Raw genomic sequence first — 69,413 nt, forward strand, 5'->3', positions numbered from 1 at the left:
TATTAAAATCGATCAAATTTGCATATTCACCAAAGAATACATACCTATGAATATGTATAAATATTGCGTTTGATACCACACACCACAATTTGATAGTTCTCATACTTTTTGGATCAGTCCGTTTTTAAATGTCTACGCGGTGATCAGTAGATGCATATTGATAAAATCGTCAAATTATGCATTTTGTTGGATAATCAGCCTTTAAATAGGGACAACTAATTTGTATGTAGCTTAACCTAATTTTTTTGATAATTGTATATGATTCTGTATTCCAACGTCAAACGTTTTAAAATAAATATGCCAAATGTCGTCAATCTAATCTGGTCTTTGAGGCAACAATAGTCTCCACGGATAGGTATCTATTTACCTAATCTATTTATAAAGACTATTAAAATTTTTAGGTTATCATCGAATACAATTTCCCCTCGAAAAGTAAAAAATGTCGGAATTCATAAAAATTCTCAACATTTTGGAAAAAGTGACAGGCCATTGGACATCTCCGCTTGAATGGAATAGTCGCCAAGCAAAAGTCTTGTATTGGCCGCCAAGTAAAAAATTACTCCCCTGGCTGATCGTCTTCCCTTTCTGTGGGTTTCAAGTTGTCACGTGCACTCTCGTCCTTGCACTACAATTTTACGGCTTGATGCACCTCCCCTTGATGAACGTTCTCCTCGTCTTTGCAGTGGGGGTAATTCAAGCGTTCGCTTTTTTGGTGGAAATGGCGAAATTACTTTGTGGAAAAATAACTGCCCAAGTATTTGGGGAACTACTTGTCCTACACAGAAGGTCCACGGAAGGTAATTTTATTTTAATTACGTAGGTAGTTAATTATGTACATACATTAGCGGAACTAGGGGTAGACAGGGTAGGCACTTATATAAACTAAAATTGTAAAGTGAAAAATGCAACTTACAAATTTGTTAGGTCCCGAACAGTGGCGAACCGAAAATTAGTATTTATGATTTCATAAAAATCACAAAAATTCACTATTTTCGTCAAATTACTCCGGGACCGGGGCCCCCATATAGCCTGAACCTACCGGCCCCAAATTTATAGTTGCCCTACTGATTATGTAGGTAATTACATTTAATTTTGAAAGATTAGTTAATATCGAGATTAGCTTATTTAAAAGGTCGACATTAAGTTTACTTAACCCACAGATGGGGGAACAAAGGAAACTGTATCATTCAAATCTCGCCTTGGAACATATCTCATAGCAATTTACTACTACCTCTTCCTTTTCCCCTATTTCTACACAGCCCTGGAAATCTACTTTGGGTTGGACCGATTCTCCCAAATTTATGTGCATCTCGTCTCCACTAAAATTATCCTGGTCGGCGGCAATATTCAAAAATTTGCCAAACTAATCCAACTCCTTCTCAGCTACGGGTCTGTATTTTGCTATATTCTCGCTTGCACCTCTTTCTCTGGACTTTTCACAATTTTCATAATTTCCGGAACAATTGTGCACGGATGTTTGTCACATTTCGCAAAATGCATGAAAACCAAATTTAATCCGGCCAGGTGGAAACATATATTAACTGAAGTTTATGACATCTTTCCATCCTCTCATTATTGATAAAAATGTTGTGAAACGGTCTAGGAGGACTATTTTGTGAACTTTACAGTTTTATTTTGCTTCGCCAAGCTTTCGGCAAATAAATATTGCCTTCTTCAGGGTCAACGTAGATAATATAAATATTTTACAATTAATCACTCTCACAATTTCTATAACTTGATAAATTACATTAATCCTCTTGGTAATTTACGGATTTTTTATAAATGGTAAAATCGTTGGTGTCCATATGGAATTAATTTTCATTCCATTATTGGTGTTCATTGTATTTGTCGATTTCTTGATGTACAATGCCTCTTTAATTTTTCGATGAAAGTATCGGGTTTCTCTTTCAATTAACTTGAAAGAGGCCTTATCAATCTCGTGACCCGGATTTTCCGCCATGTGAAGGGCTACTGCTGAAGCTTGGACTCGATTTCTTCTTATGTGTGCTTCATGTTCTTCAAGTCTTGTTAAAATGTCTCGTCCAGATTCTCCAATATATACATCTGCACATTGTTTGCATTTTATTTTATATATTCCGCAGTTGACTTTTTCTTTTTTATCTTTAAAGTTGAAGAGTAGAGACGATAGCTTGGTTCCAGCAAAATAACCAATTTTGACGTCTAAATTTTTGCGAAGTAATCTTGATAGTCTTTTGCATAGACTTCCAGTGAATGGTAGAGCAATCCATTTATTGTCATCAGATTTGTCCGTGGGATATATTAACTGGTTACACCATTATTGAAATTGTGTTAACAATTATGCACGAATTATCATAATCACGAATTATCACGAGTTCATTTATCCTGGTTTTAATGACGCTGGGCTCTTTGACGAGTATCTTGTGTAATTTTGCGTCGGTTAAAATGCACCAAAAAATCCCGATGCCACTCTACCTAGTGTGTCCCTCCTTAGCTGTAATTATCTGGATAAGCATTAAAACTCTTCTCCCCATTGGGATAAATGTGTACGAGTTGGCCAATCTGGTAAAGCAAGGTTATCAGAAAAACTTATATTTTGGAGGTGACATTAAATTCATAAAGAGGAGGGTGCGAGCAATTAGGGTGTTGCGCGTGTACGGTGGACTATTTCAGTTTGACATGTTCCCGTTAAAGAGGGCGACCAAGTCCACGTATTTGTTTAACATTTTAAACTATACGATAAATGCCTGCTTGACTGTTGTTATGTAGGCACACTCTAAATAAATTCGACTAACATTTACCCAAGATTGAGTAACATTTGCGATGACATAACGGGTCGCGTAAAACTTGAAAGTTAAAATCTAACGAACGTTGTAGAATTTTCGCTCAACATTGAGTACGTTTTACCTTGAATTTGTGAATTTGTGAATTTGTCATAACCAGTTGTGTTATCACAAATTGTACTCAAGTTTATTTAGAGTGTTAATATAAAGTATTGTACATTGTAAGCTCATACCCCCATCAATAAGCAATGAAATTTAGACAATTGAAGTGACCTGCAACAATAATTTATATAAGAGTAGGTACAATGAGTCATGTCCTATATACAATAAGTAATTATATAACCATGAAGTCATATGTACTTCCATGCTTGTACATACACTCTCAGAAATAGGGTTACGATTATAACCAAAAAGTAAATATACGTTTAGTGCTCGGCACGAGACGAGACGAGACGAGATTGCCTTGTCTCGTCTCGTCTCGAAAGTGACTCGAGACGAAGTAATCGAGACGAGACGAGATGACGATTTTGTCATCTCGTCTAGTCTCGAATCTCGTCTCGGTCGAGACGAGACGAGATGTCTCGACATTCATCCATGTTTTTCAAAATATCTTTTGTATTCTTCAGATAATTACAAAATACAAATACACAAACTGCAAATATTTAGAATATTATTAATTGGCCTTGTATTCCTTATATAGTAAACTACATACTAGTAGTTTACACAAAAAAATAAAGGATAAATCTTAATCGTAAGCTAGTAACGGGACGACAAAATTTTACGACGCTTCCATTGAGTCATTTCACGTCAATTTTCGTTAGTACGTAAACACGTAAACTTACTAACCTTACGACCTTTTGACAAAACGTACCAATATCTCTTGTATGTGATTTTTACCCAGATAAGTCAAATTTTTGGTTCGTAAGATGATCTTCGCAGGCTTATGAACATAGAATATAAAGAATTAGAAGAAGCACTCTGCTCTTTGTTAAGCAAGTAAGGGGGATGACTCTCCACGTCACATACGAGAGGTCGCCAGAGGCCCTCAATGTTAAACTAGATGGCAAACTCGCAGAGTTAACTCCTACTCCATCTGTGAGTGACGTGGAACATCTCTTTCTGTATCTTTTATATCGTGGTGGTTAATTACTCGTCGCTAGAGCCCTCACTAATACTATCTTTTATGCATTTTGTATTTACCAATGCTAAGATACTACCCATCGCTTATGAACGTAGTTACGAGCTTACCAAGGCTAACATGAAATACCTGAATGACTCGTAACCGTCATAGCTTATGTTACTACATATACAAAGAATACTTGGGATATGGATACGAAGGAATCGTTACCCGCAGTATATACAATTTATAATTGGAGTTATATAGTTAGTGTCATATTTGAGTGTCTTTTACGTAAAAATCAGAATATTTGCAGATTGGTTAAAGTTTTGATCATAATTATTCGTTTTATCTATTGTCTCTAAAAAAATTTTTTTGAAGGATACTGCATTTCCCAAAGCTGCTCGCTCCTTGCAGAAGGCTAGAGGACGGAGAATTCGCTGCTAAATTTCTAAATTTTTGATGTATCGAGACGTCTCGTCTCGACCGAGATTTGTCGAGACGAGATGGCGTTGGTCTCGTCTCGATCTCGTCTCGTCCCGAAATCTTTCGAGACGAAAAAGTTGGTCTCGTCTCGTCTCGTATCTCGTCTCGTCTCGAAATTTTCGAGATGGTCTCGTCTCGAAATGGTCTCGTCCGAGCACTATATACGTTTACATTTTGGTAATAATCGTAACCTTATTTCTGAGAGTGTACATAATTTGGAAAACATTCTGCATTTAAGAAACTACCCACTTATTTAGCCGTTTTAACTGACTATTTATCTTTAATTTAGTGGTTTCGCCTGCAAAGGGCTGATGCTGGTGAGTTTCTGTGGTGCGGTTATATGCAGATACAGTTTAAGCTCGCGAATTTGCAGGAATATGTAACTACTGACGCATGCAAATATATATTGTAACTGCAAATAAAAATCGAGTTTTGGTATATTTAAATGTCATTCATATTAAAACATAAATCGTTTCAAATTACTTAATCGTCTGCTTATTTGTCAAATTTGTACGTTCATCATTACATAAGTTTATATTTATATCCGTTTACGTACATACATGTGTACATATTTTTTTATTTGGCACATAAAGATGCACACTTGCAGAGAAATTTGACGTACATATGTATGCGTGTATTATTCTGTTTTTAAATGTGTAAGTAGTTATATTTTATACTTATATATTATGTAGATGAATCTATATGGATGCAAGTCGCCCAATTACGTATTTTACAGGGTTTTACATACACATTAAATATGGGAAACTAATTTGTAACTTCAAACCAAATTATTTAGTTAACCGTAAATAGATACATATATGAATCTGCAACCCAACCTTAAACCTTTGAAAATGTATGCTGTGCGAAATCTCGTCATTGGTCTCTGGTCCTTCGGACGAACAACGTTTATCCTTACCAAATTATTACTTACATACATCCGAACTAATATAATTTACAATTTTTTTGTCGGACACAACATCCCCCTGAAATCCAAAGTATGTCGGAATTTATAAAAACTCTCAACGTTTTGGAACAGGCAACGGGTTACTACTGGACATGCCCACTTGAATGGAACAGTCGTCAAGGGAAAGTCTTGTATTACCCGCCAAGTAAAAAATTACTCCCCTGGCTGATTGTCTTCCTTTTTTGTGGGTTTCAAGTCATCACGTGCTTGGTCGTCCTTGCCCTACAGTTTTACGGCTTTATGCATCTTCCCATGATGAATGCTCTATTCGTCCTTGGAATCTGCGGACTGCAAGGGTTCGGAATTATTGTAGAAATGGCGAAATTGCTTTGTGGAAAAATGACCGCCCAAGTGTTCGGGGAATTGTTTGTCTTGGATAAAAGGTCGAAAGAAGGTAATTTTGTATCCTTTGATTAATAAAAACAACTGCTACCGCTTGGTATTAAATTTGCTAAATCTTATTTAATACCAAGCGGTGGCAACTTTAATACTGCGGAATCAGTTCCTTCTATACTAGATTTCTAACAATGTACTTAATCCACAGATTGGGGAAAAAGTAGGCAAGAATCATTCAGATCTCGGCTTGGAACATATCTCGAAGCAGTTTACTACTACCTCTGTTTCCTCCCCTATTTCTACATAGCACTGGAAATCTACTTTGGCTTGGATCGATTCTCACAACTTTATGCGTATCTCGTCTCCACTAAAATCATTCCAGTTGGCGGAATCGTACAAAAATTAGCAAAAATGATCCAACTTCTTCTCAGCTACGGTTCCATATTTTGCTACATTCTCGCATCCAGCTCCTTCTCTGGACTTTTCACCATCATAATAATTTGCGGAACTATTATGCACGGATGTCTATCACATTTCGCAAAATCCATGCAAAACAGGTTTGATCCAGTTAGATCGAAACAAATATTGGCAGGTTATGCCATCATAGAAATCCTGTTAGCCATTGTACACGAATTGACGAGCTCGTTTACTCTGGTTTTAATGGGATTCGGCGCATTGGTGAGTATCGTGTGTAATTTTATGTCGATTAAAATGCACAGGAACATCCCAATGCCACTCTACCTAGTGTGTCCCTCGTTAGCTGTAATTGTCCAGATAAGTACCCCAGTTATTTTACCCGTTGGGATAAATGTGTATGAAGTGGCCACTTTAGTAAAGCAAGGTTACAGAAAAAATCTACATTTTGGCGGTGACATTAAATATATCAAGAGGAGGGTGCGAGCAATTAAGGTTCTGCGGGTGTACTGTGGTCTATTTCAATTTGATATGTTTGTCTTAAAAAGTTCGGTAAAATCGGTATATTTCTACAATATTTTGTGTTACACGATAAACTTGTGTCTGACGGTTGATGGATAGGGTAATTTTTGTAGAGGAGTGAGTGTAGTCCATAATGTGCACGTGGGTTTAGCTCATAATTATATGCACATATATATTTACCAATTCTTCTGGCCACGACAAATCCAAAAAGATTAAGTTAAGAAACAGGATCGTAAAACGAGCCAGACTTTCCCTTCCGATCTTCTCAAGTAAATAGTTGGTTGCGACAGCAGTTTGCTTGCTGTCCCCCAGGAACTTGTTTTCACTACGATTTGAGTGGATCTCTGAAATTACCATTTTAGCCATTGGAAGACGAAACTGGATTCATTTTTGGTAGAAATTGTAGAAGTTATGGTAGAAATCTGAACATGCATTTCAAAATTGAATGGCTATGTAGTGTGGGTATAGTGCCTCGAGTCAAACAAAATTTCCTGGAGTATGTAAAATTAGTAATGCCCTACATTAGACTACCATAATTCTAATTTTAAGCATTTGACCCACTTACATAGGCCATACGAACGTTTAAACATCACCATTAAGCTTTAAATGTATGATTTCGTCGGCCATGGCGATGCGCTGATACTGACATATTAACATAAACTAATTGAAAATAAAATGCTAATTTATCATATTTTTTAATGCCACGACTCCATCATCTACTAATTTGTCAACTTGGTGCATACATTTACCAATGCATCCATACGCATATGCATATGTACATGCATACCTTTAATATTATAAATACATGTAAATATGCACAATTTTGCTGAGGAGTCTCGCTTTTGAATTTTACAAGTCATTTAAAGAAACTTTTAATGCAAACGGTCCAATTAAGCATGTATTTTACTGATGCATATCTTTTAAATATAGGCAAGTAACCTTTTTAAAATCGAATTTGCAGATTTAATTGTATACCAATCATTCTACATATATTAGATTTTCATGTTTTATATTATTTTTCACTTTTTATTCTCTACACATACATAAATACGTTGGCATTAATTGGCAGCTATCAACCTTTGCGAATTATTCCGTTTTGAAATGTCTGAACAGACTATGCGACATTGATGCAATCGTCGAATTATGCATTTTTCAGATGATTACGGTTTAAATATGGGCAACAAGTCTGTGTTAAGCTTAACCTAAATTTTTCTAGTTAATTTTTATATGATCCTGCAATTAAACGCCAAAAGTATAAAAACATGCGAAATATCATCATTGTCTAGTCCGTTGGACAACAAGAACTTTCAGTTGTCAAGCAAATACTTGCTAACCGACTTACTGATGAAATTTGCATATTTTTATCGATTACATTAACTCCCTGAAACCCAAAGCATGTCGGAATTTGTAAAAACTCTCAAAGTGCTGGAACAAGCCACAGGTTACTACTGGACATGTCCGCTGGAATGGAATCGTGTCAAGAGAAACTCGTTTATCACCCTCCAAGTCAAAAACTAATCCCTTGGCTGATCGTCCTCTCGTTTTGTTGGTTTCAAGTCATAACGTGCTATCTCGTCTTTGGATTACAATTTTTAGGCCTGATGAATCTCCCCATGATGAACGTTCTCTTCGTGTTTGGCATATGTGGATTGCAAACGTTCGAAATTACTGTGGAGATGGCGAAGTTACTTGTTGGAAAAATAACCGCTCAGGTTTTTGGGGAATTCTTTGTCCTGGACAAGAGGTCGATTGAAGGTAATTTTATACCCCGTGGTTAAAAATATATGTAGCATATCGTTTCCACTGACAATCTAAATATGCCATAAAATAAATAATTATACATATTTGTATGTAAACACTTAGAAATCTAGCACAAAAATAATACCAGGCAGTATTCATATATGTACCCCTCTGAAAAGGTAGGATTCGTAAGTACATAATACAGTAATATCCCGGTATTCATGTCGTACCGTAAGAACCAAAACGCTAGTCACTGACGTTTTTTTCTATGTACTAAATATGTCCAAAATTACCTGAAATTTTACTCAAATATGTATAAAAACAATAATTATTTAGGATTAGGAGAAAGCGTAATTTTGAGGAATCTATACCTGCGTGATCATACCAGATTTGTAACTATGTTTTCTCCACAGATTGGGGAATGAATGGACAAAAACTATTCAGATCTCGCCTTGGACGCTATCTCGTCGCATTTTACTACTACCTTTTTCTCCTCCCGTATTTCTACATAGCACTGGAAATCTACTTTGGCTTGGACCGATACTCACAAGTCTATGCTTATCTTATCTCCACTAAGACCATCCCGGTTGGCGGTATCGCTCAAAAATTTGCTAAACTGATTCAACTCCTACTCAGCTACGGTTCCATACTTTGCTACATTTTCGCATCCAGCTCTTTCTCTGGAATTATTACAATCATCATAATTTGCGGAACTATTATGCACGGATGTCTGTCACATTTCGCGAAATGCATGAATACCAAATTCGATGCGGTCAGAGCGAAACAAATTTTGGCTGGGTATACCATGATTGAAATTTTGCTGGGAATTGTGCACGAATTGACGAGTTCGCTTATCCTGTTTTTAATGACGTTCGGTACAATGTCGAGCATCATGAGTAATTTTATGGCGATTAAGATGCACCGGAAAATCCCGATGCCGCTCTACCTCTTGTCGCCCTGTTTTGCGGTAGTTATCCTGATAAGTATCAGAATTATTCTGCCCATTGGGATTAATGTGTATGAATTTGCTAGTTTAGTGAAAGAAGGTTATCAGAGAAATCTACATTTTGCGGGTGACATTAAATATATGAAGAGGAGAGTGCGAGCAATTAAGGTCTTGGGCGTGTACGCTGGTGTATTTCAGTTTGACATGTATCCCTTGAAAAGGTCGACAAAATCCACTTTTTTCGATAATATTTTAGGTTGTACGATAAATTTGTGCATGACTGTGGACGTGTAGGTATGAACTTGAGAATTTATATAAAGACTTTCCTCATAATGAAAGTGTCAGACCTGCAAAAAATGAATGCTTGAATCAAATGTGGTGAATATTTTGTGCAATACTAGCGATGGAAATACTGAACTTTTTAATCCTTGGGAACATACGTATTTTTAACACATACATAAATAAATACATACTTAATAATTATTACTTGTATCAGCTTTTTAAAAAAATGGTCCAGTTATTTAGTTGATAATATTTATGCATACACATATTATTTACAAACATCCAAAAAATATATGTATGTACAAGTTTTCATTTAGTCAATCCAAACAAAATTTAAGGCATTTCATCTTTATTTTTATTGCCGTTCAGTTAACTGCTGTCAAAAATGAAAATTGCTGCTTATACCGGATTTTTGCTGATAATTCGACATCTTATGTACTAATAATATGAAATTGTTAATAACTATTTTTAAGATAAAAGGCATGTTTCTGGTTCGTAAGCTGATCTTCGTGGTAAAGGGCTTATGAAGACTGAAATCCTTAATTATTTATACAATTACAGATATTCTATCAAATAATTAGCTTACCAGATTTGTACGAACGCAAACTTGGCATATTTTCATCTAAGTAAAAGCAAATTTTTTTCCTTTTTCCAAAAATTGAATCGTGTCCCAAACTTTAATAAATGGCGCCTCCCTTCAACTCGGTGACGAATCTTTTCACCACGAAGACAAAGTAGGTTTGCACTGCGAGGAAAATCCCGCCCATCGCCAGCATGATAAATCCCGCGGCGACCGCTCCAGCGACGGCGAGCAGTATGAACAAGATCACAATCGAGACAGCAACGATGCAAAGGGACACATAGTTCCAGATCAACCATGGCATGATGAGGCGGTGGTTTCGCTAAAAATAAGGTCAATAGGGGTATTCATTTTGAGTTCTCGTGTTTCCATCGCAACATAACTTTGCGAACTAACTACTAGCCTTGGAGATGCGCATATTCGCAATCGCAAATGAATTGTCAAGCAAAAATTTCTTCATTCTTTTTCCCAAACGTTGCTATCTAACCAAGCGAACTCGTAATGCATACCCTCAGTATTTTTATTCTTCTTATATGCGAGCTCGCATCGCAACATAATTTTTTATAAATTGCAAATTATCCGAAGCAACAAAGTGAAGACACTTCGCAAATAACAATATTCGGAAAATTCGGTTTAAATGTGTCAAATTTTGCAATAGGAAAAATTCACATTTCCATCAGTTACTACAGTTTAGCTTCTGAAAGCTAAGAAATACTAAATTTTAAAAATGCAAAAGGCCAAACCTCGGTAAGTAGTAGAGATTTATGGACTTCTTCCATTGTAAAATTCGTGAAAAATATTTTGCGATCTAGATACATACATATGTATGTACTAGCCCTTAAGATATATAGGCAAGTTCGCAAATCAAGTTTCATGCCAAATGTTTTTTTTTGCGAACTTAAGAACTTTATTACTTTACGAACGTGGCTAACGATGCGAACGCGAAAATGATACCCCAAATACATATACCTTATCTAATTTTATAAAATATAATATTGCGAATAAAAGTATACCTAAAAATATTATAATTTTTATTGACAACAATTTCCTCCAAAACATAAACCTTACCATGCGATACCCTTGCACCATGAGGCATGCGAAGATGAAGTACACGATCGCCATGAAGATCTCAATGCACTCGACCGTGATGTAGCGACTGCCTGTTGAAATTAATTGGTTTATGATATTTACATATTTTATCACAGGTGGATGGGGTGAAATTCTACGCAGTTAGATATCTGGGATAGCAGCTATTGATTTTTCGGTGTTAAAATTGCTACCACTAGGTATTAAATTTATACCGGCCCGTAAAAATTTGCTGCCGATATGGTAAACTTTTATACATAACTTTAACTAAACTTGACTACTGATCTTGGGTAGATTCATGTAATAAATACGGCTTGGTATTATTTTAATACTGGATTTCTTAGAGTGGAAAAGCTGACATATACATATATACATATAAATAAATATGAATAACTATTCGTACGATTTTGCTGAAAGTCAGCCTCCTTGATTTGGTCGGGATAGTAGACCATGATGTTGACCTCAATGGAATCCCGGATAATGGAGAGGATGCCCCCGATCTGAAATATTATTTATGTAAATTCCATATAAAATCCGTTCAAAAGTAGAATTTTTATTTTGGAAACTAGTTTATCTTTCCTATATTAAATTTTACATTTTAAGCCTTACACATGCCCATTTTTTAGTTTTAAAGTATTTACACAAATCTCTCGCAATAAATTCTGGCAATAATTTTGTAATACAAACGCTTACAATATTTAGAATTCCAATGATAAGTGTCCCCTGTCCCACCGTGCAGCACCCGCAGCAACAAGTTTCCGACATTTTTTGTATTTTTCCTAATTAGATTAGTTTTGGGATTTTAACACCAGAAAACTGTTTGTTTTATAATGACGTTAGCGAGGAAAGTGGATCTATTTGCAGATTTTGGGGGCGTATTGACTGATTTATTTATGCAAAGCGAGCAGAGTGTGATTTTTTTGGCTTGGCTGGACGCAAACTAATAAAATTAAGGCTTTGTGAACTGGTTTTATTTTATTATGCAGCTCATAAGTAACTGGATAACGCGTATATATTTATAAATAATACAGATTGCACGACAGGAAGCAGCCTTGTCAGTGAACTGGACATATGAAGCCGGCGTCATTTGTGTAACTTAATAGTCCATTGCGAGGTACAGTTTTCGCAAATTCTTTAACGCAAGGGATGAGATAATGGTGGTGTCGAGTTATTTAGTAAGGGGCATGCATAAAGCATCCTTTGCAATGCATCTTTCAAAGTATTGAGATCTATGTATTTATGTTCACTATACCCATTGCATGAGTCAATTATACACTAATAAAATTCTAATTTTTACTTTTCGGTACAATTTTAATACCGAGCGGTAGAAATTTAAGTACTGAGAAATCAATACCTGCGTGTCTAAGTACATAGGTACATATACCACATTTCTAACAGTTTAGGTCACCCCGGCCAGGTGTCCAGATATATAAATCGCTCCCATCCTTTATGCAGGGTCCTTCATAGACGGGACGGTTAATTTAGGTCCGTCTCGTCATCTGATCGTCAGGGTGTTCATACAAGTAATCACTTTAAGAGTTACATAAAAGCCACAATAAATACATATGTGTATATATGTACATATGAGTCCTCATTTTCAAGCTAGTCTAAGAATAAGAACACATTTAATAAGCAGTAGAGACGAATTTATTGTTCATACATAAATACGTGCGAGATAAATATTATTTACTTACATACATATGTACGTGATGATAACGTGGGAAATTACAGATTACTGGAGCCAAGCTGGAATTTTTAGGTAGATAAGCAAAGAAGTTTTATGGCAATGTGAGAAGCTCTTTATTTCTCAAAGAACGCTTGGCCATTATCTAATGACGATGTTTAATAAATGAGATAATTTTATGAGCATATTTAGTGTAAATTCAGTTAATATTTATAACATACATGCTTGTATGCACTTGTTTATTCAGTGTTTAGTCTTTACGTTGGGCTTGATACATATGTGATTAAAATTTTGGGTAAATCATAGAAAAAATTTTATGACTTTTCAATTCAGACTTTGATCAATTTTACTTTTTGTTACAATTCAAGCAAACTTCAGTGTGTATGCATGTATCTAATTAAAACCAGTACTCAGGAAAGTATCTAAATTTAGATGATTACTTACGTACAATTGACAGGTAGGAATTCCGGAGCCAATATTTCAAAAGTATGTAAACACCCAGGATTTTGATTATTTTTAAACGAGGATATCTAAAGTTTCAGAAGCTTTCAGATAAATTCTGACATGATTTTCAGTTTGTCGATGTCGATTCAGTCGACTCGATTGTGCTTTGTATGGAGAAGAACAGCTATAAATTTATTCAAAAGTTGGCAAGTCAACCAACATTATTTTTCAATTAACATTCACCCCTCACGCTTGCTTTAAACTGTGGACATTAAAAAAATACATATGTACATGTATTACAAACAGTTGACAAAATAATATCGAAATCAAAATTAGCATATTAGATTACTTAAAGAAATGATCTTGTAAGTAAGCATTTTACTTCTCCAATCTTATGTCCCTAACTTTAATAAATCGCGCCTCCTTTCAACCTGTCGACGAATCTTTTGACCAATTAATTAACATGCTCTCTGACGTGGATTAAAATTATACAATTTTTTGGATTAAGTTACATAAAATAGTTATCTATAATTTTTATTATCAAATAGTTGACAAAAAAGTAGGGAAGCAAACTTATCATATTTTCATAAATAGGTAAAAATCGAATTAGTTTTTCGACAAGAATTTTACCCAAAATTGTGTCCGAAACCTTAATAAATCCCGCCTCCCTTCAGCTCGTCGACGAATCTTCTCACCACAAAGACAAAGTAGGTCTGCACTGCCAGGAAAAGTCCGCCCAAAGTGAGCATAGCAAAACCCACGCCGAATTCTCCGGCGGCGGCGACGACTAAGGACGTGAGCATAACCACGACAGCCCCAACGCCAAGGGACACATAGCTCCAGACCAGCCATGGTTTGATGAGACGGTGATTTCGCTAAAAATAGGAACAATATTTTATTAAAAGCGCACTAATTTTTCAGAAATATATTTACAGTTTATACACTCTTAAAAATAAAGTTACCCTTTTGAAAAGTAAATGCACTCTGAATTCGGTTTTAGAAAACTGTATTAAATACAGGAAGGAGGAAGCTTTACTTTTTATCAAGGTAACGCTACTCTGAATTTGTTATAATTTAATAAATATGGAATTCAGAGTGCATTTACTTTTCAAAAGGGTAACATAATTTATTTCTAAGAGTGTTAGAAATCTGGTACTTTCTCGAAGGTGTTAATTTCTCAGTATTAAAGTTTTTATCACTCGGTATTAAAATTTTCCCGGTCGTTAAAAAATTGGTACCGATATGGAAGAACTTTAATATCGAGGTATAACTACTTATCACTACAACTTTGATAGTGGCATACATGAATATAGTTTGGTATTATTTTAACACTGGATTTCTAAGGGTGCAGCTCACCACGCGGTATCCATGGACCATAACGCATGCCAAGATGAAGAACACGATCGCCATGAAGATCTGGATGCAACCGATCGTGATGTAGCGGCTTTCTGAAGAAATTAATTTGTTTGTGGTACATACACATTTGCATATTTAAATTCTAGTATACATACATATTTATGATTGACTATGATGAATTTTAAAATGTGACAAATTGAATAAATGTACGTACCGTGTTGGTGAAAGTCAGAATCCTGAAATCTGTCCGGATCGTTGATCATCAAGTAGACTCCAATGGAATTCTGCACGACGGAGAGGATGCCTCCAATCTGAAATTATATAATTTTGCGTAAAATCCAGTCGAGAGCACAATCTTCGAATTTGTATTACATTGTTTTACTTAATTTCATTAAAAAATATACACGTTTTTTAATTTAAATTCTGGTAATAATTTTATACGTAATAAACACGAACACTTACAATATTGAGAATACCAATGGTAAGCGTTCCCTGTCCCACCGTGCAGCATCCGAAACAACAAGTTTCCGACATTTCTATATTTCCGAATTAAATTAGTCTCAGATTTTTAATCAGAAAACGGTATGAATAATGATGTTAGTGGGGAAAGTGAGAAGAATTTCGGCTAATTTTTTTGACTTATGGAGTGATTTATTTAAAGCCAGGGGCGATCTTCTTTCGTGTATCTCGGCTGGACGCAAAGTAATAAATTTGTTTGTGTGGGACATCGTTTTGTCTTATTTTTCAGTTCCTAATGAGAGATATGTATGTACAAATGATAAGTCACCAAAGAAACAGGCGTGGGAGTGAAGATTGACAAGCTTCATCTAATTAAGTAAATATGTAGTACATTACGGGAATGTACATATGTACAAACAAGCACTCTTAGAAAACCGGTATTAAATCATAACCGATGGGAGTGCGCCCATATATAACTCTACCGGCTGTGGTGACAACAGGCGTTACCATTTGGAAATGCAAACTTACCATTCACAAACAGACCACCACCAATCCGGTTGGAAGTTGTTACCAAATCAATTCCAGTCCGGAGTATGTATATAAATAAATATGTCAGATTTTTAGCAGTATAAATATATACAGTTTTTCTTTGAAAAAGTGACATAACGCTTGTCTCAAATTAGTAAGGGCTGTGCATTAAGCATGATTAAGCATGGTTGAGTAACAATGCATGACACAACCAAAACGTGTGCAAAATTTGTCAAAAGAGTGGATAAATTTTGCACAATGTTGGACAATTTTGCATTTTGGTTATGTCATTCTCTTTTTACGCAACCTCCAGGAAATTTTACTTGTTTTTATTTAGAGTGTAAATATGTCATAGGATCATATCACAAGTCTCCAGCTGTGTACATTCATAAATTCCTGCCATCTTGTTTTCAGGGTCCACATACATATGTAAATATGTGACGGTATTTATTTTGATGTTCCTGGTCAGTGCTTGTCCCCTTATCGTTAATACATAAATTACTTTTACGTATGTACGTATGAGTCACCATGAACTTTGGAGTAGGAATATGGAATAGAGACTAGTTTCTTGTGCATATTAAATGAATATCATTTACGTGCATATGTACATATGTAGGCATGAAGGTTTAGTTGAAACGGAGACCGCATTAAATTACAGATTACTGGAGCCAAGCTGGAATTCTTAGATAAGCGAAGAGATGTTATGGCAATGTGAGAAGCTATGTACTTATTTCTCGAAGAACGTTTATTTATTTCTTCTGAGAAATCTGGTGACTCTGTTTAATAAATCGGTTAATTTTGTGAGTATGATGTAAATTTATTCAAAAGCTTTCAAGATAATAAATATATTTTTTCATTTAACACGCACTGTAACGTCGATTTGAACTGAATACAAGATTTCTGAAATGTGGTACACATTTGTGTATGATTTTTATACAAATTTTGAATACAAATTTTTACAGATAAATATCGAAAGCAAATTTAGCATATTTTCATAATTAAAAAATTGTGTCCCACACTTTAACAAATCGCGCCTCCCTTCAACTCGTCGACGAATCTTTTCACCACGAGGACAAAGTAAGTCTGCACTGCCAGGATTAACCCACCCATAGCGAGTATAGCGAAACCCACGCCGATTTGTCCAGCGATGGCGATCATGATGGACACGACCACAATCCCGACAGCTCCGATGACAAGGGACACATAGCTCCAGATCAGCCATGGCATGATGAGGCGGTGATTTCGCTGAAAATAAGATCACAGTTTTTATTAAAAGTGCACTAATTTTGCGTATTTACCCTCAGTGGGGAAGAAAAGCATGAGTGAGATTTGACGGGTGCATTGATGTGGCGGTCGCGTAGTATAAAGGTATTACGTCCGGGATCAATCTGGGAGATGCTCCTTTCGAGTGGAGCCGGGGTCGCCTTATTTTTGCACAATACCGTTATTTCTCATTCCTACACCTCTTAAAATTAATGTAGCCCTATCGAGAGTTTTAATTATAAATTAAGTTAACTATTTAAAGAGTAAACTTTACCCTTGGGCAAGTTAACGCGACTCTGGATTGGGTACAGTTTACCTAATTTAGAACTCAGAGTGCATTCACTTTGAAAAGGGGCGCATAATTTTTAAGAGTGTTAGAAATTTGGTATATTCATGGAGGTATATGTATACCTGTATTAAAGTTTCTCCAGCTTGGTATTAAAATTATACCTGTTCGTAAAGTTTACTACTGATATTGTAGGAGTTTAATACGGATCTACGTACATATGATTTTTAGCTACATTTATACATTAAAATCTTGATTTCCTAAAAGCTGGAGATATAAACCTGTTTCAAAATTTCCATTTAAATACATGGCAGAAGGGAAGGTTGCGACGCACAAATTCAAATTCAAAACGCGCATACAAGTGAAATGCCACCCTGACACTGGATTTCTTAGAGTGAAGCTTATTTACCATACGATATCCATGGACCATGAGGCAAGCCAAGATGAAGAACACGATCGCCATGAAGATCTGGATGCAACCGATCGTGATGTAGCGGCTGGCTGTAGAAATTAATTTGTTTGTGGTATTTACATATATATTTAGATATGCAAATTTTGTTGCATTTTTAAATGGAATATTGTTTAGATTATTTAATATGCGTACGATGTTGTTGAAAGTCAGGATCCTTAAATTCGTCAGGATTGTTGATCATCAAGTGGACCGCAATGGAATTCTGGGCAATGGAGAACACGCCTCCGATCTGAAATTATGTTATTCTGCATAAAATCCGTAAATTCTGTGTAAAACCTAAAGCCTAATTTTCACATTTTTATTTCACTTACAATCTTACTTTAGTCAAGTGCAATCTTACTAATCAATAAGCGTCTGCTTAATTGTGGGAATATTTGTGCAATAAATACAAACTCTTACAATATTGAGAATTCCGATCGTAAGCGTTCCCTGGCCCACCGTGCAGCACCCGCAGCAACAAGTTTGCGACATTTTTTTCCAAAATTAAATTACTCCCGGAGTTTTAGTCAGAAAACTGAAGAAATAATAATGGTATTGGTGAGGACGCTGGAAATAATGTGTGCTGATTTTGGGGGCGTATGTATAAACTTCGATTTATTTAAAGCGAGTAGTGGTCCTCTTTCTTGTAGCTTGGCTGGACTCAGACTAATAAAACTGAGTCTTTGCGAAATCGTTTTATTTATGATAATGTTCTCCAGTTCCTCACTGGAGAATACGAATCTATAAATAATATTTATATACGTCAGGAAACAGCCGTGTGAGCGAATTTGACACATGACGCCGTCATCTAATCCATTGCGAGCCACGGTTTTGGCGAATCGTTTGACTACAAGGAGGATGTGATAATGGACGTATTTATCAAGTTTGTAAGGGCCGTGCATAGGGCATGAGCGGCATCTTTGGAGGTTTTGAGATCGCACTCTGAGAAATTCAGTGTTAAAATTGTAAAAAGTGGTATTCATATTAAAACTCTACCAAACTGGTACTGATAAGTAATACGATGTAGTAATAGGTTGGTATTAAACTTTTACCATAACGGAGGTAGAAACATTAGTACCTAAAAATCAATGTCTTTCTCACCATATCAGATTTTCAACAGTGTACATACATATGTTACCCATGGCATCATGTCTTAATTATGTACATACACAAATCATACACTCGTTCTGTCCTATCCTACACCCCAAACTACATACTACCAATCCGGTAGGAAATTATTACCGAATCAATACCGGTGTGAAATACATACATATATGTAAATATGTGACTTTACCGGATTTTAACATTGTACGTCTCACCACGACCAGGTCCCCAGACACCTAAATCGCTCCCAGCCTTTATGCATGGTCCCACCCCTCGAATAAGAAACTGTTTGTTTCAACTCCCCGTCTTATCGATAATTATTAAGCACAACATGAGTGAGTAAGCACTTTTATGAAGATGAACTTTGCATTGCGAATATGTAAGAAGTGAAGAGTAATTTCTTGTACAAGCATATGTATGTATATACGCGTTAGATGAATATTACTTACGTAGGTCCATGAAGATTTGGTGACCGCATTGAATTACATCTTACTGGAGCCAAACCCACATCCGTAGATAAATAAGGGAAGACGATTCATGTAACAATGAGAAGCATTTTCTTCCTCGAAGAACGTTTCGTACTCTTTTTTTCTTCTGAGAAATCTGATGACTCTGTTCAAGTCGTAATAATTCTAATAAGTTTGCAAGTATACAGTAAATTCAGTGAATACGCATTTGCGTAAAGACTTCTATGAATTTGTATGGATATGGATATGAATATTTCTATTTATGTATTTGGTAAAACCCTATGCTTAACTTTATTATAAAGTTATAACGGGGTGACTGCCGGGGAGATTGCAGAATTTTCATGTTGTTTCAGTGGTGTTTGAATATTTTCCATAATTCTTAACTACTACTAAAGAAAATACAGTATTTAGTAAAAACTTACATTTGGCTTATTAAGTATGTGAATACATAGATACAGTTAACTGGTACATTTAACTGCAGCAAAAAGATATATCTAGCTAAATATTTAAACATTTTACTAATAATTTTAACAAATAAATCATATTCATAGCCTGAATTACCTGACATGTATATATCTACATAAATATGTCTGTAGTGTACACACGAAGAGATTAAACGGGTCAGGCCCGAGCCTAAGAGTTTCTAAAAAATCCGATCTATTTTGCGTCGAAATTTTTTGTCACAAATTTTAAAATAAGTCTGGCGCAAATTGTACTACGACAATGTCATTTTGATGAACATGTTACAAAACAACGGTTTTATTAAAGCTATCGCCATGGTTGTGTCAGCAATAACTGACCATGCTTAGCAGCATTAATTATTTTCACAAGATCAGCTAATCCGAATATCTGACTGGTGAAATCATTTATAATTTAATCAAAATCGGTGGCGTCTGATACCCCTCTTTTAATTTAAATCACGTCCAGAACCTCTGTCCATTGTAGTTCTTAGATAATTTTTGATAATTTTGCTTTCATTTGACACAAAGGAACAAAGTGAGAAAAATATGTAATGCTGTCTCGTAGTTTTTTTAAGTAGAGGTCAAACCGTTTAAGACGGAGTATTTCTAGCGGTCCGAATGTGCTGATTTTGGCGAAGAGTCCTACGTTCAATGGAATCGATGACTAGACGCATCGGAAGGGACCAACCAATAAATAAGTAGATAAACATACAAACACGTAAAATATATCAAAGGGCGAGGCGCTGGATTTGTAAATACTTCTTAAAAATTTGGTGCCAAATATAATAAAAAATTTGTCAAACATTTGACCTTGTAATAATCTGGTCAATTCGGATAAAAATTTAGAAATTGGCTCTATATCCCTGACTCGGACTAAATGAAGTCTGCACTCTAGGTTCTTAAATATGACACTGATAAGATTTGGATAAGTTAACTATTTAAAAAATGTATGCATTCATCATGGGAAGGTTTTAGGTTGGAGGCGATTGGCCTAGGAGGCGATTGAGTGGGAAGGAGATTGGGTGGGAGGCCATTGGTAAGGGAGGCTAATTTCCTCAGGAGGCTATTGGTTGGAGGCCATTTGTATTGGGGGCTACAGATAATTTCCTTAGGAGGCCATTGGTGGGAGGCGATTTTCCGCAATTATATTTTCGGTGTTTGATAAGAGTGCCTTTTTCCCGCTGCCCTGGTAAATTTGGTTTTTACCAATCGAAACCCTGAGGATTACTTTGCGTGACGCAAGCTGAGTAAATACATATACGTATATGTACGTATATGTATCCAAATGTAAGTAATTGATACATGTATCAATTACTTACATTTGGATCTGTAAAATTTCCCTGAAACAGTAATAACTATATAAATAATAATTAAGCCCCACATAATGGTAAAACGTAGAAAAAAACTATTAATTTGTAGCTTCCAGGAAGAGTTTCGTTCCAAGTAATATATCCCCAATTTATTACGGGGATAAACTTAATGAAGATAAAAGGAGGAATAAAACTTTCCAATTTAGAGCATTAGAATGCCGCACAGTGTGCAAATTTATTAATTTATTCCTCCTTTCGCAGTAATCGTATTAAATAATGTCCCAATTAAGTTTAATTTGTCTTTGTGTGAAACTAATTCCATTGATACTTAAAATTAATCCTCACAGTGATAGGAAATTCTTAATCTGTCGGAACTATTGTCTGATTAGCAAATACTGTTTAATTTGCGTCACACGTTTAAAAAAGTCAGTAATATATAAGGTAATCGGTCCGGAGGAAAATCATCACTTGGTAACTTTTTAGCTAAAATTTGAGGAAATTACACATTTTAAATAACGAAATGACGTTCTATCCTACTTGGCACATCTTGATTGCAATCGGGACCATCCTGTCCGCTGTAGTGGAAACTGAGGCAACCATAAGTCTCCTATACGAAGGCCACACCGGGGTTAATTTTACAGGTGTGAATTTCTAAATTTGTTTTTGAAATCATTTCAAAACCGGGTGTCAAATTTAACGACATTTCAGTCGTCACCTCAAAATGCGCCACCTCATTTTTCCCACGCCCTTTATTTTTTACACAAAAAGGGGAGATTACTTAACTAATTTTGAATCGTAAATAGGAGGTTATGCCCACACCTCCGTGTCAACTGAGGACCCAACCGGTTGTGTTGGTCTTCATCGCTTCGTGGACTTGCAGATGGTCTCTTTCAACACGTTCAATCAGTGTTTGGTCCTCTATTCTGAGCTAAAATGTCAAGGAGAGTCTCGTGTATTTAGGGGAATCTATTTTGACCTGGGTAAGATTGGGTGGGCAAATAAGGCGAGGTCTATTGCCCCCTTGCCTCCTGACATGACTTGTCTTTGGGAATTAATCGTCTAAAGCAATTAATTGTGCGAATTGGGCCAGTTTGTTGTAGTAAATTTTTTTTGAATGATTGTTTATTTATATTGGGAACAATGAAACGACGGAAATAAATGGTGTATGCAAATAATGTAGTGTAAAATACTTGTTATTTTGGTAGCTTCGATTGTTCTATGTACATATGTCTATATGCATGCACGAACTTAATGACATTCGACACGATATAAATCACCGCGCTTTAAAAATCGCTTGATCTTCATATGTAAATACTACACATATTTATGTATGTACCGTAAATACTCTATTTATAGGCGGGGCTAAATTCCAAAACCGGGCGTCATAGATCCTGCTATAATTAGAGACCCGGCTAAATTTTGTTCCGCCATCATTTTAGATATTATAAAAGTAGGTATAAATAATGTTAACTCTATTTGAGTTTTCTTATTTAGCAAGATATGTCCTCTATTTTCAACTCACTTTAAATCTACGTCTTTAAACGAGGTTTACTAGTCGGTTTAACTTTTTTTGTCATGATTATATGCATTCTTGTTAAACTGAAATTGAATGTTTTTGCAAATTTTGACCTTATTCATCGAACCGAATGTGCAGCATTTTGCCTGGATGGCCTATGGACTAGGGGCCATATATATATTACGTCCTCAAAAATTCTCGATTTTGTCACCCATCCACCCAACATATATATTAAGGGATAGGGAATTTAAACATTGGAAAGATAGGAAGACCTATGTAAAGCACCCACCCGCCAAAATGATGACGTAATATATGGACATTATCGTATCGGAATTAACTTAAAAGTTATCGACGATAAATTTATAAAGCAATTTGTTTTCAATCAGGAACAATCTACACGTCAGGTTTTGACAATTTTTGAAGGGGAAGATCTCAAGTTTAAGAAGCCTTCAAAAAAATAAAATTTAGATCTTGCTATGATTTTCAATTGTGCTTCACCTGATGGATAATAGCGGTAAATTTATTCAAAAGCTTGCAACATAATAATTTGTTAATTATCTATGTCCTCTCACACCGATTTAAACTTTATGTATACAAGATGTTAAAAATATAGTCTTATTAAATATTTTTAATTTTATAGTACATATCAAACAGCCTGCAAAATAATATCGAAAGCAAATTTAGCATACATATTTTCGTAAGAAGAAAACGAAGTTTTTTTACTACAAGCATTTTACTTCCAAAATATTAACTTTAATCAACAGCGCTTCCCTTCAACTCGTCGATAAATCTTTTCACCACGAGGACAAAGTAAGTCTGCATTGCCAGGAAAATCCGGCCCACAGCGAGCATAGCGAAACCCACGCCGACTTGTCCAGCGACAGCGATCAGTACAGAAGTGACCAGAATCGCGACAGTACCGATACCAAGGGACACATAGCTCCAGATCAACCACGGAATGATGAGGCGCGGATTTCGCTGAAAATGAGATTAATGAGGGTATTCATTATTTCTTCGAGCAAAAACCAGGGTTTTAGCTTCATTAAAATCGTAACCTAAGTAGAACGATTGTAAAGGTTCGTATCCGTCGTAACTTATTTTATGATACGAAAAATACTAACAATACTTACGAAGGAATCATACATAAATACTAGAGGTGAGTCGGGCCCAACATTTTGAAAACCCGACCCGCCCGAACCCGATCGGCGGGTGAGCAATTCGGTTTCAACCCGGTTGGCCCATTACCCGACTCATCTCTAATGAATACCTTCAATATTTTTATTAAAAGTGCACTAATTTTAGAGAAATATAGTTACACGCTGTTAGAAATGGATTTGTTGAATTCCCGGTATTAAAATTGATGCCCTTAGTGCTAAATTATAGAGGTCTGTAAACAAATTGCTACCGTTGTATGGTTAAACCTACACGGAATTACTTATCAATACCACCTTGGTTGAGTAACACATTACTACCGCTTGGTATTATTTTACCCCTAGATTTTTAAGAGTGTAGCTTACCACGCGATATCCATGGATCATGAGGCATGCCAAGATTACGAATACGATCGCCATGAAGATCTGGATGCAACCGATCGTGATGAAGCGAATTGCTGTAAAAAAATTAATTTATATGTGGTACATATTTGCATACATATGCAAATGGTGGTGCATTTAAAAATGGGATATTGTTCAATATACGCACGATGTTGGTGAAAGCCAGGATTTATAAATTGGTCGGGATAGTTGATCATCAAATTTAACCCGATGGAATTATGGACAACGGAGAGGACGCCGCCGATCTGAAATTAGATAATTAATTCTGCGTAAAATCCCGGTATATTTACATAATCCTCACTTTTTATTTCGGGCAACAATTAAAATTGCACATGTGCAATTTTATTAGTTCGATAAGAAATAAATCTCCTCTTGCGAATACTACACTGTTAAAAACCTGGCGGAGTGTGAAAAATCTGGTATTAATTTGGTAATAACTCCTTCCCGGATTGGTAGTAAATAAGTTTTTTTTTGAGTGGTACATTTTTCACTATAACTTTGCGAATGCCGGTTATTACCGTGCCCATAAAATCATACCTCCAGACAGTAATGATTCAATACCATTTTTTAAGAGTAGAATTGTGACAAAAATTGTACGTATAATCACCACAAACACTTACAATATGGAGAATACCAATGGCGAGCGTTCCCTGGCCCACCGTGCAGCGCCCGCAACAACAAGTTTCCGAAATTTCCGTTGTTTCCGACATTTTTATTTTTCCCACCTATTTAAATTATTCTCGGAATTTTAACCTGAAAACTTAAAAAGTACTGGTGTTGGTGAGAAAAACGGAAAGAATTTTGTGAGGGTAAGGACTGGTTTATTTAAAGCGAGCAGACTGCTTCTTGGCTACACCCAGACTAATAAAGTCTTTGCGAAATCGTTTTATTTTATGATCATGGTTTTTAGTTCTGCACTGGAGAACATTTACATACGTACGTATAAATAATATGTGCATGTGTACGGCAGGCAACGAATTTGCATATGAAAAACCTCGTCAAATCCATGGCGAGGTACGGGTTTTGCGAATCCTTTGCCTCAACAAAGGATGAGGAGGTTAGGTAGTAAAGGCCATGCATAAAGGATGGACTGAATTTTTGGAGGGGTTGAGGTTTAGGATTCCTAAATTAAGAACACTCTTTGAAATCCAGTATTAAACTAGTAACAAGTGGTATTCAAAATGATGTTGGTGTAATACCGTGTAGTAATAGCTCGGCATTGACCTTTTACCGTTTTGGTATCAAGTTTTTGGGGATAATTCTAATACCAATCGGTAGCAACTTTAATACCGAGAAACTAATGCCTACTAGAATATACGAAGTTTATAAGAGTGTATTTACAAACACTTGTATGTAGGTCTGATCTCCCCGGAAAGGTTTCCATATATATAAATCTCTGCCATCCTTCATGCACGGTCCCTTACGTACGGAATGCTTTGTCTAGTCTCATCTTGTCCTTCATGAATAATGCAAAGCAAAAATTGCGATTTTCTAGACCCCCTCCCCCTGTCATGTGTGTCACAGGGGCACGATGTCAATGGAATTTCCCCCCTCCCGCGTTCCATGAATTTATGAAAGGCCCTATATCATGAGAAGTATTGACTACTACGAATAAGCACTTTCGTACAGTGACGGTGGAAGTTGTGGGGTCAAAGGGGGGAGATTTCGGGGAGGAATAACATGAGCAAGATACGGTTTTGCTGAGATTTTCTGGGACCACAATGTCCCCCTACTTCCGCCGCCAATGGTTTCATGAAAATGATTTCTGCAGTACGAATATGTAACAAGTCGAAAGTGATTCACACTTGCCTTCGTATCCTTACATAAATAGTCTCGTAAAATTATTCATGAGGAAAAATCGGTTGAGTGGGTCGCCTATCTCACCCGAACATCAGTTGGATAAGGAAGGATGGTGTGTGGTCTAAAAATTGGCGTTGTTTCTATGTCATAATATATGTAGGTTCCCTACCCTCTGCCCTGCAAAATCTCTTATCGGTCGTAACTTATTTTACGATACAAAACCACCAAGGAGTGGCGAAGACCCTCCATAATTTCTTGTATGCAAGTGTGAGATGAATACAAATTACTGACGTTCATTAAGATCTAGTGGGAACGGTGACCGCATTACTGGAATCAAATTGGCATTCTTACACTTAGAGATTTTCCAACAAGATTTTATGGCAATTTGAGAAACTCTGCTCTTTATTTAAGTATTTTCTGGAAGGAGGTTTTATAGTCAACTTCTGTTGCGAAAAATTGTAAAAATAATTTAATAGTTAAGTAGGTATATATGACAATTTAGTGAATATTTATACGCGTGTATGCATTTTTATAGATGTATGTATGTATTTACGTAAGTATATATGTATTTTCATATGTATATCTACTTACATACAGGGTGGTTTAAATGTCACACTACAATGAAAAGTTTTTCAATGGAAAAAAACCCCTAAATCTCCATTAGTTACAAAAGTTTGGATTGAGATTCTTATAATTATTATAAAAACTGATGGAACACTGATGACGAAGTTCTTAAAATGTTGAATTTTAGAGACAAAATTTATGTAACTAATGGAAATTTACGAATTTTTTCCACGGAAAAATTTTCCATTGTAGCGTGACATTTTAACCACCCTGTGCATACATATGGTACGTACATATGCCTCATTTTATTAAACAGAAGTAATAACCGTGACTGATACGAAGTGTCGAGATTGCAGTATTTTCACGATATTTATACATATATGTATGGGATATACATATGTATTCCCAGTTGACTTTTAACTATTCAAAACAACTGCTATGAAGAATGAAGAATTTGTAAAAAAAAAATCGGAAAAAATAATTTTACCAAGTTGGTACTTGTTGAAAAGTATCAGCCGAATCATTGTTTCAAATTGCATTGTAAATGGGAGAAGGAATTTTCTTTCGAACATATATACATATTTACATTCGGTGGAACTGCTGATCATCCTCACCTAGTGCGCTCGGTTCCAATGGTCACCGAAAGGGGGACGGCCGACCAATACCAATCAAAATGGCATGAAATGTGCAGAAATATGTTATCAATCAGTCTATTCATCAAAAACTTGTAGAAAGTTATCTAGATGCATTTTATACGACATTAACATGGAGAAATTCATAAACGGGCTCGCAACTTCTGCTCATCCGCTTAAAGCAAATTCCATTTATTTTTAGATTTACCAACTTAATTTTACAATTAGTAGTTTGTGTGACCACCCTTGGCCATCAGGACTGCATTGACTCGATTTGGCATCGATTCCACTAATTTCGCTGTTGTTTCCTTCTGGATGTTGTTCCATTCTTCGTCCACAATTGAAATTAAATTTGTTCTGGAAGTCGGGTTCCTTTCAGCAACTTTTTTCTTCAAAATTGACCATAAATGTTCAATTGGATTTAAATCCGGGCTCTGTGGCGGCCATTTCATTACGTTTACCCGTTTTGTTTGCAGCCAATTCGTGACCAATTTGGACGTATGTTTGGGGTCCCCGTCTTGTTGGAAGACAAAATTCTTCCCTAGTCGCAGGCTGTTCCGAGATTTCATCAAATTTCGGTCCAAAATCCCTTGGTACACTTCTTTCGTCATAATTCCTTCAATTACTTCCATGGTTCCCACGCCTTTCCACGACATTGCACCCCAAACCATAATGGACCCCCCACCATGCTTCACGGTCTTCTTGGTACAGTTACTCTTGACTCGTTCTCCTGGTTTTCTCCAGACAAAAACTTTGCCATCTGATCCAAATATGTTTATTTTGGTTTCGTCACTCCAAAGAACTTTTTTCCAATCGGATACGGACCACGTGGAGTGACTCTTCGCCCAATCCAAACGCTTCTTAATTTGGGGCTTTGTCAGCAGTGGCTTTTTGGTTGCGACTCGGCCTTTAAACCCCATATTTCGGATCCGATTTCGAATAGTGGAATCAGAAATCTTCGTACCAAACTGCTGAGCCAATTCCACATTGATTTTTCGGGCAGATAAGAAGCGATTGGAATTTGCTTTCTTCTGGATAAGTCGGTCGACTCGAGGAGTGGTAACACGACGGCGGCTATTTCCCTTCAAATCAGTAATTGTATGGTATTTCTTCCATTTCGACAGCATGGATTTGATGGTGGGAATCTTCACTTTCGTCTTGTTGCTGATTGCTGTAGGTTTCAATCCTCTCTCGTGGCAACTTATCACCAATTTCCTAATGTCGTGCGACAAGTGTTTTCCAGGCATTTTCAGCTCTGAAAAACCAAAATGACAATGAATAAAATGGTCTTCATTACTTGAATTAATAGTAATCAAGATGCACTTACCCGCATAAAAAAATGATAAATCAAGAAAATTGTTTCCACTCGAAAATTGTGTTTTTGTTGTGGCGGATGAAGACTAGTTGCGAGCCCGCTTGTGTCTTACTCTATGCTCATTCCGTGTAAAATGAGTGCAGTTAACTTTTTGGAAGTTTTTGCTTAATTGACTGATTTAGTACATATTTCTGCACGTCTGATGCTTTTTTGACATATATTGGTCGGCTATGCCCCTTTCGGTGACCATTGGAACCGAGCGCACTAGGTGAGGATGATCAGCAGTTCCACTCAGTGTATGTAAACTGTGGAGAAAATTATGCAGAATATCATGTCGGGCCGTAAATCAGGCTGGAAGGAAGGTGTCTAAATCGGTGTACGCACGTGGATTCTGCTGAAATTTACCTCCATGACCATAATAATTATTTAGCTAAAGATACATGTGTACGTAGTTACATATTCAACTATTTATTTGATGCTGGGGGATTCAAGAATTTCGTTCTCATTACAAAATTACAATGGTTGATTGCATTTATTGGTTTAATTCTTAATCAAGTATTATAAGCATTTTCTATGTACATATGTGCATGTATTATGTAAATTCATAAAAAGCAGTGATTAGTTAAATAATTATCTTTCGTAGTTATTAAATCATTTCAATAAATTAAGAAAGTTACAGGAAGGTGCAATTTATAATTTGGCGATAAATGTATGCATCAAATAATCCTTAAATCTGTAATAAACATAATTAGGAAATACTTTCACCTGAATCAGGTGACCTGATTGGTTGTAAATTTATTACTGTTAGTTTCGTAAATAAGTGAACATATAAGCAAGTAAATAAAGTTTAGTCCTCATTACAGTTTAATAAACTTTAAAATGAAATGATGCAGAGATGCAAAGCAGATATCAATACATCAAATAATTTAAACCAGTTTAAATAACTAACTATGGTCGAGGCATTATAATTAAAGCCATTTTAAATACATTCACTGCTTACGTAAAAAATGGCTCTAATTTTAATACCTCGACCATAATTATTTCCACACTCAAACTATATTTTAATAAATAAATCGAAATTCAAAATTGTCATGAAATCTTTTCAAGTTATTTTTTGCCAAAATTTTGACAAGCTCTAATTAACCGCGCCTCTCTTCAATTCATCGACGAATCTTTTCACCACGAGGATAGAGCAGGTCTCCGCTGCGAGCAAAAGCCCGCCCACACCGAGGAAAAGAAATCCCCCCGCGACACTTCCAGCGACGACGGCAATGAAAAATATCACCAGAATGATAACAGCGGCACAGGCAAGGGTCGCATAGCTCCAGATCAACCAGGGCGTAATCCAGCGATGATTGCGCTATTTGCAAATAATTTTATTGGGATTAAATAACATTGGCAAAAATGCACATCAAAATTGCACGTTTAGTGTTTGCCCTGTAAAAGGGCACCGGCAAGGGTGACCAACTATGGTTTGTTTTTTTAAATAAGAGACTGCCATAAAAAGTATCTTATTTAAAAAATCAAACCATAAGTGGCGTTTATTTTCATATTTCTCTGACCTTGCATTTTCTTACCGTTTTTTTGTAACGGAATTCAAGAAATGACTAAAAAACTCAAGTACATATGTACATAACTTACCATACGATATCCATGAATCATGCAGCATGCCAGGACGAAGAGCACGGCCATTACAAAGATAGTTATGGAATCCACCGCGATGAAGAGGGCGACTGGAAATATAGAATAAATTTGGTAAGAATAAAAATACATAAATTGAACTGACTGGCTACAGAAATTTATTATTTGCATATGTACATGAATTACTATTGAATTTTAAAATGTGATACATTAAATGTGTAAATATGTATTCGTACCATTTCGCAGATACGCTGGATTCTTAACCTGGTCGGGATATGGACTGTCCGGTGAAATATAGTATCAAGGTTCCCCCTATTTTTTCAACCACTTAAAAACTAATTTTGGATAAATAAAAAAGCACAAAAATTAGCAAATTTGATAAGCTTTCTAAAGCTGAAAACAGAATTTGATTATCTCTATTGGTTAAAAAATGACGGCACAAAATTTAGAGGAAGTGGAAAAATTCGTTTGCCACTCGTGCGAAAAACTGATTTTTTCGGATCGAAGAAAGGCTCATGACCACCTCATTCTTCAAGGGATGGCCCGGACAAAATTAGTCATACACTACACATATCTAAGGATTGTAAAAATTCGAAATATAAAATTTCCACGTGTCCACCTGTCCGCCAGAACACCAAAACACTGACGAGAAACGTAAAAAAATCCTTTAGGGGCCACCCCAACATATCCCCTAGGGCTGCACCCAGAAAACTAAAAAATTCAAAAACCTATCTGCGCAAGATCAATGCCAATAAGATGGGCTTCAAAACTTGCAAACCAAAAACCACGGAAAAATACAATGAAGATAAAAAAGGAGGTGCTAAAGTAATTTGTTGAAAACTTGTTGAGAAAATGTTAAAATCGACTCCCAGAAGTTTGTCGTCCTGGATGATGAAAACTAGTGCCTCCTTGACCTCGTAGCGTTAATCCTGTAAAGGTCTACTCATGTACAAGTAAAAATGACGTTCGTTCGAAATATAAATTCAAAACCAAGCAAAATTTCCAATGAAATACATAAAATGGCCGGATATCGACAAAAATGGGAACGTCTCAAATCCATTCGCTTCCACCAGGAATATGAACTTTGACTTTATTTCAAAGAGTGTGCCATCAAGCGATAGACCCCCTCTATCAAAAACCAAGACGTTTTATTTTTACCGAACATGGGTACGTGCCACATTGCCAAAATATTGACCGGGTACCTCCGAAGGAAAAAAGTTGATTTCGTCGATAAAAAATACTGCGCTCCAAATGTACCTTAGTGTCGACCCATTGAAAGATTTTGGGAATAAATTAAGAAATAATACTCTCATGAAGAAAGGACACGAAAAAATTTCGAAAAATTTCGGCAGGTTATAGAGAAATTCATCATTAACATTGGTGAAACGAGTGGCAAAGTGCTCATGAGAGGTCCTCGATAAAGTATTCTCTCCACCGGTACGGAAGGGGTATCTGAACCACTGAAGGGTTGAAAAACTTTGGTATACAAAAGGCGAATTATGACGCTTTAAACGAATTCCCGCTTGAATATCTCTCGTGCAAATTCGAATTTTGAGCTGATTTTCGTAGGCAAGCAAGATAATATCCTCATAAACAAGTCTCCAAAGTTTTATTTGGATAGCTTAAAAAATGTCCCCTGCAGGGCCCTCAGAGTTGGGGGTGCTGTAAAATAACTTTCCAAACTGCTGTTCTAATAAAATGGTGTCGAACGAAAGATTTTTTTCTGAGGTCCTAGTGCAGAAATTATTTTTGTGACTATTACCAAACGACTTAGCATGCTTTTCACTATATAAAACCACTTTTGTATCATGCTTATCTTTTAAGTCCCTTTTGTAGTCTAGCTTCATACTTGTCCTAATAGAATGCGCTCGCGCACGCTACTCGTTCACTTCTAAGGCCCCCACATTTTACGGCTTAGATGCTAAAAATCCCAAACGTTGTTTTTGTCCAAGATACAAATTGTATGTTGCACTGTAAGTACTTTTGACAAAATTTTGATAAGTGGTTACACCCCTAGAAATCAGTTCTTACCAAATCCCGTCAGTTTTGTAAAAAGGTTCTCCTCAAAATCTAAGCGGAACTTTAAATTTTTTTAACTAATCAAAATGCAGTGATTTTATTATTTTGCCACTTGTCGCTTGTAGATAAAATAGTTCTGCGACAGAGGACACAAAAACGTTATCAAAATCTATTTTCAACAAAATTTGACCATTCATTTTCCAAACAAGTTCACGAGTTTTTTCAGATTCCGCGTCAGCTGATTAGCTCGGGTCAAAATGTTCACTGCTTAATTTAATATTTCTTAGGACACTTCCAGCTTTACTCTCATTCTTCATTTAACCCAGGGGGTCCGTTTTCAAGGTCAGCAGGTCAATTTTCCCAAGCAAGCTCGGATTGCTCGCTTTTTGGGGCGAATTATCAGCGATGTTGGAGGGCCCACATTATTTGATTCATTACGGATTCTTACATTATTCAATACAAAAATTATCTGGGGTTATAATAATAACAATTTTTCACCTCTGACCTCTTTGGTTATTACGCCACATGAATAATTAAGTTTGGAAAGTGTTTTTACAGCACCCTCCAACTCTGAGGGCCCTGCAGGGGACATTTTTTAAGCTATCCAAATAAAACTTTGCAGACTTGTTTATGAGGATATTATCTTGCCTGCCTACGAAAATCAGCTCAAAATTCGAATTTGCACCAGAGATATTCAAGCGGGAATTCGTTTAAAGCGTCATAATTCGCCTTTTGTATTCATCGTTCGTATTCCACCAAAGTTTCGTTAGATTTGATTCATGCATTCATTTACTCTAGGTAAAAATAGCTTGACACTTAACTTCACCGGACAGTCCATAGTTGATCAACAAATTGACCTCGATGGAATTTTCGATCACGGAAAAGACGCTTCCGATCTAAAATTATTTAATGCTGCGTAAAATTCCGTCGAGAGTAAAATCTTCACATTTTTATTTCGGATTAAAGTTTCTTTAATTTAATTTTAATACATAAATTGGTAATAAGTAGGAACGCTTACAATATCGAGAATTCCAATGATGAGCGTTCCCGTTCCCACCGTGCACCATCTGAAACAATAAGTTTCCGGCATTTTTTATCCGAATTGAATTATTCTAAAGTTTTGTCCAGAAAACTGAAAATATAATGATGTTGGAGAGGAAAGTGGGAAGAATCCGTGTTCCGACTTTGAGGGCGTGTCGACTGCTTTTCAGAGTGCCTCCTTCTTGTGGCTTGGCTGGACGAACGGTGATGAATTTGCTTCTGTGCGGAAACGTTTTGTCTTATTCTCCAGTTTATAACTGAAGAATACGTATGTATTTATAATTATACGTAATCAGTCGCCGCGGAAGCCGTGGGGACATCTGGGGACGTTACGATTGTAGAATAGGGAAGGGAGGGGTTGATACAACAAGGGGAGATGATGGGGACTAAGAATAACCATGGGGACATTGCATGGGGACATTCCCACTGTCCCCACACTTATGTGGCCACTGTACAGATTGTACATACGTGAGGAAAGAACCTCCTGAGCGAACTGGACATACGTACATATGTACATATGTATGGAGCCCTTGATGAACTAAATAATCCATTGCGAGGTACATATTTATGATCGGCATCTTTGGAAGAGATGCAACTCATTGCGTACCCTCTTAGAAATCCGGTATTATAATAAGACCAAGCGGTATTTATATAAATACGAGCGGAGAAGCCAGTCTTTCGACTGGCAGTCATGCTAAGCATTTGAAAATGGTCGATAATATAAATCTGAGGCGACTGCTGGAATCTGCTGACATCCATCCAAGCCGCTATGCAAATACGGTTGAAATTTTGGTGACCTGTGACCCTTGACCTTGAATGGCGTGACCTATGTTATTCAAATTATGACCGCTTCCACTGCTCTGGACGAAGCTTTGAAATGCACTATCATACGTTGCTGTATGTAGTCTGGCGCCTGAGTTAGCTTTTGACCGTTATTCTAGGTCACGGTGAGGTCACAGGTCCTAAGTGTCTTATATATTCTGGAAGGTATTTGTAAGACCTTTCGAATGATACCCCACTTGTTGGGGGTTATCATGTGAAATTTGGGTGACCTGTGACCCTTGACCTTGAATGGCGTGACCTACACTTTTCAAACTATGACGGCTCCCACCGCCTTGGACTAAGCTTTCGAATGCGCTATCGTGCGTTGCTGTAAGTAGTCAGATGACGGAGGAGTTGATGCCAACGGACCGTGACGGTCGTGCTGAATTAAGTAATAGGATGTATAGGTATGTATGAAAATGGTGTTGATAAGTAAGAGCATTCAGTAATAGATCAGTATTAAATTTTTGCCATATCAGTAGCACATGTACATATACTGACCGGTATAATTTTAATATGAACTGGTAACAACTTTCATACCGTGAAATAAATATGTACACTTTACAGCCCCCGGTAGAGTCATGTAATACTGGTATTGATTTGGTAAAAAATCACTACCGGAGAGGTAATAGTTTTTTCTAATTGTAAGTAGTAAATATTTCATTACAACCACATTACTACGCCGTAACCCTTGATAATACGAATGCAGGTAGACTCATAAATATGTACTCCAGCCAGTAAGGATTTAATACCAATTACCTAAGAGTACACTTGCCTAACTATACCAGATTTCTATGAGTGTGCCTTAATTACGTATAGCATAAGATCATATCACAACAGCCAGGTCTACACATACATACGTATATATACATACATACACAAATCGCTCGTATCCTTCATTCCTGGTCCATGAGTCACGGGCCGTCAAGTGTCAGTTTATTTATTTAGATCATTTTCGTCGTCTTATCATAAATAAGTATTAATCTTACGTATGCATGAGTCAGTCAAAAGACGAATTTTTTAACATAAATAAATAAGAAGTAGAGAGTAATTTCTTCTACGAATATTAATAGCAGTGCATAAATTATGTAACGTGAAAATCGCGACCTCCTAGACCCCATTATCATGTATCACATATGTAGGCACGACATCATTGGAGCCCTTGACCCACCCCCCTCTCGTGTTACATGATTTATGGAAAGCCCCATTTATGGACGTATGTAAGTACATACGTCCATGAAGGTTTAGTCGAAACGGAGACCGCATTGAATTACAGATTACTGGAGCCAGGCCGGCATTCTGAGATAAGCGGAGAGATTTTATGACAATGCGAGAAGCTCTTTATTTTTAAAAGAACGTTTGATTATTGCTTCTGAGATATGTGGTGACTCAGGATCAGTTGAATAGCTCTGTTAATTTTATGATCACACTGTAAACAAATTTGGTGAATATTTACACCCTTGCGTGAATTTTTAAATATGTCTGCGGAAAAGTTTATTAATTTGAGTCAACAGTTCGATAAAGGATGTCATAAATATTGCAATCAATTTTGTATGATTATGCGTTACTCGATATACATATGTACATATATATATATATCGAGCCATTGTTTTATATCAGAGTTAAGCTATAAGTAATTTATTTATTTGTGTTCATGATAATATTATGCAAGGAAATTAAGAATCAGGTCAAGTAGGAAAGATGAAGTAAAGTTGGACGAACTCATTTCCAAGTTAAAAAAAATGCAGCAAAAATGATATTTGTATCAACATTTATTTATAAAACATCTCCAAAATTCTGAAAATTGTAAATTTTAGTATGAATTTACCTGGGACAAATAAATCTTCGTATTCCAACCAACATTTATACATAAGGTTAGAAAATATGTAAGTAAATATATAAATATATATTTTTTAATAATTAAGTTCACTGCGATTCGTGTCAAATGTGCTTTGCTTCAAGCGTATAAATATTTCTGACATTTTCTTTACCACAAATTAGGAAACTTAAATTCTTTCAAAATCTTCGTAAAATAAATTATGCTTGCTTCTCTACATACTTAGGTAACTAAAAAATTGCAAACGTGTGGAGCAACTATTATTACATAAAACAAAACTATCTCTGAAACAATTAAAGCGTATTCTGTATTTGCATAACATGTAAATAATTTCAGATCTGCATCTAATAATCCACATCAATTATGTAAATGCATACTCTTTTAATAGTTGTACACGATAAATCATATTTCACTAAATAAATCGAAATTTAAACTTCTTGTCAGATCGTGGTCCCAAAAATTTCACAACAAATTAAAAAAAATATATGTTCCGGCCAATAATTTTGAGAAGCCTAATTAACCACTCCTCCCTTCTAGAGTTGCCAGTAAGCCGAGCTATTGAGTTGTGAGTCAAGCCAAGCCGACTTATAAGTAGTTGGACTCACTCACAACTCAATAAGCCGACTCATTGAGTAGACGCCAGACGGCTTACTTGAGGCCAACTCAACTCGGCTTGACTCAGAAAGCCGAGTGCAGACGAGTTGAAGTTGCAACTCTACTCCCTTCAATTCTTGGACGAATCTTTTTACCACGAAGATAAAGTAAGTCTGCACTCCTAGAAGGCAGCCGTACACGGCGAGGAAATGGAATCCCTCGGCGACCCTTCCATCGGCGACGAAAACCAAAAATAGCGCCAAAATCACAAAAGCGCAGTAGCCAAGGGTGACGTAGCTCCAGATCAACCATGGCGTAATCCAGCGGTGACTGCGCTATTTTATGTACAAACAAATTATTTTTTTGTGGTTAATAATGAGGACAATAAATAATATGTAACAAATAAAAAAATTAAATTTTGTAAAATTTATAAAAAATAGTTAAACTTATTAATTTAGCATTCCAACAAATATTTCCTAAAAAAAATAGCAAACATTTTAGTACAACTATAGAAATGATGAATCTAAGCAAGTTTTTAAGTAATCACAACTTTCTCAAAAATCTATAAAATCGTAAAAAATTTGCAAAAAATTTTGCAAAGTGGCGGTGGCGGTGCACAAAGCATCGATTTGAGAGAAATTTTGACTCCCCCCTAGGTGTGACCTATATGCCTAATGTTATAATTATCGTGGAAGGAAAGGATGCCTTGACCCCTACACCCCTCAATAAATGACATGCTTTATGCACAACAGATGCAAGAAGTAAGCGCCATCTAGCGATAAATCCCTTTAATCAAATGTTGGTGGGTCGCTTACATATATTTCTATTTTTACAATTTTTTGCACCGGAATGCAGGAAATGGTGAAAAGGTGGAATAAATCAAATAATTTTCGTGCACATTTAACTTACCAAACGATATCCATGAATCAGAAAGCATGCCATGACGAAGAACACCACCATTACAAAGATAGTGATGCAATCCACCGTGATAATGAGAGCCACTGGAAATATAAATAAATTTGGTTAGAATATAAATCCAGATAAGTTAGACTGACTGGCTACAGAAGTTAAGTTTTTCGTGGTAGATATTTGCATGCATATGGTTAAATTTTATAATGCGACATATTCAGCGTACTCACGTCAACCTTCGCATATCTGGCAAATTGGGCATAATGTAACTTTCGAAGCTTTGCGAGACTTACGAGATTTCGCAAAATTTTTGCTGCAAAACCATGGGATTTTTTTTCGCAATTTATTTTTTCGCAAACTTATTCTCACCATCACTACCAAGAGAAATTACAGAAATCCATGGAACTAAGATTAAAATAGGTGTTTTTAGTAGATTTGCGAACCCCCTTATGAAACAAATATTTTGATCTTTGCAAATTTGCTAAATATGAGTTTGAGTGCTAAATATTACGTTGTAGCTAGTACCCTCATTGAATAACTATACGTACAATGTCGGTGAAAGAAAGAACCAGTAATAAATCCGTCGGGATAGTTGATCGCGAAATTGACCCCCATGGAATTCCAGACGATGATGAAGACGCCAACGACCTGAAATTAAATTTTTGAATTCTGCGTAAAATCTCGCAATAAAATCTTCACGGTTTCATTTTGGATAAAAATTAAAGTTACTCGAGTCCAATTTTACTAATTTGATAAAAAATACAAAACGCTTACGACATTGAGAATTCCAATCGTGAGCGTTCCCTGTCCCAACGTGTACCATCCGCGGCAACAAGTTCCCGACATTTTATTCTCGTATTAAATTATTCTTGGGATTGTAGCAAAAAAACTTTAAATCAAATTGGATGTGTAATTATCTTGGCGAGGAAAGAATCTGTTCTGATTTTGCGGAAGGGTCGACTGATTTATTTATGCGTGTAGAGCGAGCAGAGCGCCTCCTTCTCGTGGCTTGGGGGACATTCCTAAATTGTGTAACGCAAGAATCGCGAATTTCTAGACATCCTTTCCCCCTTTAACGTATGACTGTCACATAGGAACGATATCGTTGGAGCCTTGGACCCAACCTTTTACGTGGCATAATTTATGGACGGTCCCCTGGCTGAAAGTGAGTCTTTACGAGATCGTCTTATTATCCAGTTTCTAAAATGAGAATACTTATTTCTAAATGATATACATAGATTGTATTTTAAGAAACAGCTTTTTGAACGAGCTGGACATATGATTTTCGTCCCCTGATCGTCAATAAGTGTTAATTTTACATATGTATGAGTCAGCCCTTTCACGAATTTTGGAACATGGATTAATAAGAAGTAGTGAGTAATTTCTTGTAGACGAATACTACTTACATACATACATACATCCATGAAGGATCAGTCGAAACAGAGACCGCATTAAGTTACAGATTACTGAAGCCAAGCTGGCATTTTTAGATAGATAAGCAAAGAGATTTTATGGTCATATGAGAAGTTGTTTACTTCTCGAAGAACGTTTGGTATTGTTTCTGAGATCTTGAATATCTCAGTTAATTTTGTGAGTATAATGTAAGTACAAAAATTCGGTGAATATGTACATCCCGGCATGAATTTGTATATGGATATGTGTTTACTCATTTTTGTCAAAATATGTAGTTCGACAATATTACAATTTTGTGTTAAGTATATATATGTACATATACTTTGCTCGACGTAAATTAAAATGTATGTGCATATGTAAACTTATTGTTGCGATACGACCAAAGTTATGTTCGTATGCAGCTAAAGGAAGTATAAACTGAAGCCAAGAAAATATCTGGTGACTAGATATATACGTATTTACATACACTGTTCTCTTCGTAATCTAGTAAAGTCACACAAGTATGTAACCAGTTCTCGGTATTAAAGTTGCTTCCACTTGGCAGCAAATACTAAAATGGTATTAAAATTATTTAACATTATGCCGATCTGTAAAAACTTGCTGCATCCACTCCCTGTACATATCACTTTTTGACGTATGTACGTAATATTTAAGTAGTTAGATAAAAATACCAATATTTTTAGCGAAAGGAGTGACACGTTCCTTGTTTATTTGTGTGGACATAATTAAATAAATGCGACCTATAAGATTTGCTACGGGAACAAAAAAATGTGTATGACGGTGTCTATACAAAATATGGAAGCTTTGGCAGCTGGATTTTTAATTTCTGAATTTCCATCAAAAATAGTTCATAGACCATGCAATTAGCGGCATTTATAATGCCGTGCAATTAGTGTAATCGAAGCAAATGTTTGAAAAAAAGTTGCCCCAATCCTTCGTCTTGGGCGTTTTTGTGATCTAAAATAGGGTTCGTAGAACGGCGATTTTTTTTATCATTTTTCGAGGTAGGAAGCTGAAATTTCAGATTCTACACCTTATTGAATGTCCCTAGGCGGGACTTTTTCTTTTTAATGTCTAACGTCGAAAATGACCTTAAAACCGCCGGTTTTAAACCGGTCACTTTTCGACTTGTCCATTTTCTCGTGTTGTTATATCTACATATATGCAATCTCAAGTCTCACGTAAACGTTTAGATGGGGTATCGTTGGAAAGGTCTCGGAATGTGGATTCAGAATATATATACTTTGGTGGGTCTGGCACCACCCATTGATTTTCTAGAAATCAAAGAATGTCGAGTATTTTGGTGGTATCCAAAATTTAACACAGCAGTAAATTGACCGCCAACATAGCATAGATTGACAAAAACTCAATAAAACTCTTTGACCTCCAAATCATCAAAAGGTGATGCCAGACCCAAAGTATATGTATATATTCTACCCGATGTATTCATACCCCAGTTAAGGGGCTACGTGAGACTTGAGACTACATATATAACAACATGATAAAATTGGCATGTCGAAAAGCAACTGGTTTTAGGTCATTTTCGACATTAGACATTAAAACGGAAAAGTCCCGTCTAGGGATACTCAATAAGGTGTAGAATCTGAAATTTCAGCTTCCTAGCTCAAAAAATGGCAAAAAATTGTCGTACTACGAACCCTATTTTAGATCAAAAAAACGCCCATTACGAAGGATTGGGCAACTTTTTTTCAAACCTTTCCTTCAAATACACTAATTTCATGGTCTGTGACATATTTTTGATGGAAATTCAGAGATCAAAAATCAAGCTGCCAAGGCTTCCAGGCTTATTTGGTTTAGACACTGTCTCTAGGAATATTTACTATTTCGTTATTTGGTCGAGTCATAAAAATTTATTTCAGTTTAAATTTCCATGCAGAATTATTTACGTACTATTTAAACAGCTTAATTATATTTCAACGTTGTGTGACCATTTGATTCAAATTTTGAAAATTCGTGGAAAATAATCCATAGTTTGTGTAGATGTAAATATGTAGATATTTGTGTGAAGTTGGGAAAAGCGTTGCTTAATTAAATTACTTAACTTAAATAATTATATTTTGTGCAATAATCTCAAGTCCTTGCTAAATCACTTTTTACACCAAATACCCAGTATCAATCTAAATAGTTACCTACTTATATGACTAATTGTTTCGGCTTCCTCGTATTGCGGTTTGGATGAAACGACGAGTAAATAGTAATTTGCAGGGAAATATTTATCTCTCATTTACCACACGTGTGGTTTCAGAGCTGAAATTCTTGAATGTATTTATTTATTCCTCTAATGATTCACTTTTACTAGTTTTCTTCCAGCATGAGTAATTTTCGGTTTGAGGCTGACTTGCTAAATACACTTTAAATAATTTGTTTCAAGTAGTTTACAACTTTCTGTAATAAAGTTAAATATTTAATTCGAGAAAAATGTCGTCGGAAACTTGTTTCTGTGGATGCACGCTTGGACGGGGTGCTCTTGCCATTGGAACTATTAACGCTGTTAGGAAATTATATATATATGTTTGTATGATTATTAAATTATGTGAAACAATTACCCTATTAAAAATCTGATATAATGAGACAAGTATTGATTGATTTCGGTATTAAATTTTCTACCACTTATATTGATATTACAATTATACCAGCCTGTAAAAATTTGCTACCAACATGGTAAAACTTTAATACTTAGCTATGTATTATTGCACAGCATTACTTATTAATTCCACATTAGTGGCTACCTTTGTTTTTGAAACACTTTCTGAAAGTAAATTTAAGGTATGAATTTATCTATGACAACCACCTCTTAATTTTCCGCGTAACACTTATTCAATTAGAAAAACAGTTGTAGATACATATACTTTAAATACATAATTTATGGACTGCAATTCGTGTCAAAAAGACTTAAGCCCAAACCCATAAATGGATCTTACCAAGGGCCAAAAATTAGAAAACTTAGATTGACTAATTCCCTCAAAATATTTGCAAAATAAATTCTGCTACCTTAAACCTATCTACATATCTACATAAATAATACAAAATTACACATGTGTACCAACAATTACCAGTGATATTTCGATAATAATTTAGGCCTGTTAATATGTATATTACAATTTATATGTACATAATTTCAGATCGCCGGCATCCTCGCCGTCGGCAGGGATTCCATTGTGGTCACTGCCGCGATCTTCTATCCAGACCAATTTGTTGACCCTGCCTTTCACGAAAATCGTACCCATATTTATTGAAAATGTCACGTACATTGGTTACACCGCTTATAAAAAATTTCTCTATATGAATAACTTAATATTTCTAGCTAGTCGCTACTACACTATTTGTGGCGTTAGAATCTGCATATCCGTCGTGCACACGATTTTATCATGTTTTATGGTGCACGGATGTCGAACTGTAAGTTGTTGAGCAACCAATAGTAATTTTTAACCTTGCAGATTTTTACAAATAGAATAATCATTATTCTAAGTGTAAAAATCATAATTCAATAATGCATGTCTTTCATGTTTTGAACCATTAACTTCTTCGAGGTTAAAAATTAACTGATTCATTATTTTAAAAAAATGTATCTCACCCTTATCAAATATTGATGACATATTTACAGAAAAATAACCGCTTGATTATGCCTTGGGTGATCTGGACGTACGTGTGCATCATCGTTGAAGTTAGCCTGGCTGTGATCATGTTTTTTCTCTTCGTTATATTTGTCCTATTTTCTGGACAAATCGGGGTGGGATTTTGGATTTTCCTTACATGCTTAGTTATCCTTGGAGTGCAGGCTTATTTTCTTTCCGTGGTGAGAACATTTTCCCACGTGTTAAAAAGAGATACGGTGCAGGATTGAAGTTTGTTACGATGCACATTTGCAAATCAAATTACTACATGTCGAAAAAACTAGAATTGTTATTAACTCAAACATGCTTGTGTGCGTAATTAATTAACCATTTGATATTGGGGGTATTCATGAATTTCGTTCGCATAGCTAAAGTATAATTGCTGATTGAACTTATTAATCTAAATCTGGGTAACATATGATAAATATGTATTTAGATATATGCAATTATGTATTTACATATGTATGTATGTACATCAAATAATTGACCTCAACTTAAAGAGCTAACGAATTGTTTCAACACATAAACCTTATTTATTTCAGGAAATAAATACATATATAGGAACTCAAAATTCTTTTCATATATTTTTCTTAAACATTTCAAGTTTTTTTTCATTTATGTAAATACATAGTTAATTATAATTATTTCAACACACACATTAACCGAAATTCAAAATTATTATCATATCTTTACCCTTGACACATTTTCTCCAAAATTTTGACAAACTCTAATTAACCACGCCTCCCTTCAACTCATCAACGAATCTTTTCACCACGAAGATAAAGTAGACCTGTAATCCGAGGAAAAACCCGGCTAAAATGAGGAAAAGAAATCCCTCGGCGACCCTTCCAGCGACGGCGATAATGCAAAAACACACCACAACCATAACAGCACCGTAGGCAAGGGTCACATAGCTCCAGATCAACCAGGGCGTAATCCAGCGGTGATTGCGCTATTTGAAAGTATATAATCTTATTGGGATTAAATAATTTTACATAGCAAAAATCTTTAGCAAAATTTGCATAAGCGCCACTTGGCGGGAAATCCCGCTAATTAATCCTTAACGTAGTTCAAAGGGGGAGTAGCTAGGTGGCGCTTATTTCGTGAATCTTGAATTTTTCAGTTTTTGCACTGGAATACAGCAAATTTCGAAAAGGCGGAAAGGTCAGACACTCATTTCGTGCACGAGTACAAATAGAGTACAACAGAAATAACTTGAAATAAGGGCCATGTTGCGAGAGATTTCGTTCAAAATTAAGTCTAATCATTGGGAAATGATTAAGCGAGATGGATTTGATTTTAATTTTAGCCCGCTCGTGTCGGCACGTGTTTTTGGCGGACAGAAATTCCATCACGCTTAAACATTTTACAATCAATATGGTTTTATCTTTTTTTAATAAGAGAACACCCTCGATAAACTATTCTCGTAAAAAATGCTGTCATTAAAAAAAATGAAACCATAAGTGGCGTTTATTTCTGGTAATTCTTGTATTTTGAATTTTTCAGTTTTTTGCACTGCAATGCAAGAAACGTTTTAAAGGTGCAAGAAATCAAATCCTGTATATAGGTTTTACTTACCTTACGATACCCGTAAATCATGAGGCATGCCAGGATGAAGAACACGACCATCATGAAGATGCTGATGCTATCCAACGTGACATAGAGAGTCGCTGGAAATATTGGTTTTTGATAATACATCAATTGAACGAGTTGTATTTTAGAAGGTGACTAAATAATGCCATGTAATATGTATTTAAAGCAACGTCCATAAATTATGTCACGGCTGAGGGGGATGAAAGGGTACAATTTTTGCTTGACAGGCCAAATTTCGCCATATGTTAGAAAGGGGTGTAACACGTCAAGGAGGGTCTGAAAAGTTGGCATTTTTGAGTGACATAATTTATGCACGTTCATAAATAATCTTCGTACGATATTCCTTAAAGTCAGGATCCTCAATTTTGTCTGGATAGTTGATCATGGTATGAATCTCCATGGAATCAGTGACGACTGAGTAGATTCCTCCGATCTGAAATTATGTTAATCTACACTGTTAACAATCTGGCGGTATTGATTTCTTGGTATTAAAGTTGCTAGTTTCCAGGAGATTTACATGCATATTTTCTTGTTTACAATAACCTTACAATATCTAGAATTCCAATGATTAGTGTTCCCTGTCCCACCGTGCAGGATCCGCAACAACAAGTTCCAGACATTCCTATATTTCCGAATTAAAGATTTCTCGCGACTTTCTCCAGAATTTGTTCTTTTTAAATGTTTTGAAAAGTTGGAACGAAAGATCGGTGAATTTAAAGGATTTCGACTAAAAGACTGTGACCGAGTTCCTGTTCTGTGGCAAGTAGCTAGGAAAACTAGTAAGCTTTGTAAAATATTTTACCAAACCAAATGTACCAAATTGGCGGATGTGATGCGCAAAGGAAGTGTGGTTGTGGAATTGTAATATACATATTAACAGGCCTAAATTATTATCGAAATATCACTGGTAATTGTTGGTACACATGTGTAATTTTGTATTATTTATGTAGATATGTAGATAGGTTTAAGGTAGCAGAATTTATTTTGCAAATATTTTGAGGGAATTAGTCAATCTAAGTTTTCTAATTTTTGGCCCTTGGTAAGATCCATTTATGGGTTTGGGCTTAAGTCTTTTTGACACGAATTGCAGTCCATAAATTATGTATTTAAAGTATATGTATCTACAACTGTTTTTCTAATTGAATAAGTGTTACGCGGAAAATTAAGAGGTGGTTGTCATAGATAAATTCATACCTTAAATTTACTTTCAGAAAGTGTTTCAAAAACAAAGGTAGCCACTAATGTGGAATTAATAAGTAATGCTGTGCAATAATACATAGCTAAGTATTAAAGTTTTACCATGTTGGTAGCAAATTTTTACAGGCTGGTATAATTGTAATATCAATATAAGTGGTAGAAAATTTAATACCGAAATCAATCAATACTTGTCTCATTATATCAGATTTTTAATAGGGTAATTGTTTCACATAATTTAATAATCATACAAACATATATATATAATTTCCTAACAGCGTTAATAGTTCCAATGGCAAGAGCACCCCGTCCAAGCGTGCATCCACAGAAACAAGTTTCCGACGACATTTTTCTCGAATTAAATATTTAACTTTATTACAGAAAGTTGTAAACTACTTGAAACAAATTATTTAAAGTGTATTTAGCAAGTCAGCCTCAAACCGAAAATTACTCATGCTGGAAGAAAACTAGTAAAAGTGAATCATTAGAGGAATAAATAAATACATTTTCTTGTTTACAATAACCTTACAATATCTAGAATTCCAATGATTAGTGTTCCCTGTCCCACCGTGCAGGATCCGCAACAACAAGTTCCAGACATTCCTATATTTCCGAATTAAAGATTTCTCGCGACTTTCTCCAGAATTTGTTCTTTTTAAATGTTTTGAAAAGTTGGAACGAAAGATCGGTGAATTTAAAGGATTTCGACTAAAAGACTGTGACCGAGTTCCTGTTCTGTGGCAAGTAGCTAGGAAAACTAGTAAGCTTTGTAAAATATTTTACCAAACCAAATGTACCAAATTGGCGGATGTGATGCGCAAAGGAAGTGTGGTTCTGTATTAACCACATATGTACATAGAAGATAACAAATGTGGACGTAAAATTTGGGAAAATAAGTCGTACAAATGTGGCGAATGGTGTATTATATACATATTTAATTGATAGCCCACCATTATTTATATACATAAATATTTAGTACAGGTTTTCCATACTACCTAATATATTGAATGAAATTCAAAGATAAAATGATTCAAATACATGTTTACGGAGTGAAAGTAAGTTTTATTCCAAAAAGCGAATTTTATGCAGCAATGTAAATACAGATTTTTATAAATCTAAGCTATCTATCATGCATATATAAATAATAATTCATAATGCGGGCATTTATGTACTCCGTCATTGCAGAGTTGATATTAACAAATGCGCAAAAAGTTTTGATTTCTTTGGTTCGTAGACATTTCGTACGCGTGTGAAATTTAGAAGCGTATTTTTTACACGTATAAATAAAAATTAAAAATTCTAAACAGTTCGACGCTATGGTAACTTGCAATAATACAATTTTGGAAATTTCAAACAAGGTATCTTCAAAACAAAAGTGCAGACAGATACATATGTACATATTTTGTAAATACAAAATTTTTATGGTAACCAAATTCGAGGAGTGAATAAACCTAATTGGTTAGTAAATACATACATAAGCGAATCGTAATTTTAGTTTCTTGCAAAAAGCAGTAATTATTTTTCCCAATATCGTGAAAAACCTTAATCCTCGACCACATCTCGTTTTAAATTGTGAGCGAATCTTCTCACCACGGAAAGAAAATAGGTTTGCACTCCCAGGATAACTCCGAATATAACGAAAATCAAAAGTCCCGCACCGATTTGTCCAGCGAAGGCGAAAATTACCAACATGATTACAGCAAAGCCAATTCCGAGGAACAGACAAACATAGGTCCAGATCAACCAGGGCATGATCAAGCGGTGATTTTTCTGTAAATATATGTATAAATATATGTCTTTGATAACGACGAGACAAATTTTTTCAAAAATATCATCGCTAAAGAATCAATTGATCTTTAACCTTGAAGATTTTTAGACATGGAGTGAATACAGTACATGATTTCTATGTATAAAAATCTGCAAGGTTAAAAACCGCGTCTCTATAGATACACTGTTAGAAATCTGGTATAGTCATGAAGGTACTTATTAAAGTTGCTGCCGCTTGGTATTAAAATTATACCGGTCCGTAAAAATTTCCCACCGATATGGTAAAACTTTACGTAATACCGAGTTACATAAATATGTACATATTACTACACGGTATTACTTATAAATACCACTTTAGTAGAGTCATATTATATGAATACCACTTGGTATTATTTTAACACCGGATTTCTAAGAGTGTAATTCTTCTTGAATGACTCACAATTCGACATCCGTGCACCATAAGGCAAGACAAAATCAAGTACACGACCGCTATAAAAATCTGGATGAAACCATAACTGATGTAGCGACTGGCTGGAAATATTAATTGGTTAATAGTTTACATGGATAAATTTAAATTAAATTGGCGCTAAATTACACCCATTAAAAAAGGGTGAAGGTTTTAGAGGATGATATTATATGCAATATGTAAATATACGATTTGTTTGGAAGCTGGGGTCCTTAATTTCTCCGGGGAAGAAGATCATGGCATTGACCGCGATGGAATCCTTGATGACGGAGATAACCCCGGCGATCTGAAATTATTTAGATAAGTACGCCTTATGCGTTTTCAAAAATATTGATCTATTCTGGAGATATCTTGCAAACAGGTGCCCAATAATCTGATACATTTCCCTACCCGAAAATTTGAAACTTTCTAAATTAATTTCTCAGCTCTTTATGGCCATGGCATCAAAAGCTTCAAGGGTTAAGGTTTACTCATCCCAAAGTATCATTGGTAAAAATTTCAAGCAGATCTGTTATTATCAACCTCGGAAGCTCCCCTCCTTAGTTGTGGTCGGGATATCTTTGTATACACATGTGCAAATTTTTAGTTTGCAAATATTTTCGGAAAATTTAAATTTTCAAATTTTTGAAACTTTTCTAATGTCAGTAAGTTTGAAGTATTTAATATTCAGAAATCTAAAGATATTGAGGGTACTTTATACGATTTAATCCTCATACAAACATGGATAAGGTGCTTACAACGTTGATAATTCCAATGATAAGGGTTCCCTGTCCCAGAGTGCATCCACAGCAACAAGTTTCTGATGAAGACATATTTTCGAATTACTATTTTCGTTTAGAAAATTTTATTAGAGAAATTCTGACAAAATTTTTTGAGGCTTATTCCTTCACAGAAATTGCTAGGAGCGGAGTGTGTGTCTCTTGCTGGAGGAAAACTGTTGGAAGTGCGTCATTTGGGAAATACTTTTACTTTGCGTGTTTCCGATCCGAAACCACAGGCTAATCCATTTTGTGGTAAATGAGAGACAGGCGTTTCCCTTCAATTGCCAGATACATTACAAGAATACTTACAATTAGATACTTAGCGCATATTTCATAGTTTGGCATGAAGCATTTAAATACATGCACAAAACCTAAAATATTGCTTGGCTTAGGACCGCACAAAAATAATGTGATAGATCTGTGGATGGGTATGTTTTGATAAACGTCCCCGAAAAGCAAAAACATGCTTTATACATGTACGCTTTATTTAACATAAATATTTATATGTACGTACCGGATTAATTATAGTTTTTGGAGCGGTATAACAATTTACTCTCCCCTTGCACTCTTTGCAATGTGTCACACATTATGTGTGTATTTCTGGAATACATGTACATATTTACCTCATCCTCATTATTAAAATTGCTGATATTCAATCCACGTTTTTATTGTAGATAAAGTCTTCAAAGTCAGTTTATCCAAATGTCTATAAATAAATTTATGCATGTGATAAACAACATGTATATAATAGTTTAAGCATGTCTGTTACAATGTACATAATTTTATAGAATGACAAATGTGCTTGACTGGAATTCATGTTAATCTCTTACGATCCCTATTGGGGAAATTCGTATTACACAATCAGCGCATAACAACCCTTCTTATCAAAGGACAAATTATTCAATTCCAACTCGCGAGAACATTGGAAAGTTTATTTATCACTTAACAAATTAATTGTTCCGCATTAATCCTTCATTCTGGGTGAAACCACCTGTCAAAAGGTGCATACTTAAACGTCGAGTTGACTGCAGTTATACTTCATTCCCAGTTCATACAAATACTATTTAACCCTATTTAAAATGAAAATCTGCTACGAAATTAGATTCTGTGTAACTGTTTTGTTTTGTGGAATTGTTGGCCTGGTTGAGGCAGATATTCCACTGACCCACAACTTCCAAAAAGAGCAAATCTTTGTACAGGGAAACTGGTATAATAAAGACGGGTCAAATGGAAGACCGGTAATTACACCGCAGGACACCTTTCAACAGTGTATGCACCACAATAATGCGTCCGGCTGCGAGACAACGTGGGGGCAGGTATTTCCTAAACCAGAGCTCGGCGGATATCGGGTGAAAACCATCATATCCGCACTCTAAATAAAAATGAGTAAAATTTACTCAAGGTTGGGTAAAAAAGAGAATGACACAACTAGAAGGTAAAATTTATCCAAAGTTTTGTAAAATTCGCCCCATGTTGGGTAAATTTTACCTTCTAGTTGTGCCATCCTCTGTTTTACCCAACCTGGAGTAAATTTTGCTCATTTTTATTTAGAGTGCGGATATATATCCATAGCCGGGCCGTACTCTCCAACCCCTAAACCTCCAATACCCATCCCAAAATCTCGGCCTCCAATATCCATGCTCCAATATCCATGATATCCGCCGAGCTCTCTGGGAGCGTCCATAAATCACGTGACCGATTAGAGGGGGGGAGGGGGTCTGAAATTTGTCACCAATTATCACGAGGGGGGGGGTAGACGGTCAGATGTCACGTGACATGAGTAAAGTTTTGTATATGCCAATAAATGTCATGAGAGTTATATAAAAATTCTCTTGGCATACCTCACACACGTTATATAGATTTGATTTTCATTTTGCATATTTAGAAACTTGCTTCGACTTAAAATTCTTATGTCTGACTGGCTTATTACATAGTTATTTACACATGTGTGTAGCTCTAATTAATGATTAAAAAACACTGGAATAATATTGTTCTTCCGGACAACATGATTTAATTTGAGCATCATCTGTCACGTGACCGGTGGGGGGCGGGTAGCGAAATTATCACCAACGGTCACCAAGGGGGGGGAGGGGGTCAAAATTGTCCAAAAATCGATCACGTGTTTTATGGACGCTCCCTCTCCTAAACTGAATAATTGAAAATTCACAATCACGCCAATTATATAATTATGCAATCAATTTCTAGGAACTGCATATATTCTTCTTTATTGCAGAGATATTGGACAAATACAAACTATTATCAGCCAGGTCGACCAATTTTTATAGAGTTGGCTGGAGAGTGGGACGCGGCCGGAAGTGTGGATGGGGGTTATTGGCACAACTATGCGAGACAGTACAATGCTATGCTCATCGTTCTAAAACATCGCTTTTATGGCGGTAGTTTTCCAATTAGGTAAATAACTTTAAGGATAATCATTTATTATGATTTTCTGTATTTTTAACACCTATGACTTAATTTGCATAGAAATCCTACAAATGCTGATTTATGGTTGATGACATCTCAACTTGCGTTGGCCGACGCGGCACGATTTATTGAAGTTTTTACCGCCAATAATAATTTAAATGTGAGCAGAAGGGGAAGTAGTACTTCCCCTTCTAAAATATTATCTCCTTTTAAATCATTTTAGGGAACTAGCTGGGTCGCGTTTGGTTGCTCATATGGAGGAAATTTGGCGGCTTGGTTCAAACTCAAGTATCCAAATCATGTGAAAACTGCGGTCTCATCTTCCGCTCCGGTAGAAGCGTTGTACGATTACCCAGGTAATCTGAAAATAAAATAAAAACATTAATTCATCTTCTAACGTTATACTACATACACCCCCTTTTTCAGGATATATGCAGACCGTATCTGACGTCGTGGAGGTAGTGGACGCACCATGCTATACCCAACTTTATGATACGTTCAGCTGTATGGAGGCCCTATACAATGGTTCTCAACCCACTTGCGGGACATACAATTCCCCCGATGACCTTCTTGCCCCGCTGCAGTATACAATTTAAATATTCGAAATTTCCATCCACGCAGGATTGAAGTTTTACAGAAATTGAAAATTCTGAGATACTACGCCCCTGCCAGTCTCAAAGTTCCCCGTCAGCATTATTTGAGACTGACAGTGACGTAGTTTTCGAGAAATTTTCAATTTCTGTAAAAAGTTCAATTCTGCCTATTGGTTTGCCTTATTTTCTGCAGGTGGTGCAATTCCGTCGATTGGAATGGTCTCAGTCGAGAAATATTGTTCCTCTCGCTCGCCATGAACGTGTGGGCGGCTAATGCCCCGTCAGGTCCAGTTAGGCGAGCCTGCGACACCTTGTCATCTATCAATGGTGCAAACAACGTCGAGAAATACGGCAATTTCATGCTCGCCATGGGGCAGGATGGAGGTTGCCGCCATCACGGTGAGAAAGCTGGGGCAGACAGAGAATGGCTGAAATCTGAGGAAGCTTGGCAAGCCGGCGCGGCGGGATGGCGTTGGCAAACATGCAACGAATTTGGGTACTTCATGTCCTCCGATCCTATTCATGGGCTGTATGGAAGGAGAACATGGTCTGGCGATGGGTACGGATCGTACTGTACAACCTAAGGGGCACAGTGAGATAGAGATTTGAAAATATGCTTTTATAAACGTATGCCATGAATATGTATTTATTTATTTCAACAAATTTATCGACAAATTTTAGATTTACGCGAGCCTACGTGGAGGGACGGATCGCGGAAACAAACGCGTATTATGGCGGGAAGAATTTAGATTCAAAATGTGTCATTTATGTGCACGGAACATGGGACCCTTGGCACACGCTAGGGGTCACGACACCAAAGGCTGATAATACAGTGATTATTGTTCCAGGTAAGTTCCATATCGTCGTACAAATTCATAAAAGACCTAAGTGCAGTCGATTGTTAATTCAGAAAGGAGCTAAGTGTACACAGAAAAAGTCTAAAAAGACCTACATATGTGCAAGTATGTATTTACGTACGGCTATAAATTTCCAGCCACAAGGATTCTTCATTTATCGCGCGATTTAGCCATGAGTATGACATACTGTACTTGAACGTATGTAGGTCTTCTTCGGCTTTTTTTCTGTACACCTAGTTCTTTTCTGAATTAAACATCGACTGCACATAGCTCTTTTCTGAATTAAACATCGGCGGCACATAGGTCTTTTCTGCATTAGTACGACGATATAGAAAATGCAGACATTAATTATAGAGATGAGTACGTACATTTTCATCAAATTTTTGTCATAGGAACTGAACATTGCGCCGACATTGGAAATCCCACCAGTCCAGAGATGGTGGCAGCCCAGGCACAAATTTTGGCACAAATAGGATCTTACCTTAATGATCCGATTTGTTAAAGTTATCGGAATTTGTTTTTATGAAATATACGCAAAAAGGACAACACATTTTTGGCAATTTCCCAATTTTCTAAAATTATACAGAATAAAACCATGCCTGCATAAAATCATAAATAAGTACGCGATTTACGTATGCCACTGTTATTAAAAATTTTGTATCATTTGCTGTCGTTTCTGCTGACACGAAAAAATCAAATAAATAGCGAAAGCAATTTGCTTTCGTAATTGTATTTAATAAAGTCTCACCTATACAGAAATGTTCATATATTCGAAACTAATGTAGGTACACTGAGTGGAACTGCTGATCATCCTCACCTAGTGCGCTCGGTTCCAATGGTCACCGAAAGGGGCATAGCCGACCAATATATGTCAAAAAAGCATCAGACGTGCAGAAATATGTACTAAATCAGTCAATTAAGCAAAAACTTCCAAAAAGTTAACTGCACTCATTTTACACGGAATGAGCATAGAGTAAGACACAAGCGGGCTCGCAACTAGTCTTCATCCGCCACAACAAAAACACAATTTTCGAGTGGAAACAATTTTCTTGATTTATCATTTTTTTATGCGGGTAAGTGCATCTTGATTACTATTAATTCAAGTAATGAAGACCATTTTATTCATTGTCATTTTGGTTTTTCAGAGCTGAAAATGCCTGGAAAACACTTGTCGCACGACATTAGGAAATTGGTGATAAGTTGCCACGAGAGAGGATTGAAACCTACAGCAATCAGCAACAAGACGAAAGTGAAGATTCCCACCATCAAATCCATGCTGTCGAAATGGAAGAAATACCATACAATTACTGATTTGAAGGGAAATAGCCGCCGTCGTGTTACCACTCCTCGAGTCGACCGACTTATCCAGAAGAAAGCAAATTCCAATCGCTTCTTATCTGCCCGAAAAATCAATGTGGAATTGGCTCAGCAGTTTGGTACGAAGATTTCTGATTCCACTATTCGAAATCGGATCCGAAATATGGGGTTTAAAGGCCGAGTCGCAACCAAAAAGCCACTGCTGACAAAGCCCCAAATTAAGAAGCGTTTGGATTGGGCGAAGAGTCACTCCACGTGGTCCGTATCCGATTGGAAAAAAGTTCTTTGGAGTGACGAAACCAAAATAAACATATTTGGATCAGATGGCAAAGTTTTTGTCTGGAGAAAACCAGGAGAACGAGTCAAGAGTAACTGTACCAAGAAGACCGTGAAGCATGGTGGGGGGTCCATTATGGTTTGGGGTGCAATGTCGTGGAAAGGCGTGGGAACCATGGAAGTAATTGAAGGAATTATGACGAAAGAAGTGTACCAAGGGATTTTGGACCGAAATTTGATGAAATCTCGGAACAGCCTGCGACTAGGGAAGAATTTTGTCTTCCAACAAGACGGGGACCCCAAACATACGTCCAAATTGGTCACGAATTGGCTGCAAACAAAACGGGTAAACGTAATGAAATGGCCGCCACAGAGCCCGGATTTAAATCCAATTGAACATTTATGGTCAATTTTGAAGAAAAAAGTTGCTGAAAGGAACCCGACTTCCAGAACAAATTTAATTTCAATTGTGGACGAAGAATGGAACAACATCCAGAAGGAAACAACAGCGAAATTAGTGGAATCGATGCCAAATCGAGTCAATGCAGTCCTGATGGCCAAGGGTGGTCACACAAACTACTAATTGTAAAATTAAGTTGGTAAATCTAAAAATAAATGGAATTTGCTTTAAGCGGATGAGCAGAAGTTGCGAGCCCGTTTATGAATTTCTCCATGTTAATGTCGTATAAAATGCATCTAGATAACTTTCTACAAGTTTTTGATGAATAGACTGATTGATAACATATTTCTGCACATTTCATGCCATTTTGATTGGTATTGGTCGGCCGTCCCCCTTTCGGTGACCATTGGAACCGAGCGCACTAGGTGAGGATGATCAGCAGTTCCACCGAGTGTATGTATGTATACATACACCATGCATTATTATATCAAATACCTATGTACATACCAAAGAATTCGAGCAAAATAATTGCACGGAATCGCTAAATATATATACGTATCTTTTATTAAATGAACCACATGTTAAAAAATTCGAGAATCGATATAACCTTAACGACGCAAGTTCCCCATTCCTTTGGGACAAATTTTCCCATCGTGTCGCCTTATCGCCGCAAAAATATTTTAGACTGTGGTTCATCTGAGTGTTTTGTTTTCTCGCTTAATTTTTCGCCATCTTAATTCAACTCACGTCACCGAAGGCGTCAGTGCTGTATATGGAGCATGTAAATAGCAGAGCTCCAATCGGAGCATCACTTATGTAGCTCCAAATCGAGCGTTCGCGTCCTTAAGTTGAAGCATAGCATACATTGCACAAAGTATTTTGGGTAGTATTCCTCTAATATTGCAAAGTATTCCTTAAGATTTGAGATTAAAAATCCCCGAATCAGAGATTAAGATTAAGATTAAAATTATTCTTCCGGTACTAAATTAAATTATTAGGATTAAATTAATCTATTTTTATGACGCAGATTAAAGATTAAAGATTAATTAATGTAGATTAATTATATTGATTAAGAATAATTTTATTTTTTCGTCGTTTTTTATAGTTTACACCGATATTATATCATAAATTATAAAATTTCAGAAAAGAATGAAGTATCAGCGCTTCATAATTGTTGTTCAAAATTATTAAAGTTTTATCTGGTAAATTAAGGTGAATACAATAACTTGTAATACGAGTAAAAATCAGTCTCACCTCAAATGCAACGCGTTTTTAAATTTAAAAAAATAACAACTTTTAATTTTTTTAACTTAAATTAATTTTTTTAATGGCAACAAATTTTTTAATCTGTTTAAGGAATACAATTTTAAATAACGTTCCTTTCAAAAGAGAACCTGTCAATTCAGAATTGTATTGATTTTTAAAAATGGTTCCAGTGTTGAGAGATGATCGTGCGTTAAAATTTGGAGATTTACAAGGACCCGAGTAACAGATGGAGTAATTTTAATCAAAATATTAATCCTGATTAAAATTAAAGTCGAAGATTCAAAGATTAAAAATTAAAAATTAAATTAAATTAAATTGACGTGAGATTAAGATTAAAATTATTGATTAATACGAACAAATTTCTTTATTAGGATTATGGATTAAGATTAATTATTTTTAATCCTAATCTTAATCTTGATTATTTTAATCTAGATTTTCCCAGCTCTGCAGGGAAGGGATACGAATTAGGATTTAGACTATGATTATGATTATATATGTCAAGTAATTACCAGAGTCCGGCTAAATATGTTCTTAAGAACCCCGAAATATTTATGTAAAATGTTCAATCAAATCGCCAAAATATGTATATAAAACATATTTTTAATTCGCTTTAAATTGTGCCAAATTTAGCGTATTTGACTGCAGAAATGCCAAAAAATGCTTTCCCGAGCTACACAGTATGTAACGATTAGGCGCCGACGAAAAGGTACCGAAATGCAACGCTACTTCGTTAATGAAAAGGTACCGAAATTTCGCAGTTAGCACCAAATCAACGCTATTTCATTGCCTACTCATTGGTACTGAATATTCCGTGCGGATTTGGCACCGAAATGTAGGTGTATAATCGGTGCTCGTTAGTGAACGTTGATACCCAACCAGATCGGTACCTGATCGGTACCATTGATAAATTTCGGCGCCGAATCGTTACATTATGGTGTTCAATTTCGTTAGTTTTTCGGTACTAGGATTTGGCAGCTCGGGTTTACATTTCAAAGTGACAAACTAAAAACATTTCAACATGCTCTGGTATTATTTCTACGATGATCGGAATTTTTTATGAATTGTGAATTTCTGAGGTTCCTCTAAAAGAATATATTTTTTCGAAAAAATCGCTGAAATATGTAAAAACATATTTATGTGTATTGACAATAATATATATTTTTGAAAAAATCGCCGAAATATTTAAATACATATTTATGTATATCAAAAAATGTTCATTTTCGACAAAATCGTCGAAATATGTTAAAACATATTTATATGTACTGTTACAATAGTGTACAATGGTGTACTAGGATAATGCATTACGTAATAAAAGACCCTAGTTTTATGACCTAGCCTGTAGGTATAAATAAGCCTCCAAAATCTGTGTGAGAGGCAGATGAGATTTGTTCTTACTAGCGCACGGTTTCAACCTCTGGAACTTGAGCTTGGTAAATGTTAATAAATGCAATACACAAATGTATAAAAGAATGCGTTGCTTTCTTCATTAAATCATCATGTTTGCCATTCTAATGCGTAACATTTGGTGCCGAAACTAAAATCTTTTAGAATCTCTTTTTACATAATTCGCTACATATTTAGAAAAATTTTTCAAAAAATTATTTTGGGTATTTCTTTTCCTTTCACAATGTTCTCTTGCTTATCTCCTAAAAAAAGGGATAAAACTTCCACTAAAATTAAAGAAATTGATTTAACACAAGGCAAAGCTACTCTCCAAAATCAGGATTGTAAATTTGAGATTGATTTGACTTCATCGAATGAATTTCAGTCAACTCAGAAAAACTCGAAAAATTCGAAAAAGTAGAGTAAAATCCAAACTTTTAGCCATTTATTTTTGCCTCAATTTCATTTACAATGTTTTCCTGTTTTAAGAAAGGCTCAAAGCCTACCCAGGAAACTCCTAAAGTAGAGCCCCATCATAAAAATATCACCATGCCTAGGTCTACCTGGTATGTGGACTTGCCTTCCACACAAAATACTCAGAAATCTTCAGTAGAACAAAAGCAACCCAAAAAGTAGGGCACAGTTGACCTTTTCTATTTTTATTGCTGATTATAAAAGTACTCAACTAACAATGACAACAAAACCTGTTAAGTTAGGGGTCGTTCCCTCTACCTTTTCTGGTCGTGCAGACCAAGATCCTTATAAGTATTTACAACGATTTGAGCTTGCTGCACAGGCCAATTCATGGGATGAGACGATAAAAACGGCTCAACTTCAAAACTACTTAGCTGACACAGCCCTTTTATGGCTCCACAAATATTTAAAAGAACAGAATGCTCAGGCGACAGCAACTGCGGGTGGTACTCCTACGATTGCAAAGATCAAGTGGAAAGATATTACGGAGGCCTTACAAAAGGCTTTCAGGACAGTGGCCTCGAAAGAGGTCGCCGAGGACAAAATGTTAGCTAGAAAACAACGCTCGGGCGAAAGCCCAGAAGATTATGTCTATGCTAAGATAGACTTAATCTCAGATTATGAGTCTGACATGGATGAAACCACCCAGGTTCGTCATATTGTCCGAGGCTTAAAACCTTTATACTTTGAAAAAATCTATCCACAAAATTTAAAAACAGTTGAGGAGGTACTCAGCCAGATTCGTAGAATTTCTGACACACAGTTTCTTATTACAAAATATATAGAGGTAAATTCTGTCGAGCCAGCCACAAAAGCTGTGGCAGATTTTTCAAAGATTTTAGAGCTACAAAGCAAGCAGCATGCACAACAAATGGATAAAATGATGGAAGTTTTTACGACCCAATTCAAGTTTCAAAACAATAAAACCCAAAATTTTTCTTCACAAAATAATCTGGTGCAATGTGCCAACTGTGGGAAGAGGAATCATAATGCCAACCAATGTAGAGGTCAAAAGGCTCCCAAAATTCAATGCATGCACTGTGGTAAATTTGGACATATAGCAGGGTTCTGTAGGTCACAACAATCTTCTTCTATTATTTGTGGCACATGCAATAAGGTAGGCCATATACTGAATATGTGCCTATCGCAGGTAACCTGTAACCAGTGTCAGCGTAGGGGCCATTTATCACGCAACTGTCGGTCGGGAAACCAGCAGGGGCGGAGTTCAACCAACCCAACACCGAACAATCGAACTCCGCCACCCCGAGGCACAGTGAATGCAGTGGAAATGACAACCCCCGACTTGAATACGGCTTAGCCATAAATTCTTCCAACCTCACTAGAACATGTGGCCTGGTTAATAACCTTCCGGCTCAAATACTTTATGATTCTTGCTCCAGTGCCACAATTGTAAATTCCAAATTTGTTATCGATATACAGCCCTTATCATATACTGTAAATGTTACTGGGATTTCTAACAACCCAATGAAAACTATAGGATATGCAAATCTCAAAATAAAACTGGACGGGCAAAGTTCAACGATTGATTTTAAGGCTTACGTTATAGAGAATTTTAAGTATGATTTGCTCCTGGGTTTAGACTTTCATAAAATACATCAAGTACATTTAAATTTTGAGAAAGAGGAGATTACAGTAGATCAGGAAACTTTGCAGATGGATCCTATACAAGTAACAGATTTAAATGCTCGAACAATAGAAACTAATGTAAACGAATCAAAGAAAATAATACCGGTAATTTGTAGCCGAGACCAGTCTATTACAAGTAGTACTTGCAAAAGAATTGAAGTTGAATACCAAGGGGAAATCAATCCAATAAATATGATATACATGCATACAAATTTAGCAGAATTGTCTCTTTATATGCCAACTATCCTACTCAGGAAAGAATTTTCAGCCAACTTACACTTGCCAATTATGAATATAACCGATAAAAAGATTGTTCTAAAGAAAGGAACTAAAATAGCAGAAATACATGTTTTCGCAGACATTCCCATTGAAGAAACCAGTTTTACAACAGATCATGAAATTACAAAAAATACGCAGGAGTCCAACTTACCCCAGTCTATACAGAGTGATATAGAAAAAAGCCATTTAGAAAAACTATTAGGTAGAATACACCCAGAAGCACCTTCAGAGGAAAAAGAGCAAATAGCTAAGGTATTAACTGAGTATCAAGACGTCTTTTCCAAACCTGGAGAGATTGGTTTAGTTAATTGTTATAAACATAAAATTCAATTAATTGAGGGGGCAAAACCTGTTAAAAAAGCTCCATACAGAAAGCCCGCACTTTTGGAGAAATTCGAGAGAGAGACAGTACAAGATTTGTTAAATAAGGGAATAATAAGACCATCACATTCACCTTGGGCTAGTGGAGTTGTAATTGTTACAGAAGGTCATAAAAATTCTGAAGGTCAAAAATCGCCGCGACTAGCGGTAGACTACAGAAATTTAAATTCGCAAATTCAACAAGATTCTTTTCCATTATTAAACATTCAGACCGTATTAGATTGGATAGGAAGTCGTGCAAATTTTATTTCAGTAATGGATTGTTCTAAGGGATTCTGGTCTATCCCACTTGAAGAGGAATCTATCCCACTGACAAGTTTTATTTGCAGTTTGGGATTATTTGAATTTTTAAGATTACCATTTGGAATTAGCACAGGCAGTCAAGCCATGCAGAGAGTAATTTCAATTATCTTGTGTGGCTTAATGTGGGAAAGTGTTCTCGCTTTTATTGATGATATTATCCTGGCGGACAAAACCATACAAAATCACGTTTGTCATTTGAGAGCAACTTTAGCACGTTTTCGAGAACATGGTATCAAGCTAAATGTAGAAAAAAGCTATTTTTTAAAACCTAATATAAAAATCTTGGGTCATATTATCTCAAAAGAGGGAATCAGTGCTGACATGTCAAAAGTTTCAGCAATTTTGAAAATTCCACCACCACAAAAACCAAATCAACTTAAAGAATTGCAACATTTCTTAGGATGTGCAAATTATTTCAGAAGATACATTGCAAATTATTCAACCATCTCTGAGCCTTTGACAAAATTGACTCGTAAAAATATTCCTTATATTTGGGGAACTGAGCAAGAGCAAGCCTTTCAAGCTTTGAAATTCCACCTTACTAACCCTCCTTTACTTGCATTTTATGACCCAGACAGGCCTATCCACATTCAGTGCGACGCCTCAGGAGTGGGAATAGGAAGTTGTTTAATGCAACTAAATGAGAAAGGTCACGAACAACCTGTTGCCTATGCCAGTAAAACCCTTAATGAATACCAAAGAAGATATAATAATACTGAGAGAGAGTTTTACGCCATATATCACGCCTTGCGCGTATTTCACCCATATATTTACGGAAAGAAATTCACAATATTCACTGACCACCAAACAATAACCCAAATAAAGTTTGCCTCGCAGACTGAAAAAACATCGAACCGTCTTACTACATGGGCATTACTACTCCAAGAGCATAACTGCACACTAAGGTACAGGAAAGGGTCGGAGCAGAAAATAGCCGATGGGCTAAGTAGATTGCCCATCGAAGACCCAGAAAGGTTAGAAATTCCAACCCTTTGTGTAGAAAGTTCTCACCTTTTGGAGCTTCAGCGACTAGACAAGGAATGTCAATCCATACTTTCTAACCTTGCTCCTTGTTCAATAAAGTTTAAAATAAAAGACGGCATTTTGTATAATATTTCACTTGGATATGCCCGATTAGTTGTGCCCAAAATTTTGAGACAAGAAATTTTAAATGATTTTCATTCTATCCCAATGTCTGCTCACTTAGGACTAAGTCGTTGTTATCAAAAATTATCACTCAGATTTTATTGGAAAAATATGAAATCCGATTTATATGATTTTATTCAAGCATGTCCTTCTTGCACTAGCATTAAGCGAAATTATGATAAATTTCCTGGATTATTACACCCTATTCCAGTACCTGAATTCCCCATGCAATTTATTTCCACTGATATTTTGGGTCCATTCCGACTTACGAAAGCAAAAAATGTATATATTATAAATGCAATTTGTCTATTCAGCAAATGGGCTGAATTTAGAGCCATTCCTGATCAATCTTCACAAACAATTGTAAAATTTTTGCATGAGGCTGTATTTTGTAGGCATTCGGCTCCACAATTTCTGCTCTCTGATAATGGTAAATCATATGTCTCAAATTTATTAAAAATCCATACAGAAATGTACGGAGTGAAACATAAATATATAACACCATATCATTCTAGGGGAAACGGATTGAGTGAGCGTTTAAATGCAACAATTGGTAGAATGATTGCGCATTTTGTGAATCAGCAGCACTCTGACTGGGACAAGAAACTATATGATTTACAATTTGCATACAACACCTCGGTTCAAGAATCTACAAAACAAACTCCATTCAAAATCATTTATGGTAGAAATCCAAACTTTCTTTTTGATTTTAAGGAGAATATAAATGATACATCGTCAAAAATTGAATTACAAGAACTGCGCAAACAGGTCAAAGCAGTCTTGGAATTAGAGCAACAAAGATATAAGGAACGTGAGGATGCGTGGAGAAAGCCTGTTTATTACGAGATTGGTCAAGTTGTTAAATTAAAATATCCTAAGAAAACAAAGATTATTGGCCAATCCTTAAAATTTATCCCTCATTATTTAGGAGAATATAAGGTAATCAAGAAAATAAATGATTTATCATATGAAGTCCAATGTTTAAAAACTGCGAAAATAATTAAAACCTCCGTGGAGAGAATGAGATTGGTTAGAAAATTTTTAATAGAAGATGATGATGAGGTGGAAAACTTTCAATCCATTTCATTATTGAGGGAAGAATTATTAAACCCATTTCGAATTGTAACAACCATAAGTGAGTTGAAATTGGAATCATTTTACGATCAGCAAGAACATTTCGTTCAATATATTCCATTTAAGGTCCAATTTAACCCCGATGTAAATAATTTAACATACCACAATACTTCACTGCTTGATTTAACTAATATGGGAATTTTGCCTTGTGTGAAAGATCAATTTACAGACCCGCAAAAAACCTATAAATTAATTAAATATCAAAATTATAAAATTCCTGTTTTTAGAAGGATCAAGACAAGAGAACAAATTAAAGAATTTTCAAGTATTATGAAAACTCACAAGCTCATCATTTGGGGCACTGATGATGACATTGTAAAAATTTTATGTAAATATGTTATATATAAACATTTGAGTCTCCACTTATACCCATCCATTACTTGCTTTTTAGTTCATTTGTCGCAATATATTGCAATTAACAAATCCAATTTAGATAACATGTTTAAAGAGATTCTGGGGGAAATACCTACGGACAACATTATTGTGCAGGATGATGATGATGATGAAGAAAATGATGACATTTCTAATTTCTCTCCCAGCCCAAGAAAAAGCAAGCGTATTAAATATAGGCCCATTTGGCACTCTGATTATCACTTTTATGGTTCACCTCTTTAAAATGGCTACCTGTTTCAGCTGTCTTGTACCTTTTTTCTTTTTCCAATTCACCTTTATGCAAATTCTTCTTATTCAACCGACCCAAGGAGAAGTACCTATTCAAGACTACTTCATCAATATGAACAAAAAAGACATCCCCATCATCCTATGCCGTGGATACAGTGAAGGTGTATTGTGAAGACTTCCGCCGAAAATAGAATGTCCATTAGTGAACATTACAAAACCGTCAAAAGTGGTTAAAATGACTTTCTGGTGGCAGGATATAACCAAACAATCTATATCCGCCTATGAGTGTTTTAAGGAGACAGTTTATGAGAGGAAAAGTTACTTCTTTTTTGGTACATATAGTAGTGAGAAACATACTAAACGTGAAACTGTGAGTGTGCACGATTGTCATAATATCGTGTACAAGGATATTGCTCCTAATGGACAAAAATTTAAAATGATTGCCGATGGTCTATTCTGGACTGGAAATACTCACCCTTCCCTTGAATATACTTGGCCCAAGACACAAGAAGTGCAAACAATGAATTATTTTTTTATAAATATGAAAATCTCCATAAATAACGAGGACGACACAATTATTACAATGACTAAAGTGTTGGATACGTGTAAATCTCAACAAGGACATTGCCCAACACAAGATGGCATATTAATCTGGAAATATGAGGATGTCGACCACTGCAGATTGGCTGAAGGTGAAACCACAGATTGTTTATACACAGACAATCGTATTTCATGCCCTGCTCTCAACCTCGCAATTTCCGATCCTAAAACAATTTCCATGTGCAAAAGAACTATCGGATTTTCCAAGCAAGGATTAATGTTCACCCCTGTAAACAATTCAGAAGTTGACTTTATCAGCTTGTCTACACGCAAGTTTCGTGAAGTGGTAGAAGGAAAAGTGAAAGTGAAAAGAGACATTATGAAACCACTTCTTTTTCCCAAAGTTAAGCTTGATGCTCAAGTGAATGGAGAATTACAATTTTTATACGACGCACTACGTGATGATGTGTCGTATGCTTTGCAAATAATTCATCGGGACACCTGTAAAAGCCAACAATTAGAACTCGAATTAGTTAGAGCTTTGGCAGAATTTGGACAAAGTTCTATTACGGTTCGTGCCTTAACTCGTGACGGAAGATACAGATCTACACTACGCGGTGACGTTTTAAGTGTTTTCAAATGCACCGAGATTTGGGAATACATGTTCTTGCGGCAGACAAATTGTACGCTCGAGTATCCCGTGTCCTACATGTACCAGCATCAAAAACACGAAGGATGGATTCAAGGACTCAGCCACGAAATTGTTCAGTCTCCGACAATGACATCATGCCCCGCTCCAGTTTGGCTTTTTGACATGGGAAAGAAAGTTATACAACTCTCCAATCATTCCTTACCTGCCTCAACTATTCCTTATTTGCCTTCTCCAAGAGAAACAACAGAATTTCCAACCATTCGTGATTTATCATTCGATCAAACTGGAATTTATTCATTAAAGGAAATATCAGGAGAAACCACTATTCTCGATCTAATGCAACAACTGCAAGAAAGAACCCGTATTAGTGATCTTATTAAATCAAAAGCGGAAGGAGCATCGTTAAACACGGAGGAATTAAGACTCTCAAGATTAATTCAAGATATTACTCTGGATCCTCTTCGTAAATACGTCAATATCACTATTACTATCTTTATTACTCTGCTTATTGTCTACATTCTTTACACTTTACTTAAATTCTATCGTATCCGTTTAGGGAATGCGTTACCATTTCTGAGAAATCTCCCTATTTTTGGCCATATTTTTACAAATCAGGAAATTCAAAATGAAAATTCGGCTACTGCACCTAATGATTTGCTTCTTTTTTCGAATGAAACTCAATCTGATTCTGACTCGCTGACGCAGGAATCTAGAATCCAAATGGAACCACTCATCTCAAATCAATCTTTGGAAGTAAACGCTATCCAATCTGAATATCCCAATGCTTCACTATATGCACTAAAAAGAGTGAAATACTAATACATTGATTTCTTTCCAGATCGGGCTACGAACTATGCATTTCTGTATTTGTACTATATAGTTATAAAAATTATACTTCGTAAGATTACGTATTAATTAGATCTATCATTTTAATTAATTCTCTTAATATTAATTAGTTTAAGATGGGTAAAACACAAGCTAAAAATGAAAAACGTAGGTTAAAAAGACTTAGGAATAGAAATAATCAATTAGAAAATAAGTTAGAAATTATACCTTCAAATTCGCCAAAATCACAAGAGGTTACAAATCCTATCACAATTCACACACCAACAGTATCTTCTTCCAATACTATTTCAACGCTACAAAATACCAATTCAATCCCCATTCATACACTAACAGTATCTTCTTCCAACACAATTTCACCCATAAAAAATACCAGTTCAATCCCAATTTACACACAAGTATCTTCCAAAATTATTTCACCCCAACAAAATACAAATCCATTCCCAATTCGCAAATCACCAGTGTCTTCTTGCAATATTACTTTACCCCAACAAAATTGTCCCTCCCCACAAGCAAATACTACACCGGATGAATTGGACGGACTCGAAACGCTTCTGGACGAGAGATACAACCAGCAAACCCTTTGGCTTCTAAAGCATCCCCATCCTGAATTAATAATAGAAACACATTCCACAACTTCAACCCTTCAAGCACCGACCAGCCCTTCTGAGAAACTAAATACTTCATATGACAATACAATTCCATGTAAAATTTATTATGAGAAAAATGAACTAAAAATGCTTAAACATATTGAGAAAAAATCAAAAAATATTATTCATCATAATGTAGAAATAGGTAAATTAATGTTTAGTTTAAATAATTTAAAAATTGATTCTTCAACTAAAGTTAAAAAATTAATTACTAATCCATTTTATGGTTATTCTTTCCCTACTAGCATTAAAATATCTAAACCTAAAAATGTGAAAAAATCAAATACAAAATTATTAAAAGTGACTAATAAAATTAAGGAAAATCAAGCTAAGCAAAAATTGTTAGATAAAGAAACAGTTCGTACAATTAAACTTACCGATAGCCATAATAATAAATTAAAACCTAATTTAAAGGGTAAAGTTGACAAAAAAGCTAAAACAAAAAAGAATAATTCATATATGTCTAAATTTAAAAAGGGAAAATTTGTAGAATTAGAAAATCAAATGAACGAAATTTCAAATCATTTAAATTGTAAAAATATTCAGAATTTGGAGGAAATTCAACAAAAACTTAATCAGTGTCAAAATATTATTAATAATTTATTATTTTACTAAAATTAAATTTCAAAGTAAATTTAAATTAGAAGGGGTGAGATATGTTACAATAGTGTACAATGGTGTACTAGGATAATGCATTACGTAATAAAAGACCCTAGTTTTATGACCTAGCCTGTAGGTATAAATAAGCCTCCAAAATCTGTGTGAGAGGCAGATGAGATTTGTTCTTACTAGCGCACGGTTTCAACCTCTGGAACTTGAGCTTGGTAAATGTTAATAAATGCAATACACAAATGTATAAAAGAATGCGTTGCTTTCTTCATTAAATCATCATGTTTGCCATTCTAATGCGTAACATGTACCAAAACCTGGAAATATGTAAAATATGTAAAAACATTTTTTTGACCGTGTGACCTATGCCTGACCAGGAACAATATGCCAAAGTTTCAACCCGATCGGTTTATTATTCAAAAAGTTCAAAATACATACATAACCGGACTCTGGTAATTACGTACATATGTAAATATGTTCATACGTATGTATGTAAGTATAAACGTTAAAAAGTTATCAAATGTATAAATTCAATTTATACATTTATTAAATTGACATGAGGAATTATAAACTGCATGAATTTTAGAGCCAGATTTTTGCATAATAAGCAAATACATATGTACACACACAGATCGAGTCGTAAATAAATTCATATCGGAAAAGTTGCACAGTTTATTAGGTTATGTACAAAGGTATGAGCGAACTACTTCACGTTAATCTTAAAATTTGCATTGTACAAAATTAATATGTAATGTCACAAATCCAGTCCACAAGTTAAAAAAACTAATGCATTTAAGAAACCAATTACGGTACAGGTTTCTGCGAAAGCGTATTTATTTAGGAAATCATGCCTTCATACAAATCTTGGTTCCTCTTCTCGACTGGTAAATGATTCTCCTGGAGTTGACAAATTCTCGTGTCTTGGTTACGTAGGGGGAACAATTCGCAATGGGCGATTACGCCTCTTCTTCGCTCCCGGATTGGCGTGTACTTGCTCATGATACCGTAAATCACTGTTCCATTTGAAAGCCTTGTCACACTGGGTACACTTGAACCTCCTCGCCTAGTAGAACAATTAGTACTGATTTAAGGGCCAGTTACATAATTTAAAAAGTAAGTAAAAATTAGTAAGCAAATCTACACCGAACCTGTTCATGAACCGCAAGAACATGTGCGTTCAAGCTGCTTCTATGCGCGAACTGTTTTGGACACCTTGAGCACAAAAAGGTCGCTCTTTCTCCCCCCTCGGGGTGCATCCTCTTTCGATGAGTTAGCAAGTCATTTTGAAATCGGAACGATTTGGGACACTGATCACAAATGAATTCTTGCCTCTCTTCCTCAGTCGTATGGCGACGTTTACAGTGGTTTGTCAGCGAGGTCTTTTCGCGGAATGTGGCCCCACAAATTTGGCAGAGATGTGGCTTCTCGCCCGTATGGAGTCTTAAATGACTCCTAAAATTTATGAAGGAGATCATCTTATCGCAGTCGGGACAACGAAGTCGCTTTACGTCGGTGACGGGATCTTTGTCCTCGAACGTTCCGAAGCTATTGATCCCCTCGATGGACTCGGCTGAGTCGTGCACGGTGGAAAGGTGCGTGTGGAGGGAGAGTTTTAACCCGAATTTTAAGTCACAGAGGGGACACGGCCAAACGGGGGCTTTTCGGGGTATCGGGGTTTGGGAGGAGTGACAAAGCTTTTGATGGTATTTCAGAGTGATGGCGTGTTTCGAGATGATACCGCAATCCGGACAGGCGACGGGGGAGAGGAGTTTCCGCTGAGGTTTGATAACGTCTGTACAAGTAAGATAAGGAAATAAATTAATATGTCAGACATCTGGTATGGTTAGGCAGGTATTGATTTTTCGGTGGTGTTAAAGTTGATATAGCATGGTATTAAAATTTAATACCACTTGGTACTACTTTAATACTGTACTAGCGTATAGCCCGGCCAAGGCCGGGTTCTAGAGTTCCAGTGGGGGGTGTGCCCAAAGCGAAAAATCCGTCATACTATATTTTAAATAATTCCCAGTGGAGACTTTGTCATACTACATACATACATCAGACTGAGGGTTTGCCCAAGTCATACTGCATTTTAATTAACCTGGTCACAGTAAAATTTGATTTCCCCCTGTGGGAGTAGTTGAATAGCTAATTACTTAAATTCCCGTCGCGTGGGAGTAACTGCATAGCTAACTATTTAAATTCCCACGCTTCACGCTCCCGTTAAGTTCCATAAACCCCGTTAACTTCTACAATTAACGCCAAGCTATTGACGGATTCGGATTCAGCGTCAAAAATACATTCGAATTGATATGCGACATCACGAATAAGCCAGATTTGGACACCACGGTCACGGCGAGGTCACGGGGGCCTCGCAGGTCAAAACCATTGACGGCGTTGGATTCAGCGTCAAAAATACATTCGAATTGACATGCCACTCGCTGTGGGTAGAGTTTCTCAAACTAAAATAATTAATTAATAGTGTTTATCACGATCACTTATCATGATAACCACTATTGATGAGTGATGTATGTATGTGGGGTGTACATGTTCATGTATTCATTTATTCATGCAGTGCAGTGCATGCATGCAGTGGTTGCTCCGCTTCCTTCTTTGTCTACTGTATGGGGCAATTTGCATTGCGAAGACGGACCCAGGGACCCAGGGATCATACTAACACTTTATTAGAGTAGATTTTTAAGAGTATAGAGGGGACATTACTTTGATAATATCGTTTGCTGGCTTGTGTCTGTTTTTGGTTGACAGGTTTTCGTTTGCGAAGGGGGACGTCGGCACCGTCAGCATTGGGAGGCTCCTGTGAAACAAAAATTTGTAAGTAGTACATTGTAAAATTGTCGAAATTCGTCACTTTTAATTTGTTTAAGACAAAAATAGTTTCTTTTGCGTCTTTGTTAATTATTTTGAGTTTCATTTTGCATTTTGAAAGAATCTGTCATTTCATGTCACAAACCTGGTCATGAACCGAGGTCACGTGTCTATTTAAGTAGAGCCTGTTCTTGAACTGCTTAGGACACTTGGGGCACGACAAGTAAACTTTTGAGTGCTACAGCCTTCGATGGACCGTCAACGAGTATCGGGCTGGGAACGACTTGGGACACTCGTCACAAACAAATCCTGCTTTCTCCGTGGGATGTCTACATTGAAGGTGGAGGAGGAGTGCGACCTTCCTTGCGTATGCGGCCCCACACCTTGAGCAGACAAAAGGCTTTTCTCCCGTGTGAATTCGTAAGTGATCCTTGAACCGTGTCGGACCTTTCATTATTTTGGAGCAGTCGGGGCAACGGTACTGCTTGTAGTGGGTGATGGGATCGAAAACTTCGTATTTTTCGACACCCTCGACACCTAGAAGGGGAAGGAAATACATTTTTAAGTATGTGTAACAATGAGAGTATGTGGTAAGGTACACTCTTAGAAATCCAGTATTAAAATAATACCAGGCGGTATTCATATAGGATTCCCCCAGAGTGGTATTGATAA

The 69,413-nt window shown here is 36.0% G+C and overlaps 10 protein-coding genes and 1 long non-coding RNA gene across 14 annotated transcripts; 3 read left to right on the forward strand and 8 right to left on the reverse strand.

Moving 5' to 3' along the window:
* Positions 1 to 9,672: 9,672 nt before the first annotated feature.
* Positions 9,673 to 12,296, reverse strand: LOC110850014 (lysosomal-associated transmembrane protein 4A). Its single transcript, XM_022097504.2, has 4 exons — positions 11,929 to 12,296; positions 11,639 to 11,735; positions 11,218 to 11,309; positions 9,673 to 10,471 (listed from the first exon to the last, which is right to left on the reverse strand). Exons 1-4 carry the CDS (start codon positions 11,998 to 12,000, stop codon positions 10,247 to 10,249), a joined length of 486 nt encoding a protein of 161 aa, XP_021953196.1. The 5' UTR covers positions 12,001 to 12,296; the 3' UTR covers positions 9,673 to 10,246.
* Positions 12,297 to 12,908: 612 nt separating this feature from the next.
* On the reverse strand, positions 12,909 to 18,458 carry LOC110850171. Of its 3 annotated transcripts, none has more exons than XM_035851910.1 (7): positions 18,039 to 18,458; positions 17,860 to 17,956; positions 17,665 to 17,756; positions 15,182 to 16,951; positions 14,934 to 15,030; positions 14,720 to 14,811; positions 12,909 to 14,238 (listed from the first exon to the last, which is right to left on the reverse strand). In XM_035851910.1, exons 4-7 carry the CDS (start codon positions 15,251 to 15,253, stop codon positions 14,014 to 14,016), a joined length of 486 nt encoding a protein of 161 aa, XP_035707803.1. In that variant the 5' UTR covers positions 15,254 to 16,951; positions 17,665 to 17,756; positions 17,860 to 17,956; positions 18,039 to 18,458; the 3' UTR covers positions 12,909 to 14,013. The 3 variants fall into 3 exon arrangements, with proteins under 3 accessions (XP_035707803.1, XP_035707802.1, XP_021953339.1); XM_035851909.1 differs by having other exon boundaries at positions 18,127 to 18,453; XM_022097647.2 differs by lacking the exons at positions 17,665 to 17,756; positions 17,860 to 17,956; positions 18,039 to 18,458 and having other exon boundaries at positions 15,182 to 17,658.
* Positions 16,727 to 18,198, reverse strand: LOC110849670. The gene is made up of 4 exons (XM_022097102.2): positions 18,127 to 18,198; positions 17,860 to 17,956; positions 17,665 to 17,756; positions 16,727 to 16,951 (listed from the first exon to the last, which is right to left on the reverse strand). The coding sequence occupies exons 1-4, from the start codon at positions 18,196 to 18,198 to the stop codon at positions 16,727 to 16,729; spliced, it is 486 nt and encodes a 161-aa protein (XP_021952794.1).
* Positions 18,459 to 21,448: 2,990 nt separating the features above from the next.
* Positions 21,449 to 22,184, forward strand: LOC118435944. The gene is made up of 2 exons (XM_035852494.1): positions 21,449 to 21,689; positions 21,852 to 22,184. The coding sequence occupies exons 1-2, from the start codon at positions 21,569 to 21,571 to the stop codon at positions 22,109 to 22,111; spliced, it is 381 nt and encodes a 126-aa protein (XP_035708387.1). The 5' UTR covers positions 21,449 to 21,568; the 3' UTR covers positions 22,112 to 22,184.
* Positions 22,185 to 29,119: 6,935 nt separating this feature from the next.
* LOC118435742 lies at positions 29,120 to 31,565 on the reverse strand. The gene is made up of 3 exons (XR_004834982.1): positions 30,306 to 31,565; positions 30,070 to 30,161; positions 29,120 to 29,788 (listed from the first exon to the last, which is right to left on the reverse strand). It is a non-coding gene; the product is annotated as an uncharacterized LOC118435742 (long non-coding RNA).
* A 4,639-nt stretch (positions 31,566 to 36,204) lies between these two features.
* Positions 36,205 to 38,551, reverse strand: LOC118435720. The gene is made up of 4 exons (XM_035852116.1): positions 38,066 to 38,551; positions 37,840 to 37,939; positions 37,292 to 37,383; positions 36,205 to 36,717 (listed from the first exon to the last, which is right to left on the reverse strand). Exons 1-4 carry the CDS (start codon positions 38,135 to 38,137, stop codon positions 36,394 to 36,396), a joined length of 588 nt encoding a protein of 195 aa, XP_035708009.1. The 5' UTR covers positions 38,138 to 38,551; the 3' UTR covers positions 36,205 to 36,393.
* A 2,440-nt stretch (positions 38,552 to 40,991) lies between these two features.
* LOC118435608 lies at positions 40,992 to 42,900 on the forward strand. The gene is made up of 4 exons (XM_035851904.1): positions 40,992 to 41,215; positions 41,848 to 41,944; positions 42,030 to 42,121; positions 42,330 to 42,900. Exons 1-4 carry the CDS (start codon positions 41,144 to 41,146, stop codon positions 42,567 to 42,569), a joined length of 501 nt encoding a protein of 166 aa, XP_035707797.1. The 5' UTR covers positions 40,992 to 41,143; the 3' UTR covers positions 42,570 to 42,900.
* A 43-nt stretch (positions 42,901 to 42,943) lies between these two features.
* Positions 42,944 to 45,971, reverse strand: LOC110849787. 2 transcript variants are annotated; one of them, XM_022097237.2, is made up of 4 exons: positions 45,656 to 45,971; positions 44,269 to 44,365; positions 43,918 to 44,009; positions 42,944 to 43,291 (listed from the first exon to the last, which is right to left on the reverse strand). In XM_022097237.2, the coding sequence occupies exons 1-4, from the start codon at positions 45,725 to 45,727 to the stop codon at positions 43,067 to 43,069; spliced, it is 486 nt and encodes a 161-aa protein (XP_021952929.1). In that variant the 5' UTR covers positions 45,728 to 45,971; the 3' UTR covers positions 42,944 to 43,066. The 2 variants fall into 2 exon arrangements, with proteins under 2 accessions (XP_021952929.1, XP_021952928.1); XM_022097236.2 differs by having other exon boundaries at positions 42,946 to 43,291; positions 44,481 to 45,970.
* Positions 45,972 to 46,161: 190 nt separating this feature from the next.
* On the reverse strand, positions 46,162 to 48,307 carry LOC110850069. The gene is made up of 4 exons (XM_022097551.2): positions 48,097 to 48,307; positions 47,549 to 47,645; positions 47,333 to 47,424; positions 46,162 to 46,896 (listed from the first exon to the last, which is right to left on the reverse strand). The coding sequence occupies exons 1-4, from the start codon at positions 48,169 to 48,171 to the stop codon at positions 46,669 to 46,671; spliced, it is 492 nt and encodes a 163-aa protein (XP_021953243.1). The 5' UTR covers positions 48,172 to 48,307; the 3' UTR covers positions 46,162 to 46,668.
* Positions 48,308 to 49,057: 750 nt separating this feature from the next.
* On the forward strand, positions 49,058 to 52,677 carry LOC110850271 (putative serine protease F56F10.1). The gene is made up of 8 exons (XM_035852393.1): positions 49,058 to 49,436; positions 50,354 to 50,532; positions 50,605 to 50,704; positions 50,768 to 50,900; positions 50,971 to 51,127; positions 51,331 to 51,729; positions 51,819 to 51,985; positions 52,387 to 52,677. Exons 1-6 carry the CDS (start codon positions 49,200 to 49,202, stop codon positions 51,719 to 51,721), a joined length of 1,197 nt encoding a protein of 398 aa, XP_035708286.1. The 5' UTR covers positions 49,058 to 49,199; the 3' UTR covers positions 51,722 to 51,729; positions 51,819 to 51,985; positions 52,387 to 52,677.
* Positions 52,678 to 66,651: 13,974 nt separating this feature from the next.
* Positions 66,652 to 69,300, reverse strand: LOC110849853 (zinc finger protein 595-like). The gene is made up of 4 exons (XM_035851859.1): positions 68,998 to 69,300; positions 68,637 to 68,730; positions 67,064 to 67,707; positions 66,652 to 66,978 (listed from the first exon to the last, which is right to left on the reverse strand). The coding sequence occupies exons 1-4, from the start codon at positions 69,298 to 69,300 to the stop codon at positions 66,841 to 66,843; spliced, it is 1,179 nt and encodes a 392-aa protein (XP_035707752.1). The 3' UTR covers positions 66,652 to 66,840.
* Between the last annotated feature and the right edge of the window lie 113 nt (positions 69,301 to 69,413).

Source organism: Folsomia candida, unplaced genomic scaffold (assembly GCF_002217175.1).
Source record: "Folsomia candida strain VU population unplaced genomic scaffold, ASM221717v1 Fcan01_Sc005, whole genome shotgun sequence".
Classification (NCBI taxonomy): domain Eukaryota; kingdom Metazoa; phylum Arthropoda; class Collembola; order Entomobryomorpha; family Isotomidae; genus Folsomia; species Folsomia candida.

Excerpts from the sequence above, each read along its gene's own strand:
- LOC110850014 (XM_022097504.2), bottom strand. The coding sequence starts at position 12,000 with ATGTCGGAAACTTGTTGCTGCGGGTGCTGCACGGTGGGACAGGGGACA. Across the intron at positions 11,310-11,638 it reads GGCTGACTTTCAGCAAAATC|GCAGTCGCTACATCACGGTC; the intron begins GTACGAATAGTT and ends TAATTTCAACAG. Across the intron at positions 10,472-11,217 it reads TGGTGCAAGGGTATCGCATG|CGAAACCACCGCCTCATCAT; the intron begins GTAAGGTTTATG and ends CCTTATTTTTAG.
- LOC110850171 (XM_035851910.1), bottom strand. The coding sequence starts at position 15,253 with ATGTCGGAAACTTGTTGTTTCGGATGCTGCACGGTGGGACAGGGAACG. Across the intron at positions 15,031-15,181 it reads CCATTGGTATTCTCAATATT|ATTGGAGGCATCCTCTCCGT; the intron begins GTAAGTGTTCGT and ends ATATAATTTCAG. Across the intron at positions 14,812-14,933 it reads TTCTGACTTTCACCAACACG|AAAGCCGCTACATCACGATC; the intron begins GTACGTACATTT and ends TAATTTCTTCAG.
- LOC110849670 (XM_022097102.2), bottom strand. The coding sequence starts at position 18,198 with ATGTCGCAAACTTGTTGCTGCGGGTGCTGCACGGTGGGCCAGGGAACG. Across the intron at positions 17,957-18,126 it reads CGATCGGAATTCTCAATATT|ATCGGAGGCGTGTTCTCCAT; the intron begins GTAAGAGTTTGT and ends ACATAATTTCAG. Across the intron at positions 16,952-17,664 it reads TGGTCCATGGATATCGTATG|CGAAATCACCGCCTCATCAT; the intron begins GTAAATAAGCTT and ends TCTTATTTTCAG.
- LOC118435944 (XM_035852494.1), top strand. The coding sequence starts at position 21,569 with ATGACGTTCTATCCTACTTGGCACATCTTGATTGCAATCGGGACCATC. Across the intron at positions 21,690-21,851 it reads CACCGGGGTTAATTTTACAG|GAGGTTATGCCCACACCTCC; the intron begins GTGTGAATTTCT and ends AATCGTAAATAG.
- LOC118435720 (XM_035852116.1), bottom strand. The coding sequence starts at position 38,137 with ATGTCGGGAACTTGTTGCCGCGGATGGTACACGTTGGGACAGGGAACG. Across the intron at positions 37,384-37,839 it reads TTCTTTCTTTCACCGACATT|TGGCTCTCATTATCACGGTG; the intron begins GTACGTATAGTT and ends TTATATTTCCAG. Across the intron at positions 36,718-37,291 it reads TGATTCATGGATATCGTTTG|CGCAGTCACCGCTGGATTAC; the intron begins GTAAGTTAAATG and ends TACATAAAATAG.
- LOC118435608 (XM_035851904.1), top strand. The coding sequence starts at position 41,144 with ATGTCGTCGGAAACTTGTTTCTGTGGATGCACGCTTGGACGGGGTGCT. Across the intron at positions 41,216-41,847 it reads CCATTGGAACTATTAACGCT|ATCGCCGGCATCCTCGCCGT; the intron begins GTTAGGAAATTA and ends ACATAATTTCAG. Across the intron at positions 42,122-42,329 it reads TGGTGCACGGATGTCGAACT|AAAAATAACCGCTTGATTAT; the intron begins GTAAGTTGTTGA and ends ACATATTTACAG.
- LOC110849787 (XM_022097237.2), bottom strand. The coding sequence starts at position 45,727 with ATGTCTGGAACTTGTTGTTGCGGATCCTGCACGGTGGGACAGGGAACA. Across the intron at positions 44,366-45,655 it reads TCATTGGAATTCTAGATATT|ATCGGAGGAATCTACTCAGT; the intron begins GTAAGGTTATTG and ends ACATAATTTCAG. Across the intron at positions 44,010-44,268 it reads TCCTGACTTTAAGGAATATC|CGACTCTCTATGTCACGTTG; the intron begins GTACGAAGATTA and ends CAATATTTCCAG.
- LOC110850069 (XM_022097551.2), bottom strand. The coding sequence starts at position 48,171 with ATGTCTTCATCAGAAACTTGTTGCTGTGGATGCACTCTGGGACAGGGA. Across the intron at positions 47,646-48,096 it reads TCATTGGAATTATCAACGTT|ATCGCCGGGGTTATCTCCGT; the intron begins GTAAGCACCTTA and ends AAATAATTTCAG. Across the intron at positions 46,897-47,332 it reads TGGTGCACGGATGTCGAATT|AAAAATCACCGCTTGATCAT; the intron begins GTGAGTCATTCA and ends ATATATTTACAG.
- LOC110850271 (XM_035852393.1), top strand. The coding sequence starts at position 49,200 with ATGAAAATCTGCTACGAAATTAGATTCTGTGTAACTGTTTTGTTTTGT. Across the intron at positions 49,437-50,353 it reads GCGAGACAACGTGGGGGCAG|AGATATTGGACAAATACAAA; the intron begins GTATTTCCTAAA and ends TCTTTATTGCAG. Across the intron at positions 50,533-50,604 it reads GGCGGTAGTTTTCCAATTAG|AAATCCTACAAATGCTGATT; the intron begins GTAAATAACTTT and ends TAATTTGCATAG.
- LOC110849853 (XM_035851859.1), bottom strand. The coding sequence starts at position 69,300 with ATGTATTTCCTTCCCCTTCTAGGTGTCGAGGGTGTCGAAAAATACGAA. Across the intron at positions 67,708-68,636 it reads CAGCAAACGATATTATCAAA|ACGTTATCAAACCTCAGCGG; the intron begins GTAATGTCCCCT and ends TTACTTGTACAG. Across the intron at positions 66,979-67,063 it reads TTCTTGCGGTTCATGAACAG|GCGAGGAGGTTCAAGTGTAC; the intron begins GTTCGGTGTAGA and ends TTGTTCTACTAG.